The 51,799-nt window shown below is 41.6% G+C and overlaps 2 protein-coding genes across 4 annotated transcripts; both read right to left on the bottom strand.

The window, feature by feature from the left end:
* Positions 1-7,821: 7,821 nt before the first annotated feature.
* Positions 7,822-14,010, bottom strand: FUT4 (fucosyltransferase 4). The gene has a single exon (XM_037163465.2). The coding sequence runs from the start codon at positions 13,787-13,789 to the stop codon at positions 12,230-12,232; it is 1,560 nt and encodes a 519-aa protein (XP_037019360.2). The 5' UTR covers positions 13,790-14,010; the 3' UTR covers positions 7,822-12,229.
* A 13,377-nt stretch (positions 14,011-27,387) lies between these two features.
* CUNH11orf97 (chromosome unknown C11orf97 homolog) lies at positions 27,388-51,444 on the bottom strand. Of its 3 annotated transcripts, none has more exons than XM_053670383.1 (4): positions 51,057-51,444; positions 44,471-44,575; positions 30,910-31,100; positions 27,388-27,637 (listed from the first exon to the last, which is right to left on the bottom strand). In XM_053670383.1, exons 1-3 carry the CDS (start codon positions 51,235-51,237, stop codon positions 30,937-30,939), a joined length of 450 nt encoding a protein of 149 aa, XP_053526358.1. In that variant the 5' UTR covers positions 51,238-51,444; the 3' UTR covers positions 27,388-27,637; positions 30,910-30,936. The 3 variants fall into 3 exon arrangements, with proteins under 3 accessions (XP_053526358.1, XP_037019321.2, XP_037019322.2); XM_037163426.2 differs by having other exon boundaries at positions 30,935-31,100; XM_037163427.2 differs by having other exon boundaries at positions 30,975-31,100.
* Positions 51,445-51,799: the final 355 nt, after the last annotated feature.

Here is a 51,799-nt window from a genome sequence, read left to right as displayed (position 1 = left end):
AATGTCTCTGGGCCCGAACAAATGCTTCCTGGAGGCAAATTGCCCCAGGCTGAGAACCATTAAGATATGGTACCTCCCAAGGCTGTTGTGAGGAGTAAATGAAGTAACAATAATAACGTTTTGTAGAGTTTGGCATGTAATAAAAACTGGATATTCAATTATTATCATAAGAATGTATGATAGACAAATTTTACAAAAATATATTTAATATAACTGTTGCCATGTTTTATATTTTCAATCTTGTGCCAAATCACTTCACGTGCACACACAGACTCGTGGTATTGCTAATCCTAGATCACGCTTGTCTTGTGACACCCTTCACCTTTTCCTTTGCTCACATTTTATTTCCAGCCATTGCTGTGGTGATCAGCTGCACACAGTGTAACCAACCTCAGCTGTACGGTGCAACTCTGACTTCTGTCCTAGGGATTCATTCACTTCATGGGGGCAACCCTCAGCCACTGTGGGGTAGGAAAGGCTGATAAACACTCCCTCTGACATTCATCAAGCAGACAACTTTGTGGTGCATTTTGTGGCTTTACAGAGGGCACTCGTGTGACCAGGCGTCAGATGCCACAGTGGTGATCAGCTTGATAACAACAAAACAAACAAGCAAGCAGAATAAAAACAAAGACACTGAAATAGAGAACAAGGGGACAGTGACCAGAGGGGAGAGGGAAGGGAATTTAAGGGGAAAAAAGGGGAGGGATTTGGAGGAACAAATAGGAAGGACACAGGGACGAGAACTAAGGGGGGTGGAAATGGGAGGGAGGTGGGGAGCATGGGGGGGGGGCTGGGATGGGAGAAATAGACAAAAAACTGTACTTGAAAAATAACTAAATAAAATTAAAAAAATAAAAATAAAATATATTTTTGAAAAGAAATAAAAAAAGAAAAAGAAAAAAAGACATAAAAAAATAATGCATCATTGGGTTTGCTTCATTCTTCCCTGTTATTGTCTTCCCAGTCTCTCTCTACTATTCCTTGCAAACACTTCCCAAAATTATCTACTTGCATCCAAGCCCTTACCTCACGTTCTATTTTGGAGGGAACTGAGGCTAGCATTGTTCAATAAGAATACAGCTCTCACTCACTGAAAACATATTTCATGTCTGCTGTGGTCCCAAGCATTGGTATCTGAATTTTATCAATGAGGAAAAATACAATTAAAAAATTAAACTCATTCTGCAAGTCAACTATAAAATCAGCTTTTTTGTTATTCAGTCCAGCAGCTGTAGCTCAAATGTTTTAATGATTTTTATTAGGGACGCTCCACAAATAATGACAATCTACGATACAGACATGTTCAGATCAGCTAATTTGTTCAGTATCCATGGTTCCTACTTGTACATAATTAATTCCCCAGGCACAGGTGTAGATGGTGGAACATCTGTGAAATGAGTGCATCAATGGTGTTGTCTTCTTTGGACCTTATTTCAACAATACTTGCCGAATTAATTTTGAACAGCCTCACTTTTAAACTTTTTACTTTGAAGTATATTACATTTACAGAACTTTGCAAGACTAGAGCAAAGAACCTTTCATTAAGATTCAGCAGTTATAATTTTGACATATTTGCTTCACTATTTTCTGTCTTTATATGTATATATTTTTCTAACCCAGTTACAAAGAAGTTGTAGACACCGTGGCCTTGGACCCCCTAATATGTTAGTACACATTTGTTAGGAAAAAGGTCTTCCCATTTTCCTATAAAATCCCAATACAATCACAAAATTTAACGTGAATTAAGCACTATTGTCTAATCTACATTCCATAGTTTAATTTTAACAGTTGTCCTCAAATGCCCCTTAAAATAATTTTTTTTTTGTTATCTAGAGTACAGCTAGGTCAGAATAATTCATTGCATTTGGTTGTCATGCGTCTTTACTCTTCTTTAATCTGTAACATGAACAGTCTTGTTCTTCCATTTTTTTAAAACAAAAAATGTGAGAAATACAGTGTTAAAATGTCCAGAGAAAGAAAATCCCCATCATGCACTGGATGTTAACTGCTTAACCACTGCCATGGAACTCTTTTCAAACATCTTGCCCACCTCCTGGTCTGCAGTGAATGCTCTAGAGGTCAAGTAACTCCTTCTGGAGAACTGACCTTGCAAGCATTGAATATTGTGTGCTGTCCAGGTATTTCTGTTTATCTACATGGACCCCCTTTGTTCTCCAGAATGGATTTAAGTTTCCTTACAGAGGTGCAAAATAAAACAAGAGGAAAATGGTTACAATGGAGAGATTCTCTGTTTTCTAGTTCCTCCCTAGTTCTCTAGCCATCAGGGTCGCACTTTCCTCACCCGGGCATTCTCTTTCCCTGGGGAAGTCCAGCTGCCTCAAGTGGGAAGCCCCACCCCAATGAGCACAGGGTGGATTTTTTTTTTAAATTTTATTTAGTTATTTTTCAAGTACAGTTTTTTGCACAGGGTGGATTTTGACTCTGCTTAGCCCTAAGTACTTTTAGCTTGGGGCACCTTCTTCAGTATATTTTTGTAAATATTAAAAATTTTATCTCACAACTCAGGTGGTATAAAAATGAGTATGTTTTAGCTCTTTGTCTGATATAATACCTTCACTTAGCATAATACCTTCTAGGTCCATCCATGTTGTGACAAATGACAAGATTTCATTCTTTTTTATTGATGCTAAATTCCATTGTATATCTATACCACATGTTCTTTATCCATTCATAGAAACAGAGACCAAAGGGATGGTTACCAGAGGGGAGGGTGCAGGGGATGGGTGAAAAAGATGAAGGGAAATACAGTCAGCAATATTGTGATAAGTTTGCACAGTGACAGATAATCACTAGAATTACTGGAGTGATAACATGGTAAGGCATAAAAATGTCCAATCGCTATACTGTGCATCTAAAACTAATATAACTCATATAATGTTGCATACCAATTATGCTTAAATGTAAAAAATTAATTCACTAGCCTCAATAAAAAATTTAAATGAACATATTAATATTATATATTAGTTTGCTTTTATTGAAAATTTTTTTTATCTTCTGATTTTAAAAGAAATTAAAACATTTTCAAGCACCCCCAAAAGTACTGTGAGCCTTGGGCATTGTGCCCACTGGGCCTTATGCACAAGGCAGTCCTGCTCCCGCCCCATACGCATGTCCCTAATTGAGTGATGTGATATGCTAGCATACCAGGGGCTGCAGAGGGAAGGTCAGGGATGGTTCTGCATTCCCAGGCCCCACGGAAGTGTGCAAAACGTGTGTGAGGATGAACCCCAGGCCCAAGGTCAATAGCCGAGGGTACATGTGGGTCTCCAGGTCAGATTTCCTTTAAGGTACTGCCTTCTGTGTTAGTTACCAGTATGTCCACTAATTTAATCACAGAACCTGTTAGAATAGTACATGCACCTCTCCTAGGGACAGGTACAATATGGGTGGAGGGTGGCACTGCCTAAACTCATACTGGGAGCAGAAATATTTCCTTCATTATCAAGGCTCCTCCTCCTTCCCTGCGTGTTAGTATGTCTCCCATTACTGTGTGAAGTTGTCTTTGGATTCCAGCTCTGCCTTGGAGCCTACCAGAATAACAAATGAAGTCTCCATCTCTACTCACTGCATTGTCTACTCAGAGCATTGTCTACTCACTTTGTTACTCCAAGGAAGGTCTCCAACTTTATAACTTAGTAAGTATTCTATTAAAGCTTTTAATTTTCTCTGTCTGGAGGTTGAGATGGAGAGATATGGTTCATTAGCAACTATAATGTAAAAGAGCATTACCTGGAGTCTGTAACATACTGGCCTAAGATTTACGAACTTCAGACCTATTTACATAAATATGAGGAAGTGGAAAATGTAAGCCTCTAAGTGTCCCTTGGACTCAGCTCCCAGTAACTCCCTTACTGAACTCATGCCTAAAATCGTTCTGCCCCAACATGCTCTATTGTCAGATTTGATGGTCAATCAGGTCTTCCCAAATGGAGTTACAGTAGCTGAGATTTTTTTTACCATGATCAAATTCAAATAGGATAAGATTCCAAGTAACCGAGTCTAATCTTGTTTTAGCCTAACACTATGGTAATATTCACTGGACGAAGAGCAAGTCTGTAGGACACAGTGGAGCTTAGTCACTGACGGCGATTTCCCTGGGGCTGAGAGAGGGGAGCAGGGAGCGCAGTTCTGACAGTGCCAGGGCTGCTCTGCTCTAAGTCGTTTCCTATATTTCGATTCGACATACACTTCTGTTTGAAAACTAGATTTTATCCTCAAAAAAGGTTTGAAAGCCACCATGTAGGCTTCTCTCTTACTTTAGGAAAAGAAACTACCTAAAAATCCTATGCAAAGTTGAAAGATTTAGAATGGCAGTATTCCATCCACCCGCACTCAGGTAGCGCACGATGACAGCAATAGCCTTGGACTCTAAGAGAATCAGCGCTAGCCCTGCAGTGACGAGCTATGTGAACTTTAGCAAGTAACACAGCCTCTTAGTTATTCTATAAATTGAGGATCATAAAACTTAATGCACAACGAGTGTGGCAATCGGGAAGTGGGACGATGTACATGGCAAAGCAGCCTGTTCAGAGGGCAGATCCGGTGCAGGTGACCATTTCTCTGCTCCCTACCCTACTGAGGGAAACCTCCAGGTCCTCTCCCTGCTCAAGGAATTGCTTTCCTACCCTGGGGTTCAAAACCCATTTTCTCTTATTTGAGCTCCAGCAAAGAGAAAAGACGTTGGATATCATTCTGAACCGTGAGTCCTTATATATTAGAGAAAATGATTTTATTTATTTGGTTACTTGTTTATTTTCTGTTTCTTCCATATAGTTCCACCATGAGGACTTGAAAGTTATGTGTTTGCTACTTTATCCCCAGAACGAATCAGGGCCCAGCACTTGGCAAAGAACCTACTGGATGATTGAAGATGCTTGAAGACCATGAGAAAATTCCCCTTCGTTTTTCATTCTCTGCTTTCTATTATCCTATCATTTCATACTTTTACATAAAGAAATGTCATTTCAAATCTTTATTCATCTTTTCCAAATGACTCAGCAACTTTGGCAATTAGGAAAGCAGCATACAAAATCGCTATTCTGATACTTTGTAATACACAGACATAAACTTGAATCTTACTTACTAAGTGAAACTTCCTCACTGCTTAGAGCCTAGGCCCTGGACAAATACACTTAATAAACAAAGCAGTATATTATAACCATAGTTCCAAGAAAATGCAAATGAAATTTCAAGCAGAATGGCAGGTGGCTAAAGGTAATGTCTAAATAATTGTGGCTTGTGGTATATGCTACATGCTTACAGAATTTCTAGGCAATAAAGGGCCTTGATAAATCTTTCAAGAAGGAACAGAGTATGAATAATTTGCAAGAGTGCTACATAATACTTTTGGTTTTATTATAAAACAATGAAAAAAGTTAAGAATTGTATTAGTCATTCCAGAGTACTGCTGACAAAGTGTTTTCAAATAGAATGAGGCAGAGATAAGGAGTAAAGACATTCCTTTTTGTGGAGGCGGTAGGGGGTACTTCAAGGGGAGTTTATGTTAAGACTGGTGGAAAGAATAAATATAAGATAGAAAAGTATAAAAAGAAAAGAGAAAATGGATTTTTTAAAATTGGAAACTGAAAATGGCATCTAAGTTACTGAGGATTTTCTGTTCAATTGTGTATGGAGCATGATGAATAGATGCTCATTTAAAAGTGCACTAAGAAAACTCTGGCCAGTGTGGCTCAGTTGGTTGGAGTGTTGTCTCATAGACCGAAAGTTTGTGGTTTTGATCCCCTGTCAGGGCATATATCCAGGTCGTGGGTTCAGTCCTGAGGTCTGTCTGTCTGTCTGTCTGCCTGTCTCCCTCTCTCTCTCTTTCTCCCACTCTCTCCAAAAAAGCAATGAAAATGTTCTCAAGTAAGAATTAGTGAAAATAGTCAGGTAAATAAGTGTTAAGACCAGAGAGTATCACACTTGTACCTTTCAGAAAGAACACGAAGAAGACTTAGTTTTTGCCCTGGCTGGTGTAGCTCAGTGGATTGAGCACGGGCCTGTGAAGCAAAGGGTCGCCGGTTCAAGTCCCAGTCAGGGCATATGCCTGGGTTGCAGGCCAGGTCCCCAATAGTGGACACAGGAGAGGCAACCACACATTGATGTTTCTCTCCCACTCTTTCTCCTTCCTGCCCCCTCTCTCTAAAAATAAATAAAATATTTTTTTTAAAAAAAGAAGACTTAGTTTGTGATAAAGGAGTTTCAGTCCTGACATGTAATCCTCTGACTCCTTGGATGCTCTGCTGAGAGCCTGCTTTGTTTTCCTCTGAAATTCTGTGATTCCGCATATGATCTAGTACATCTATGATACAGAACCTTATTAAGGCAACACTAATATGGTAGGATTACCCGTCAACAAGGCTGTTTCTCCCGCTAGAACATACACTTTTTGAGTGCAGAGTCTTTACTTGAGTGTTACCTATTCCCCCAAGTCCTGGTGCACCCTCGTCCTGGCCACAGAAGGCACTGAAGCAATGTTTGTGTTTGTTGTTGAATAGTCCCCTTCTCTCCCTTTTAAAAATAATTCAGATTGAATTCTTAGCACTCCTGTTCAAATAGGGCATGATGTTTTAGTATATTTAGGTAAGATTCAGTTATTTCTAAAAACATTCATTCAAAGATCTCAAAAAATCCAACCCTTTACAACTTAACTGGCAATAGTTTTATAATAGGGTTCCACATGAGACTATTAAGTGTATTAAGTGTACTGAGTTCTTTGACTATTCTTCACGGAGTCAACTGGTGATTCTGGCCATCTAAAACAAACACATCTCCCGAAGGGTGGATATTTAGTACAGCTGTAGTATGCTGCCTGGGAATTTTTTAAAAACTGCGATGAATGTAATTTTTCCAAGGTGAAAAAAGAAGCATTCATAGGAGTTCAAGAAGCTGTTGTAATGAATCAAGAGAGTTTTTGACTTCTGCTGAAATGTTAGTTTATTCCTTGGTAAGTCCCTGACTTTCCCTGTCAGTGAGTTTGGACGTCTTGATTTCATTCTCCATTTACCAACAGATGCTGCGTTTCAAGCTGGAACAAAGGTTTCTTTTTGGAAGAGTGGCATTGAATGGTGGCTTTTACACGGCTCCCTCGTTCTCTGTGCATATGTTCCTCCTTTCTCCCACCTCCTTGGTTGTCACTGAACCTGTATCTCCCCTCTCCATTCTTTCTAACCTTGTTTTCTCTTCAAACACATCTTATGCACTTCCCCCAATGTCTTTCCTTTTTCCATTTTTCTCTTCACTTCCCATCTATAGTCACCATCTGCTCTACTTCACAGTCTGCTTTTGTGTTTACTCCTTTGCTACTGAACCCTCTGTATTTATTGTTCCTCTTCTACCCTCAGCTGGCCATTATCATTTTTCAAAATCTGTAGTGAAATGAGCATGTCAGCGTGTGTGTATTGAAGGAAAAGCAGAGAAAATATTTCAATTTCTTATTTTCAATTCCCCTTTCAATAATTTGAAACACCAGCTGTTAGGAAAGATGCTTCCACCAACGATAACGTTCCCAGGCTTTATTCCACCTCTTTAAAAAATGGCATTTTTTTTTTCAGTTAGTGGAAAGAAGCTAGAGACGGTTCAGAGCGGACATCAGGGCACTTAGTAAATGGGACATAGAAAGAGTCTATAATTTATGCTCTCGGAGATGAGTCACCAGCAAGAAAGACAAGAGGATGAACTGAGTAGGACCTGGTGAGGCTCAGAGGAGATGAATCATCACATTTCTCTTACCAACCTGGAACCAATGAGTTTACAAAACCCTATGACCAAGAAAACCCCGTGTGCCATGGTGAAACACATTAATGCCTGTGCATACACATTATAAACAAAGAGTTGGTTTCCATCTCATTATTTTATTTTGTCAAAATAACCCGAACATGTATACATAAATTATTGATTTGTTATAAGAACGTGTCACATAAAAGTCCCTGAGACATAATCAAGAATGACTTGAAATGTATTCGATGCAATTATTCACTGCACTAAACACCAAGGACTTGGCTCCCTTCCCTGATATCTAAAGTATGCGACACTAAATCAGAATCTCCCTCTCTGGTGCCTGCTTTTCCGGCAATTTACTGCTGTGCAGTAAGTCATTTACAGGCTGCAAGGAAGGCACATTAGAAGGTGAATTGGTTCTCAGAGCCTTAGGGTACCAGTTAGTAGAACGATAGCAACTGGAACTGTTGGTCCCAAGAAAAGACCTTGTATAACCCCCTCATTTTGCAGTTCAAGTGACTGAGGCTCAAAGCAGTTGTGACTTGCACAAGCATGGCTGCTTCTGCCACTACTGCTGCAACCCTAGGTGAGTCCTACAATGGGTGTGGACCTCAGCTCCTTCTTCTGTAAAACGGGACTGGTGATACCACAGTTAACATCTGCCAGGTGCTTACTACATGCCAGACACTGTACAGAGTACTTTAAGTGTGTCTTCTCTAATTCTCCCAATGCCTGTATAAATCATATATGATTACCTGCAACTAGCGATGAATATCAAAACACAGAAAGCTTAAATAATTTGCCCAATATAAGACAATTAAGAAATCTTGCAGGACTGGTCTCTTGCCGGGATATCTGCCTCTAAAAATTTTAAATTACAATCTCTAAATCCCTCCTAAGAAACCCCCACCATATAGGTTCTCAAATTCCTTATACCTCTAAAAGTCTAGAACTGAGTTGACAAACTATGACTCAGGCCAAATCCAGGCACTGAATTTGTTTATGTGTTGTCACTGGCTGATTCTGTACTACAACAGCTTAGGTGAGTAGTGGCAGCAGAGACTGTATGGCCTGCAAGATCTGACATATTTACTTTCTGGCCTAGAGCCTTGAAAATGTAGAGCATTCTGTAACTGTACAGCACTTTACGATGTATGCAGCTCCCTGGTGCACATCATTGCATTTAATCCTTGTTTTGTAGGGGCATTCATGTATTATAAAGGAGGAAGCTTAAAACTCAGAGTTTAATTAGGCCGTGCCTAATAAGGCCACAGGGGCAGAGAGTGTGACAGAACCCCATATCCAGGTTCTGACTCCAAATTGCAATCTCTTTCCATGAGGCCACGCTGTCTCCTGTAAATTACTGCCAGGGAAGGACTTGGAAACTGGAAGCACCTGTGAGTACTGAAAGCCAGTCAGATTGTCTTCCTGATGCAAATACCATTCCAGGGGCACTCATGCAATTAGAGTCATCAAGTGCTAAAAATATTAAACTTGTAATAAGTGTAAAGAAAAGCTTATATGTTAAAGGAAGGACACGACAACCCTAGAAGACATTTTGAAATCTATATGATGCATTTATATGCATTTTGTATCAATGTTTGTGAAAATTTAACCTGCTCAATTAGGAATATGAAAAATATGTGGTTAGTTTTAAACAGACAATACTAAGGAGAACATTAATAAAGTAATAGTTACTTATTTAACTATGTAACTTAACCAAAACCAAACAATTTTTTTTTGCTTGGAATTCTATTTCACTTCCGAGTCTTAAAATCAAGCTAAAATTCTGGGCAGATTACATCAAATCTCAATTCAAAAGCAGTTTGTGAGATGATTGTGCTTTTCATAGTCAATGACATAAGAAAATCTGAAAACCTGCTGAGGGGGAAATGAAAGCGTGTTAGGCTGTCACGTGTGGCACAAGTGCCGGAGCCAGTTCATACTGCCACACAGAGTTGTTTGCAACATGTCATTGTCATGTACTGTCATCACAGATTTAATACCCTTATTTACTGCTTTTTAATTTCTTTGACACAGGATAGAAATAATCTTACAAGATTCAGTTCTTTCTCTTATAATCTTTTTCTTAAAAATTCCTGATAATTTTAAAATTTATTTGACAAAACCATTTTTTTTGAACAAAGTGTAGGTGTGTCCATAGTCTGCAAATTCAAATTCAACCTAAATTGCAATGATGACTTTTGAAATAATAGGCTTAGCTTTAAGGACTCATTTGAGATACATGATAGGAGGCCCTGTTTATGTGGGATATATTTTATAACATACCTTAAAATTTCATTTTAACATGTAAATAGATATGAACACACCCTGAGATCATTATAGGGAAAGAAGGAAAAATAAATAAATCTCTTCCTTACGGACTGAGTGACCACCTTTACCTATTTTGTTTCCTGAAATGCTCACAATGAGCTCTGAAGTATTTTCCTCCCCCATTTCACAGATAAGGGAACTGAAGCTCAGGGTCATTACTAATTTGCCTGAAGTCACACTGCTGGAATTCAAATCTAAGCCAGATTACCTTCAAAACCCAAACTCTCTTTCACTGCCCCAGGTAGATTCTCAATAAAACTAAGATCATTGGCCAATATCTCATAAATACTCATTTTAAGGATAGAATTTTTCCTGTTTCTTTATTGGCTGGCTGATACTTTATCATTGTAATTCTGTCCCTGCTATAGTATTTTAATAAGGACATTTTATTCACAGACTTTAATTCTTCCTTTTAAGGATAAAGAGAATTGGAGCACTTTCTGGATTTTAATGAGCTTTTAGTGAGTCTACAACAAATGCAGAAATAAAACTATGATTCAGCTAATTGTAGTAGTCAAATGCAAAATTACTATTTGCAGCAGAACCCTGTGTGAACCTAATTAATCTTGGACCCTACCCACAATAATTAGTCATGGAGAATCTTTATTATAATAAATCAAAAAGAAATATAAACTATTATTTCAGGCTGTAAATCAACTGGCTTTCTAATAATTCATTTATGATCTATATCACTAAGAAAGTCACTTTAAACAAATAGGTTCTGTCAGTTAATGTACCAAAGTTCACTGATTACTTATTGGCAGTGGTAGACTTTAAGAGCTTCAAAGAGAGGGACATTGCCTTACATATTTTTGTCTTTCCTGTGGCACCCCAAGTCCAGTTGTTTGGCACAGAGTAGGCACACAGTAACACCTATTGAACATGCTGCTCAAACCGCTGTTAAAGTCAATGCATCTATTTTCAAATGGTCCCAGGTACAGTCTCAAGAGCATTGGAAATGTGCAGCTCTGTGTTCTACTATGCAAACAAGGAGGGAAACCTGCTGGCCCCAGGAAGAATTGCAGGTTTAACCTCTAACCAAAGACAAAGGAACATCACAGACACTAATTTAGTTCTATTCCCTAGCAACTAAACATTTAACAACAAACTGACAGATAGAAACAAACACTGCTATTAACAGACACAGTGATGATTCCATAATACAGTACAATCTCTTTCATTGTTCTGCAGACAAGTAATGCCAGCATCCCTAGAGGATATTCCAGTTTAAATTTCATGTCCAGTAGACACAAAATAAGTAATTTTGTGGAAAGTGGCACTGTGGCTTCCTATTTTATCTATAAACAGAGTCTGTGTTTCTGGCAAGAGGGGAGAAGTTTGCTTCTGATTAATTTTCACATCTGTAATTTTAATATGTGTTTTTAAAAATCCAGGTTATAGAAAAAATAGACAAGAAATTAGTTAGGGTATGATTATTCACATCGTAAAGGGAGTCTCCATGAGGTTTCATTAAATACTGAACTACCCCTAGGGCAGTGGATTCAGGGTGTGATTGAAAAGCAGCTTCTCAGGAATACATTTGTGCAGAGAGATACACATACACTCATCTTAACTCTTCTCCAGGGACAATCCAGCATCTTGTTTCCATTGATGGAGCAGGCGAACCAATATTATGGCCAATGGATTCTTGGAGGACCTCCTCACCTTTGTTAGCAGCTGAGAAGGAGAAAGAACCTCTTGCGGCCACAGTCCCATTCATAGCAAGGCTCTTTCTAAAACTAGGGGTTTGCTGCCCATGGGCCCAATGAAATGTGAAAGGAGGAACAGTGTGTATGACATTGTACTCAGCACAGGCCACAAATATGACTTGTGGCAGATGAGGAAATTCAGACCAACTGACTCAATGGCTTCTTGTAGTCAAGTAATTTCTTCATCTCTACACTGGTTAGTTATAATGACGGGAAGGGCCCCCTTCACTCCTGAAGAGGGAGCCCAACTGCTAGTTGCCCAAACAATATTAAGAACGGAACTGGATCTTACCCGCCCAGTCTCTGTGCTGAATTAAATTGGCAAATCACCTTTAATCCCGTTAGTAAAACTTAGTTTCATGATTTGTCATTCAAGGCGATGCACGGCAGAGGATCTAAACGCTGATGACTTGACCCCCCTGGGTGTAACCCAGCGTATGGCTTCACCGCTCAAACCAGCGAGCCAAGTTGCGTATGCTCTGGGGTCGGTCCAAGGCCCTCTGCACAGCCTGGCAGGCCCGGCACCAAGGCTCGTCCCAGAAAGAGGTGATGTGCACGGCATAGCTCCGGCGCCAAATGAAGTAACGACGGTAGACTGCTGGATTCCGGTCGAGGAAGAGCAGGTAGGCAGCTAGGGAAGAGGCATTAGGGAAGTCGTCCACATGGATGAAGGCACCTCGGGGCACGAAGCGCTCGTAATTGGCACGGTTGGGGCCCAGCACCACTGGTACGGTCCCAGCTAGGAACGCGTTGCGCCAGAGCTTCTCAGTGATATAATCCTGATGCTGCGAGTTCTCGAAGGCCAGATAAAACTTGTAGCGGGCCACGGTGTGCAAAAGGCCAATGTCAGGCACCGGCCTCCGGTTCCCGCCCTTGCCAAACACGTCCACCGACACGTGCTGCCTCAGCTGGTGGTAGTAGCGAACCCGGGCCTGGCGCTCATCCCAGTTACTCACCACCCAGGCCACCAGCCCCCGTTTCCGAGCCAGCGGGGGTACCAGGCCTTGTGGCTGGTCGCTGGGATGGGTCCTGGGGTAGAGATAGCCATAAGGCACAAAGACATCTGAGTCGGCCCGGTAGGAGAGTGTCCAGTTGAACAGGTTACCTGCCAGGCTTCGTAACCCCGGGGAGTGGGAGGGCGACTCAAAGTTCATCCACACCCAGCGCTGTCCCGGAGGCCTGGGGCCCGAGGCGGTCAGGGCTTTGGAGATCTCCGCGTCCAACACCCGCAGCTCCAGCTCCTCTGCTGAGCGCACCCAGACGCCCCAGGGCGGAGGCCAGTCCAGGGGTTCCTTCACAAGGTCTCGGTGGTGAAAAAGCACAGCCTGAGCTTCTCCAAAAGTGGTACGGTCGGTGAGCAGGCGGCAGCCGCTGATGTTGAAGCGCACCCAGCAGTCGGGGGGCGGCCTTGTGTCCCTACTGCGCCCAGTGAAGGGCTCCCACCACAGCAGCACGCCCACTGGCTGCGGAGGGGCGTCAGAGGTCCAGGGCAGCGGCGGGAGCTGCCCCCAGGAGGCGTAAGCAACCAGGACTGTGCACAGCAGGCCTGCAGCTGCCAGCGCTGAAGTGGACCGCTGCAGACCCCACGCTCCGCGCCGCCGGCAGGCCACCGGGCCCCACGGCGCCCCCATGGAGCGCGCAGACAGAGCAGCCGCCGCTGGCCGCAAGTCCGCAAGCGTGGAGCTGTGGCGGCAGCTCTCATACTGCCACTGTGGTTCTAGCCGTCGTTGCCGCTCGCCGCTGATCCTGGATCCGGAGAGGGCGGTCCCGGAATCCCAAGGCCCGCGGATTCTGCTCCCCTCCCCGCAACTCCCCGCGGGGCGTGCCGCCAGCGCAAGGTGAGCAAGCCCAGCACCCCAGCCAGGCACCGCCTCGTCCTTCCCCTCCATAGCGCCCCCAGACTGACCCGGCTGGCCAAGACCCGGGCGTTTCCTGCTGCGTCTCCGCTCACTCCCCTCCCCCTCCATTGCTCCCGGACTGTCAGCTGCGCCCCATAGGCTCATCACCGGTCACTCCGTATCCCTTCTCAGGGGATCCCAGGCCTTTCTGGGCGAGCCCACCGTTCTAGCCTAGCGCCTGGGCCTGTCCGGAACTCCTTCCCAGATAAGTCCGGGGGCTCAATCGCTGTGGCTGGGGCGCGCGCCTTCGAGTGAATAGGCGCAGGGCACGCGACACCCTCCGAAAGCCGTTGCGGGTGCGAGGCCTGCGGTGCCCAGCTTCCTGGCCGAACGGAAGATCAGAATTCACTTCCTCTCTCACGGCCCTGCAATGGCCAGCGACGCCTGCAGGAGAGAGTGGTCCCAAGAGTCGTCAGTGACCTAGACCTTGTGACCCAGAACTTGTGACCTACCTAGACAGGCCAGTTGTGCAATCATCTTCCCTCCGCACACCACAGAGGTTTTGCATTTCGTGAAACCAAATTTTAAGGTGAATAGTTAAACCCTACTGCCATCAGAACATTCCATTTGTCCACTGTCCCAGCAGAGAATAAGAAAACTTTTTCTGAGCAATGGAAACACGGTTTTTCCTGTCTTCCAGCATAGAACACTTCTGACGGCCTCGGCTTACTGCAGTCTTTGGACTGGGGCTGAGAGGGCTCATTAAAAGTTAAGGCCCTTGAGCCTTTGTCCTCAGGGAGCTTCCTGTCTATTCAGTGAGGAGAATGAATGAACATCACCAGTAATTTTACTAAGCATTTAAGAAACAATTTCGGCATTTAAGATTATGCAAAATACTCTGGACTATAAACTGATAACCAAAAGAAATATTGTAGCACGAAAGTTTAGGATATAAAGGATAAATATCATACTGGCCTCTCCAGGTTTAACAATGAGGAAACAATGGAGACATCTACTTCTAGAGTCACCTGAGGAATTCCTTCCCCTATGGCTTGAATTTGGACTTCTGAGTTTGACTTTTGCTTACTTTATTAAACGTTTATTCAGTGAAATTCTAAATAGGCTGCGGATGGACTGCTGACCTGGAGGCAGTTTCGAGAAAACATTTGAGTAGATCACAGCCGTGCATCAGTGGTGGCGCCCCTGCCCCTGTCAGTGCCATGTCAGTTACAGGATGTTAGGGGAGAAATAGACTTTCTGGGAATGGGGCCAACCTGCCAGAGATGTTTGATGTTACGCATACAGAAAATACACTTGGGGTTGCCATTTGGATTTTTTTGGTGAACTTTTTCATTAAAAATCAAGTCCAGATTGTAAACACTTCTCTAAAAATGGTTCAGGTGGCACTGCCTGCTGGCCTGCAGTCACGGTTTGGGAGCTGGGTGGACAGTGTGAGGTGCTCTGGCTGTACCTATCAGCCCAGTGTTACTCTTCTACATGCTAACACCTTTAAAAATGTTTCTATTTCTTTAAATTTCATAGAATCGTTTTCAAGCTTGTTAAGCAATATATCATTGAAATCAGGAATTTCAGTGATTCTGTTATTTTTTTATTAAAAAGTATAAATGCACAAATAACTTTTTTCAGCCAAATGAAGGAAAGGAATATTAGCCTTTCTTTTTATGCAATTCAAAAATTTACATTTGTGCACGTTTCTCCTTCACTTTAGCTAAGTAGTATGTCATAAATAGAGCCTAACATTTCATCCAGTGCATGATAGGTAGTCATTTGATAAATGTTAACCTGCTTGTTTGGTTCCTCCCCATACACCCAGTTTTCCTTTAAGCCCTTTGGATATTCCAATTAAGCCAACTTTTACCTGCAGAGTGGCTCAGATCTCATGAACATCAATTTCCATTGTGTCCATTTACCTTGGATGGGTGCAAGACCACAAACAGTCCCTACTTTAGTATTACCTTAGTGTGAGGTGTGGGGGAGGGGATAACTGGCAGGAAGGTATGGCTGGATCAGTGGAACCCAGTCATGACTTCTCTACAAACTATAGTCACGCACCACAGAAGGACATTTCTTGGGTTTAATTTGTGCAGGAATACGGGTACAACTTATTAATCACTGTCAGGCAGTAAGAATCAAACAGTAGATAGCACACGAAGAACTATTAGGGCTTCTTCTGAGTCAGGGTCTATTAGCTAAAAGGCTACAAAACTTTGAGAAATAAATTCATTTCCTGCTCGGACCATTACCATTTAACTAAGAGCATTCTTAGCAAAACAGGCTTCACAGGATTTTACATATCCTTTTTCAGGCCCAATCACCCGGAGAGCCCGCCCTTTCCAGCACAGGGCTGCACCACCCTCTGTCATTGTTTCAGGCTTAATTCAGGCAGAGGAGGCAAATAGCCAAGGAATTCTCAGATACTTCTCGAAGACTCAGGGGAGTCAGGCTTTGTCAAAGCCGAGGGGGGAGGGTCCATCACCCCCTTTCCCCATAGCCCCCCAAGTCCTTCCCTGGGCCCTCCACATGATCATGCCTGTCTTAGGTGGTTCCCCCCTTGGGGAATCTTACCTGTCATTGGCTAACTGATCAAGCAATGGAGGCCAGTTATGGAGAAGGAACAGAAGCAGCACTCCTGCCATGGAGATAAGCTTTGTCTCCTTAGTGGCTTATGGTCCAAAGGTCAGTCACTCAGCCTTAGCCATGGGGGGGGGGGGTGACAGCTCCTGAAACCAGGCAGGGCGGTTCCCAACCAACCCCAGTTGTGCCATGGTGCTGGATGTGGGCCCGCTTTCCTCCTGGTGGCTGGTGTGGCTGAGGCAATGCCATACAATACTTTTCATCATTATTTTTGAGGGTACTATTTCTTTTTATTAAACAAGTTTGTTGTAAAATAGTATGCCATGTTACACTGGTAACAGTCTCACCCATCTCATCTTTACCCTGTGTGAGTGCATTGTCTCCCTCCGACTTTCTCTTGTGTTGTTTCGTACAGTAACGTGCTGTACAGGCTTGTAGCCTAGATCAATAGAGAGTGGTAGCTAGGTTTGTGTAAGTACACTTTTACAGTGCTCTCACAAGGACAAAATTGCGTAAGTACACGTTACTCGGAACACATCTCCATTGTCAAGCAGCACAGGACTGTACTGATTAAAGGTCATAGGCATTGATTTATTCACAGGGCAACGGATGGTTAGTGTTTACTTAAGAAGAATGGAGAGGTGGGGGAGGAAAGGCATTAAGGGAAAGGAATAATGCCAGGTGTTCTCATTTATTCCTTTAACCAACTGAGGGAAATAGGATGAAAAAGAAACAGACCGGAAAGAGGGAAGGGATCATGGAAGGCTTTGAGAAAGTGGCTCCGGGAATAATCAAAAACTATCGATATGGGGAGGGAAAGCGCTGAGATGTGTAGTCCTAACAAAAGGGGCAGCACACGCAAAGGCCAAGCAGAGAACTGGGATGGCAGGTTAGGGATTACCAGGGTTTAGTTTGGCTCTGGAGATGCAGTTTTATCCTGAAGGCTGGGGAAACTCTTTTAAAGGTTTTAATAAACCAAGGGAGCAAGATAGAAGTCAGAATTTTTAAAAGCTTATTTGTGAGGGGAGGTGAGTACGTGGAAGGGGAGATGAGGCAGGCTTCAGGTGCGCTGGCCGTGTGTGTGGACACAGGCCCTAGATTAATGAGTGTGTTTGCTGGGGAACGTCATCAAGCTACATGCCTACGCATGTACGTCACTTCAGGAAAACGTCTTAAATAAAAATCATTCTGTCACTAATAAAGGGTGCATTGGGTATTAAGGACCAGGATAAGAGTAGAAATAAGTCCAGTGGGAAAGCTATCGCTGTGATTTAGATATGAAACTGAAAGGGCCTCAACTAAGACAGTGGCTGTGAGAATGGGAAAGAAAAGTAAAGGAGAACAGAGTCGCAGGCACCGGGAAGCCAGTCCCTCCCTCTGGGAAGCCTTCCTGGACACTCTTTTTTTTTTTCATTTTTAATTAACATCTTTTATTTTATTTTTTTAAATTTTATTTAGTTATTTTTCAAGTACAGTTTTTTGTCTATTTTTCCCATCCCAGCCTCCCCCACCCCTTGCTCCCCACCTCCCTCCCATTTCCACCCCCCTTAGTTCTCGTCCCTGTGTACTTCCTATTTGTTCCTCCAAATCCCTCCCCCATTTTCCCCTTAACTTCCCTTCCTCCTCCCCTCTGGTCACTATCCCCTTGTTCTCTATTTCAGTGTCTTTGTTTTTTGTTTTTGTTTTTTTTTCTGCTTGCTTGTTTGTTTTGTTGTTTAGCTTCCTGTTAAAGGTGAGATCATATGGTATTTGTCTTTCAACCCCTGGCTTATTTCACTCAGCATAATGCTTTCCAGTTCCATCCATGGTGTTGCAAAGGGTAGTAGCTCCTTCTTTCTCTCTGCAGCATAGAATTCCATTGTGTATATGTACCACAATTTTTGGATCCATTCATTTACTGATGGGCACCTAGGTTGCTTCCAACTCTTGGCTATTGTAAATTGTGCTGCTATGAACATTGTGGTGCATAGGTTCTTTGATATTGATGTTTTAGGATTCTTACTTCCTGGACACTCTTATCCACACATCCAGGGCAGGCTACATGCCCCTCCTGTGCGGTTCCGTATGTACATCTTTCTGTTTCATTCATAACTCCATCACGTAAACAGATCTAGGCATCTAGTAGTATTCATCATCTCAATGAATATTTGTTTAATTAATGAATGCTTTTAAAAAAATCCTCACTGGCGGATATGTTTATTGATTTTAGAGAGAAACATTGATGTGAGAGAAGAACGATTGGTTGCCTCCCATAAGTGCCCTGACCTGGCATTGAACCTGCATCCTAGGCACGTGCCCTGACCAGGGAACGACCCCTCAACCCTTTGGTGTATGGGACGATGCTCCAACTAAGCCACCCAGCCAGCGAATGAATGGTGTTCATTTATCACTGAAATGACCTGTCAGTATCTGTGTTCCCCACCTAGAATGTGGGTAGTCATCAGGAGGAATTGACTATGTGAATGACCTACTGGGACCTTAAGAAGCCCCTTAAGCTTTCAGTGCAAAATGCTACATTTGTATTAATCAGAACTCTGGTGACAGGCATTACAAACTCCATCGAATTAGGCTGGCTCTCACTGGTCCAACCTGAACCAAGTAGTCACTTGTGGTCGAGGGAAATCAAAAGAGTTTAGGCCCTCTTTTGGAGCTGTGGGGTAGAATTAGCCCCACCTAAATCTCAAGGACCAACAATGGGGGGAGGGTAGTCCCCCAAAGGAACAAATGCTGGTACTTATAGAAGAGGCCAGCAGGCAAAGACAACATAGCCAAATGTAAAGCATTATTATTGTTCTAAAGGAACTCTACATTCCTAGAACTTTATAAGCATTCTATGATTCTTTTTAAATCAGTAACAATAAATATATGATTCCTTGTGTATTTAAAAGGCCTCTTCAACTTCCACAAAATATTAAGACAGGATAGTAAGAAGCTAGGAAAATTCCTGGGCAAGTGGAATGGGGAAACTGAGACAAGGAAATGAAACAAGGCCAAACAATTTAAGCAACTTACCGCCAGCTGTTGAATCACCAAAACCTTATCTCCCCTAACCAAGGACACTTAAAAGCAAATGGTTTATACCTTTTCTCCCCAGCGAAAGAGTACTAACCTTCCTGGCCATAAACCACAGGTGCAGGGGAAGAGAGGGACGGTAGTGCAAACAGAGAGAGAACACCAGAACAGAGCGAGCCAGCCTGGGGAGAAGCAGCAGACTCCCCCTTCAGCTCCTGTTCGCAAAAGAGACAGCACATCTGTGTCCCATTAGAAATTCCCCCACCCCCACAGATTCCCATGTTTCCCCAATATAAACTTGCTTCTGAAAGCTCAGATAAGGCGCACGTGAAGGTTTTTACCTGCCACCTTCTTAGAGTGCTGGCCTCTGATAGTAATAGAAGTACAATTCTAATCCAGTCCCTGTCTCTGCTTTTTGGCTAAATGGTGACAGGCAGCAGGAGACCTGATTTGGTTGCCTTCTGGTTTCAATAATACACAGAAAGAGCTGGCTTTCCGTTGCAAACGTGAAAACCACAAGGTCAGGTATAAAGGAGGGCTTTTGGAACCTGAGGCTTGATAAAGCAGCATAGAAAAGAGCTTCATAAATTGAGGTTTATCAATGTATCCAAGAATGACCCATTCAGTCCCAAAGTGTAACATAGGACACAATTCTCTGGGGGCAAGAACCAGGCCAACTGGGGTTCCTAGAAGTCTAATTCTTTGTTCTTCTCTGGGAAAATAGTTCATTTTAAGCTTGTCCTCAAGCTCCTCACCACAGACAGTTGGTATTTCCTAGGGAAACAGCGGAACACAATCCCAGGGCCTTGGGTCTGCTCCCCAGCTCCGGGCTCTGCTAGCCTAGGCTCCATGAGGCTGGCCTAGTCCTCAAGTGGTTGCTGCTTTTTTTTTAATACTTATATTTATTAGAGAGAGGGGAAGGGAAGGAGAGAGGGAGAGAAACATCAATGTGTGGTTGCCTCTCCTGTGTCCCCTACTGGGGACCTGGCCTGCAACCCAGGCATGTGCCCTGACTGGGAATCAAACCAACGACCCTTTGCTTCCTAGGCCCGTGCTCAATCCACTGAGCTACACCAGCCAGGGCAAGTGGTTGCTTCTTTTGATTGGATCTTAGGTGTCTCTGACTTAATGTTGACCTGCTAAGTATACTTTCAATTTTTTTCTTCAAGAAAGAAAAGAGCAATTCAGAGTCCTCCCAGTATTATGTACTTAAGCAGGAGATGGGGTGCAGCCAGTAACCAGGTGTGGTTAGAAAGTTTAATCCGTACAGAAATAGGTGGAGACTGTTTCCTTTGGCGGGTGAGTATGAAAATGATTGTTAAAAATTAGTAAGACTTGTGTAAGTTCAACAACAATCCACAATTTATTGTTATTGCCCTATTAAACCTTTGACAGAAAAATAAACCTAACACTAACTTATAAGGTCTTTTCTTTTTTTCTAAGTGCAAAAACTTACTTCCCATGAAAAACATTGTTATGAATAGTCAATATGAGAACTTGCTGTTTATTTTAGGGTTTTACTCTTTTGCACAGTTTTTCCTGCACACTTACAGGGCTGAACAGGTAATACAAGAATTTTGGATGTTCGGAAAAATCTACATAGTGAGATTTTGACTAGAGTCAGAAATATTGGTATGATATTTTAAATATATAGAGGATTTGCCTCTGTATTCCTCTTGTTGATCTACTCTTTTTTAAAAATACAGATTATTTTCAGTCACATGTAACAATTATGGAATACAAGACACACAAAAGAAAATTATTTTGATGGTGAAATGAATGTGTTAATATCACACAGTGCAATACCTGGTACATATGAGATGTTTAATAAGTATTTATTAAATAAACAAATACACAAAGAGTGAATAGATACTGCTTATTAATTATACATTTCACAAAGCTCTTATGAAACAATTCAATTTCTGCTCACGAAGATTATGCAAAAGACTTGGGACTATAAAATGATGACTCTGATTAAAAAAAATAGCTCCCAAGTGTAGGATAAAAATGGTAAGTGTCATGCTGGCCTTTCCAAATCCTCCTCAGGTTCACCAGCACTAACTTCTTACCCTCCGCCCAAGTCCACTTTACTTGGGTCCTCAGTCAAGTGAGATGGCACAAATCCCGTGCAATTTCAGGAACTCTGGCTTATCTGATCTGGGCTTGCTATGGCACCCGCCCTGTATCAGTACCTACCTGTGGCCACACTCAGGGCAGCCAGACCCTAACTCAAGGAGGCAGCCGGACTGTCTGTGGATGGAGAAAGGGATCTTGAGTTGGCGGCCTCTCCCCCTGTTCTGACCTACTTCTCACACAGACCCGGAGCACAGTTCACAAAAGGGAATGGAAGGAAGATGCATTTTCCCCAGGAGTCAGGTAACTCTACCTTCATTAGTAAATTCCCCCAAGCAGCTAGTCAGACCACAGCAGTGGTTCTATCATGCTCATCCCTGGGATTCCTCCTCTAAGAGGGGTCTGACGTACTTGAAACATGAAGAAATACTGTTGGATTAGAGTAAACAAAATTAGTGACCTGTACATGATTTTAGGAAAGTGTGGAAACAGAAGAGCAAATTGTTTACTCTTGTTGCTCATATGGCGAGGAAAAACCAACATTCCTGAAGAAGTAGGACAGCCAAATGTTACAGGTCCAGATTAAGCTTATTGTAGCCAAATATACCTCAGCCCAGAAGTCTTACGTGATGCACGAAAGTGAAATCACACTGAAAATGGTGGTTATAATAGGATTATTTTCATCCACTCCACAGTGAGCCTCTGGTCTCTATTTACCCTCAGGAATGTTTAGTGCAGTCCACCAAACATTCAGTCTAGGAAGAGAAAGACAGGTGACTAAACACCGTCCGGTCTGGCTGCATTGCAGAAGCTCCTTCTGTCCTGGCAGCACCACTGGGCTCTGCGAGAAAAGGAAACTTCTTTCTTGAGTGAGCTCACTGTTCAAAGACTTAATTTCCTGGATCAGTTAAGACAATAGGGAAATGACAGCAACTCTTTAAATCAGAGAAATTAGATGTGAATGATAGTGGGAGATACTGCCTGACCCCCCTTTACAGAGGCCACCGTGTGTCCCTCCCACCACCGAATAGCTCTTTTGGCTCTTCAGGCTTCCTTGAAGCTCCCCTGGGCACATTTCCCAGTCCCCAGTGTAAGAAAGAAGCAATGAGGATTCTTGTTAGATTTTGATATGATGACCCTAGGATTTGCTGTGTTCCTTTAAAAAATAAAATACTGCAGTTTTGTCTTTACTTTGATATATTATGACATGACTCTTGTCCTTACCAGCTGGTAGAGCTGTTTCTAAAATGTTTACCAAGAAATACAGGACTGTGAATTGTCCTGTAATGACATTAGAGTCAGACCTTGCTTGAACTTGTAAATCTGCACAAGGAGAACTTCATGCAATAATGTTTGTTGATGCCAGTTATGTGCCAGGCACATGAGGTACAGCTGAACAAACAGGCCAACCTTTCTGCCCTTGTGGGACAGCTGGCTACCATACTCAACCCACCCATGTAAATGATAACTTCAGAGCAAGTCCAGATCAAAAGAATCTGAAGACTGACATGAGAAGCTGTGATGTGTTTGGACTGCACGCTTGTCTCTCGAAGCACCATTTCCTTGATTACCTGATCACTTTGCCCTTTGTCACCTCTGTATTGATCCAGTGTCACTATGAGTGTAGAAAGTTCTTTCAGGTCTCTATGTTGGAATCTTTCTCATCTCCATTTACAATTAGTTTGAGCAAAGTTTGTCAGATTTTCAATGGTAAGGGAAGCAAGTTTCGGTTGCGGGGATGGGGTAGACATGAGACTCTTCACCCCATACTTCCCACTCTCTCTCCTTTAGTTGTAGAGACATGGGATTATAAACCAGAACCAGTGAGCCTGCACACGGGCTCCAAGCAAGCACTATAATTAAGTCGGATAAAACTAAAGGCATTTGTGTTAGTGAGAATTCTTTTGGTTACAATTATAGTGACTTATAGGAGGCAGTTTTAGACAAAAAGTTGGGGTGGGGGAACAAAATTTGCTGCCATTTTAAGTGGCATCATCTATTGTATGGGCACCAGAAAAAAAAAAGAGTTTGTTACTTAACAGGTGTCATTACTATTCACCATGCAAAAGACAGCTGAAAGGTAAAAAAATTAAAACCAAAACTAACTGAGGTATGGTAAGAAATAAAGTATATAAAAGTACCTTCCCTGATTATCTCAAATTAGGGAAGATTTTTTCATAGTGTTTATTATGTTTGTCCCATATATATTATATGACATTTTTTAATACAGAAAAATATAAGAAGAAAATAATGCTTCTCTTCCATCTCTACCTCAAGATAACCACTTTTTATATTTTGGTATATGATGAATACACAGTATATATAATATGCGAAGATCATATTGTAATACTATATGTATTCAACTTTCCTCCTTTAATATAAGCTTTGTTTCATGACTTTAAATACACATCAAAAACATGACTTCATCACAACACACACACAAACCTGCAGTTAACCGACGGCTGGCATTCTCTCTACAAATAGCCTTGTCTTGGACCATGCCCTGTGTAAGGGAAACCACCAGTCAACAAGCTTTGCTCACACACACGGGTTTAGTCAGCATTTTACCTATTACTTATTTTTTAAAAATTTATACCCAATGAATAGAATAGCAATCCCCTCATTCTCCTTTACCTCAGCCCATGGCAACCACCATTGTATTCTTTGCTTCTACAAGTTTGACTATCATATAGGTGGAATCATGTGGTATCTGTGTTCCGGTGACTGGCTTATTTCACTTAGTACAGCACAATGTCCAAGTCCAACCATGTACCTCTGATCTCCTGTCGTGTGTGTGTGTGTGTGTGTGTGTGTGTGTGTGTGTGTGTGTGTGTGTGCGCGCGCTCACAGACAGGCATGTGAATCTGGGGAAACACTGAATCATTCTGGGAACTCAGGGGATTGGTGCTCTTGAAATGGACACCGTTGACTCCTGACTTGATTGCCCTAATTTCATTCAAAGTTCTTCTGGTTTATTCCTTCTGGAGTATAAACCTGCAGATTTCTATCAGAATTAAGGGGAAAACCGTCCGGGTTATGAGAAAATCTGACTGAGGTGTTTCCTATTTGTTTTGTGGGTAGAAGGAGGTAGAAATATTTCTCAAAATGCCAAGTTTAGAAAAATGGAATGCAAAATAAATACCCATCAATAGAGACAAGGTTAAGAAAATTTTGGTACTGTCCTATCAGGATATACTATATATCCTATAAAATCATGATATAGACAAACATATCATACAGGAAAATGGTCATAGTGTATAACTAAGTGAAAAAATGCAGACCATATAATATGTGTAATGTGATCATATTTTATTTTTAAAACTCTCCTCATTTCCCTGACTGGTGTGGTTCAGTGGGTTGGGCGTCATCCCACAAACAAAAATGTCCCCGGTTGAATTCCTGGTCAGGGCACATGCCTGGGTTGTGGGCTGGGTCCCTGGTTTGTGGTATGTGAGGAGCAACCAACTGATGTTTCTCTCCGTCTCCCTCCCTTCCCCTCTTCCTAAAAAGAAATAAATGAAATCTTTAAAATATAAAAATAAAATGAAAACCTCCTCATTATATGATTTCTATCTCTATAAACATTTTAGTTGTAAGACAAAGGGCATGTTTATGAGATAAACCAAGGGAAGGATTTCTTTAAGACTAAAAATTTGTTTTTGCAGAAAACTTGTGTCTCATTTTGTGCAGCTCAATAGTCTTCCCAATCATTTTGGCTTGTTACTTCCTACTTCTAATCTTTTCATCTGTATGGCTCACAGATACTTTGCCAGGAGCGTTTGGCCAAATTAAGAATAGGGGTGCCAGCCCCGTGACACCGAGTTCTCCAGTGTGCTGTTCTGGCACAGACCGAGGAAATTCAAAGGCTACTCGAGCCAGGAGCAACTAAAATAAAGAACGAAAGTGAACAAGTTGCAAACATCATTAGGAGAAAAAAAAGCATTTTTGTTTTATTCCTGAATTTAGAAGAAATATTCTTATTCTCTATCATGAAGTATGAAGATGGCTATTGGTTTAAGATTGCTGTAGATTTTTATCATTTTCATGAAGTGTCCTTGTAATCTGGTTTTCAAAGAGTTTTTATTTTAAAAGTGGTTATTAAATTAAAAATGAAAAAAATGCATGGTATTATATAGTAATTTTTAAAATTGTTCTCTACATTTCGTGTTTAGATCGTTTTAGTTATTCATTATTGTAAGCAATCCTGGCATGAAAAACTGTGTACATGACTCCAGTTAGGAAGATGTGCAATGGGGTGATGAAGAACAGAATTTAACCACAAAAGGAACCAGGGCCCCAGAGCCCCAGAGTGGAATAAGGACAGATACCCAACAAGGAAACAGTGAATGAATCAGTCCTCAGTGGCGCACCCAGCCCAGGCAGCAAGCCTGAGAATGAAAGGGACTGGGTGTGGGTGGAGTGGGGACATCTTGTTTATTGGGCAGGAGTAAAGTCAAGTGAGGAAGGAAGTCCCTGAGCATGTTTGTAAAGTCACACTGGGGGCTCAAGTGCAAACAGGATATCATTTCCAATGGATGAATAATACTTCCCACCCCCTGTGCTTTTTCTGTCATCCTAACATACGTGCAAAAGAAATTGATGGTAAGCATTTTTAGAAGGCTAATATTTTGGATCATTAAGAAAGGATTTACCTCAACTCCAGGTAGTTTTTGGTGTTACAGCCCTTGACTAACTTAAGATGTAGTCTCTCCAGTTTTAACCACTGGCCCAAAGCACTGTTATTGAAATAGCCAATGATGAGAGAGTTCCATAAACACGGTAGTGGCCGGAATTGGCTTCCAGGTAGTATCTCTTCTCGTATGTATTAACTAAATGGAAATTTTTTTTAAATCTGGAGAAGTTTGGACTCTGACTCAAAAGATTATTGGCTGTTTTACAGTGTAAATATTTTTAAGTAGGGAAAGGACATAACCAACCAACAAATCTTTGTTTACCTGACTTGATTTATTACATTGAAACTGAGAAGTAGCCCTAACTGGTATGGCTCAGTGGATTAAGCGTGGGCTGAGCTCCGGAGGGTTGCTGGTTCGATTCCCAGTCAGGGCACATGCCTGGGTTGTGGGACAGGTCTCCAGTGGGGGGCGTGTGAGAGGCAACCACACACTGATGTTTCTCTCCTTCTCTTCCTCTGTCCCTTCCCCTCGCTCTAGAAATAAATTAATTAATCTTAAAAAAAGAATCTTTATATAAAAAAAGAAACGGAGAAGTAAACTTGAGAACTGTAAACCGGAGGAAATTTTAAGATGATCTTAGCCCACAGAGGAAGTAGAATGAACAGTGTGTTATAACCAGAATACTAGGAAAAAACTTTTTAAGGGGTGGTTGTGGTAAGTAAACCACAATGGTTATATATAAAATGAAAAATCAAAATGTCCAAAAATAGATTAGCAAATGTAAAAAATCAGTACAAACATATGAAGATTTTTAATGTAATTATTTAAAGTAAAATTTTAATGAATGGGAAATTATATGATGTATGTTAAAAGGGATAATAAGTAAAGATACTGTAAATGTGGTCTCAAATATGTAAACTAAAAAATGAATAAGAAAAAAGAATGAAAATACCTAAACATGAGATCAGTGCTTGTTTTGGGGAGGTGAATTACAGATGGTTTTTTCCTTTATTTTCCATTTTTTCTATATTACATAGATACTACTTTTGACAACTGAGCGAGGAGAGCAGAATAAGGTTGGATCTTTCCCCTTCTTTTAGTCTTTTTTTAAAACCCGGTAGTATTAGTAAAAATTTTTTCCCTTTCTTTTACATCTCTCCATAAAATTCTGGGCTGCTTACTATGTAGTGGACAAATTCTAGAGAAAGGAGGTGCTCTAGCGAGAGAAGGGTTGTCTCCGAGTTAGGAGTTTTTCACCCCATCTTTCCTTTCACCTGTACCTACACCCGACTGTCATCCATTTTGTTTTGTTTTTAAGGAATGAACATAATGGTATCCTAGTGAAAGGTTAAAGTTTATAGTGTTTACCTGGCGTAAAGACAATAAATGCACCTTTGTTTTATTATATTTTATATATTTAATAAAATGATCTGAATTACAAGCCCAATATATTTCAACTGTGACGACTAAAAATAAATATATTTTTCTTCACTGTTTTCAGGTGCTTAGCAAACTTTATCAATAGTCCGTCATTACTTTGGATTAATCAATAGGCAGGAATTAATACCAATAATAGAAATAATAGATTAATGTACATTTTTTTACACCTCTTAAACTGTGAAACGAGCTTGGATTTCTTCTGTTTTTCGAACATTAGGAGAAAGGTTTCTTCTCAGAGAAAAAATTTATTCTTCTTACCCTAGAGTAAAGAAATATGTGATTTAAGTAACTTTTAGTCTGGGAAAATGCTCTTTAATCCCAACTCCATTTTAATTCAAGTTTGATTTAATGTTCCCAACAGGACTACATTTGGTAGAGCAGAATGGAAAAGCCACAACCACTCCTCGATTCAGGTCACTGGGAAACCGCCCCTCCGCCTTCTAGGCCCTCACCACTCAGAGAGCAGTGTCCCTTCCAGCACGCTGGCTTCACCCAGGACCCGCTCAGAAATGGAGAATCTCAGACCCCACGCCAGACCTGCATGCTTGGCTCTCTTGGCTCCCTTGGCTCTGAAAAGCCTACTGTATCAGAATCTGCATTTTAACGAGAGACCCATGTGATCTCTTAGCTTTAATGTGCCTACACATTGGGAAGCACCAGACGAGACAGCTGTTTGTTGTTTTTACAAGCCACAGAATAAGAAAGAAACTGATAAGAAAGTAAATGAACAAAACTTGTTAGGATGATGCAAGTGAAACTTCTGTCTGCAGTCTCTAATAGAAATGTGTTTCAGAACTACAACTGGATGACCATTACTCTAAATTTTAAATGAGGTGCATTAAATGTGGGAAAATTAACAGCTGCAAGGATCGTGTTGTTCACGAGAGAGTGGAAAGAAGTACAAGTAAATAAAAAAAAAAGATGATGAGTAAGGATTGACTGAGTTGTCCAAATGAAGTACACTTCACAGGAGAAGTTTCTGGAAATATTGTAACCCATAAAAAACCTCTCTTCGAAAGTGTCAGTTCCAAGGTATATCAAAGATATGTGAAACTTTTCATGATTCACACACTAAAATCAATATATTTCCTTGCTTTTCCTTCCATTATCTGCATTCCGTTTAACTTGGCAGTATCAAGTGGCAGAAAACCATAGACTTTTGTGGAGGGGGAGACACACATGGGTTAGCAGTGAGAATATTCTGAACACGCAGTACGTGTTCATCATGCACATGCTGGTTCATCATCCACTGGTCATTCTGTAAATGACAAAACTGACGGAGCATTTACTCTGCCAGGCCCAGGGCTCAGTTCTAGATACAGGGCAGTGAGTGAAGAGACACAGTCCCTGCCTTCATGGTGCTTCTGACAGTGTACGAATTACCACTGACCAATTTTCGAAAACTATGTATGGATTTTGTACATCCCTGGTATCTCCATGCCTTACATCTATCTACCTTATTTCACTGATAATGAGAAAGGTCTAATTTTGTTACCAGTCTGGCTCATATCGACTGATCATTTGTGATTGGTATGGCAGATAGTAGCAGTCCATAAAGCAAAATGCAGCTGGCAACTTAATGATAAGGAGCTAAGATGTAACAATAACAGTTACACTGGGTAACATGATCACTAGAAGGGCCTGACATGGGCTGGAGACAGAGGACTAAGGGCTTCTAGGAAGGCCATGTGGGTGAGTAACAATGAGCGGGAATCATGAACAAGTGTCTCCTGAATTCTATGGATGGAAGTAATGCGATTATGGCCAAAATAAAACACACATTTTAAATCATATGTCCCCACTGAGGAACTGGGTAATCTATTGGACTTCTTGTCTTCAAATGAAGGTAATTTGTTCTCCAAACCAGTCTTACAATATAGCATTTAGAAAACTATTCACTTTCCAAATGAATTGCTTTATGGAGTTTTCATGGAATGATGGATTTACCCATTTGTAAATGGGACCTGACAAACTGGGTGGAAAGTTGAAATAAACAACTCTGAATGGGCAAGTGTCCCAGATGTGGGTTGAATCAACCATTACTTCAGGACATTGATATCTTTGTGGATTTTGAGTGGAGTTGCCTTCTAAGTTCCTAACCCTGCGATTCCATAGCCCTGGCATTTGTGCCTGTTTAACCACCACGTCTGGTTCCACCCTTGTTTCCCAGTGACCAGGTTCTCTGCCATGATGGCCGCGTGTGGAAGAGTAGAGTCTCGGGGGTCAGATGGACACAGCTTTGTAGTTCTGACCTCACTATCTCCTAGACATGAGATCTGGGATTATGACTTTTTATGCTTCAGCTTTCTTGCCTGGAAAATGGAGATTGAACATATCTCATGTGATTGTGCGGGTCACAGAATTATACAAGAATTATACTTTCGGCCATGCCTGGCACATGGTAAATGCTGGGGCTATTTCTACTCCTTAGTAAACCCAGGTCTCCTTACTGCTACATGAATCCCCCTTAGTAACAAGGGTTTCTGCTTATTTGTGTTACCTTGTATCTCTCAGTGGCTATGTTTTCTCCCTACAAGTGGCACAGAGGCTGTCTCCCCAGGAATCTTCCTCCTTTGTGGCACTTTTGCTGAGGTCTCACCGTCCTCCAGGTTGAACAGACACCCACAACTTGAGCACTGTTTGTCTCAGAGGCAATAGTTCCCCGTGGTTAAAAGCCATTGGAGACTGGCTGCCTGGGTTCAAATCTTAGTACTTCCACTTACTAGTTGAGTGACTCTGGATAAATTGCTGAACCTTTCTGTGCCTCAGTTTTCTCATCTGTGAAATGAATTATAACTGTTTCATGTGGTTGTTGTAAAGATGAAATGGATGAACATATGTGAAGAATCTAGAACCTCAAATGCTACATAACATTTGTTATTATGAGTCATACCTTGTGTGACCCCAAGCGTGGCACTTGCCCACCTTTCTCGTCTTACCCTGGAGTAACATCCCGACTGTAGAGCTATTTTTTGGATACCCAATTTCATATCCCTCGACTATCTGAACACCACTGTGCTTCCATGGCAAGCCCCCTGCCTTCTGCACATCCTGCCACAAATGTTCCTGGCAGACACGGGCTGTGACAGTGAGGGGTGAGTAACATCTGTCCCAGACTCTGTGTCTGTGAGGAACAGTACACTGTGCCCAGCCCGATGGCCTCTTACATAAAATGGGGTGCAACCGAGAGAGCCGAGCAAAGCAGTGCCTTATTCTTCCTTACTTCCTTCATCTCTCATCCCCCATCTCCACTGGTAAACAAAGATCATTCATCCAGAGGAAAGGGCCATGTGAGATTCCTCCCCACTGAGGCTAGCTGTGGGCTAGGAAGTCTTCCACGCATATACCTAAGTGAAGGAAAGAGTCAGATAGGAACTTCTGTTGCTTACATGGGGTAAAAAACTGGTTAGCTGAACTGTTAACCGCTTAAATTCTACAATGAGGCAATGTGGCTAAACTGAAAGTAACCTGAAGGCAGCGAGGCAAAAGGAAGATTGGATTTTGATTGAGAACTTTGAATAACGCACACACCACCGGTGTGTAGACTGTTCAGCACCTTCAGGGCTTTGGTGGAGGCTGGGATGTCGGGGTCTTACTTCTCAGCCCCCCGTGCCTCGAGTAGAACTTGGCCTGTGGCAGTAAAGTGTTTCTGCTGGGCAGTGCTGGCTTCGAACCTCCCATGGGGAGATTCCTTTTAATGCTCCAAATCCCTTCCAGGGCCACTGGTAATATTTCAAAAGCAAGACGATGATCATTAGCTTATTCTCTTTTTAGCATAAAGTATTTTTAAAGTACTTACTTGGTGATTATTTTTCAGTCATTTGGGTGGTGCTTTATTTGATTTAATGAATCAAACCACCCAAGATCTTTATTAGTTGTTTAATCTTTTATTCCAGTTCATTCATTAACCCTTATGCAGTTAAACATCTACAATGCTTAATTAGATTATTTAATTTGTCCTGTAAGAAGTAAATGAAAAGCCAATATAGAAATATAAATAACAAAACACAGAAAGATCAAGAATAAATAACAGTTAATATAGAGACTTCAGTCAAATTTGTCTGATTCTGATTTAATTCCAGAATTCTGATTTAAATTCCTAAAAATTTCCAAAAATAATATAACCCAAAGTTACCACATTGATTCATCCAATAAATTCAGCAATCTTATAAAAGGCATAAACTAGGACTTCTGGCCAAGATGGAGGCATAGGTAGATACACTTTGCGTACTCACACAACCAAAAGGACGACAAGTTTAAAAACAAAAAATAACCAGAACTGCCAGAAAACTGAACTGTATGGAAGTCCAACAACCAACTAGTTAAAAGAGAAACATTCATCCAGACCCACAGGAGGGGTGGAGACAGGCAGCCGGGGTGAAGAGGACTCGTGGCAAGGTGGAAGCTGGAGGACCAGGGCGGGTGAGGCGGAGGCTGCTGGACCAGGCGGCCCCACATTTCCATGAAGATTAACCAGGAGGAACAGTTAGGGAATGAGGCAGACCACGCAACCCAGGGCTCCAGTGTGGGAAATAAAGCCTCAAAACCTCTGGCTGTAAAAACCTATGGGGGTTGCAGCATCAAGAAAATCTTCCAGCCTCACAGGGGAATTCACTGGAGAGACCCACAGGGTCCTAGAATATACAGAAACCCACCTACCCAGGAATCAGCACCAGAAGGACCCAATTTGCTTGTGGATAGCGGGGGAAGTGACTAAAAGCCTGCTGAGAGCCAAGCAAGCGGCATTGTTCCCTCTTGAACCTCTCCCCTGTGTATAGCCACAACACAGCATCGTGGGTTGCCCCACCCTGACAAATACCTAAGGCTCTGCCCCTTACTACATAACAGTCACACTGAGATGAAGAAATATGGCCCAAATGAATCAACAAATCAAAGCTCCAGAAAAAATACAACTAAGTGATGAAGAGGTAGCCACCTTATTAGATACAGAATTCAAAACGCTGTTAATCAGTATGCTCACAGAAATGGTTGCGTATGGTCACAAAATAGAGGAAAAAGTGAAGACTATACAAAGAGAAATAAAGGAAAATGTATAGGAAACCAAGAGTTAAGGGAAGGAAACTGAGACTCAAGTCAACTATTTGTACCAGAAGGAAGAAATAAACATTCAACCACAACAGAATGAAGAAACAAGAATTTAAAAAAAAAATGAGGAAAGGCTTACAAACCTCCAGGGCAACTTTAAATGTTCCAACATCTGAATCGTAAGGGTGCCAGAAGGAGAAGAGGAAGAGCAAGAAATTAAAAACTTATTTGAACAAATAATGAAAGAAAACTTCCCCAATCTGGCAAAGGAAATCGACTTCCAGGAAGTCCAGGAAGCTCAGAGAGTCCCAAAGAAGTTGGACCCAAGGAAGCACATACCAAGGCACATCATAATTACATTTCCCAAGATGAAACATAAGGAGAGAATCTTAAAAGCAGCAAGAGAAAAGGAGACAGTTGCCTACAAAGGAGTTCCCATTAGACTGTCAGCTGATTTCTCAAAAGAAACCTTGCAGGCAAGAACAGGCTGGAGTGAAGTATTCCAAGTCATGAAAGGCAAGGACCTACATCCAAGATTACTCTATCCAGCAAAGCTTTCATTTAGAATGGAAGGACAGATAAAGTGCTTCCCAGGTAAGGTCAAGTTAAAGGAGTTCATCATGACTAAGCCCTTATTCTATGAAATGTTAAAGGGACTTATCAAAGAAAAAGAAGAAGATAAAAAATATGAGCAGTAAAATGACAACAAACTCACAACTCCCAACAACTGAAACTATAAAAACAAAAACAAACTAAGCAAACAACTAGAACAGGAAGAAAATCACAGAAATGGAGATCACATGGAGGGTTATCCTTGGGGAGGAGGAGGAAGAGAATAGGGGGAAAAGTACAGGGAATAAGAAGCATAAATTGTAGGTACAAAATAGACAGGCGGAGGTTAAGAACAGTATAGGAAATGGAGAAGCCAAAGAACTTTTATGTACGACCCATGGACATGAACTAAGGAAGAGGAATGCTGGTGGGAGCAGGGTACAGGGTGGAGAAGAATAAAGGGGGAAAAATGGGACAAGTGTAATGGCATAATCCATAAAATATATTTAAAAAATAAATAAAAGCCATAAACTAGATGCTGTTTTAATCTCCCCTTCAAAGAACCGTAAAATACTAGAAAATACTACAGCAAAATATTTGGAATATGATGTTTATCTATTGGCACAAGGAAAATTATAGGCTTAAGTACCATCCAGTAAGTATTGGTTTAGTAATAAATCGCACTGGGCTTTCCTCCATACCCTAAGGTCAATTATTTAGGTTTTTCAGAGTCCCAGATTTTTCAGAGGTAATCACAAGTTTGGTGAAAATCTACTGTGTAGAAATCTGTGAGCCAAGTGAAGTAAGGTAGTGAATTCAGGTTAGTGCCATAACTTGGTTTTCCCATGTTGGAAGCTGCAACTTTCAATGACAAATATTTTCCACAGATCCAAGTTGCCCGCTGGCATCCACACTCACATCTGATCCCTCCCTAAAGAATTTCATACCATGTAATGATTAGGGGCATGGTCTTTAAGTTCAGAGGAGATCTGGGCTCAGTCTCTGCTCCACCACTTACCAACTGTGGCTTTGGGCAAGTTATTTAACCCATTATGTCTTGGTTTCCTCATCTATGAAATAGGAATAATAATATTTACCTTGAAGGAGGAAATGGATACAAGTGCTCTGCACTGAATAAACAGCAGCTATTACTTTTAAAGGGACAATTATTTTCCTGCCCAATCTCGGGCGTAGATTCCATTTCGAGAGGCGTAGTTGCTGAGCCGAGTCACTGAGCTGAATTTCGATACGTGCTTTTCCTTCCCTCTCCAGAATGGGGCAGTCAAAGTTATCTGTCAAGATTAGTGCCTTCCTTCTTCTTTAAAGACCTTCAAGGAACACTGCACGGTTTTCTTCTGTCAAGACTTACAAGGTTTAAGCCTTTCCTTATACCTAATGTAAATCCTCCCACATCATTCAAACCAGGTTCCTTTCCTTCTGTCCTATTTAGAGCTAGAAGATGGCTGCTCCCCTGTCTCTGGGTAATAAAGTCTCAGGTTAAGGACTCCACGAATGTTTATTGAATACCCCCTTTGCAAGACACCCTGTAAGATTTATATTTATTCTCCATTGTGTGAAGGTCTGGTAAATGGGGAACAGTTTAAAATCAGGAGGCAGAACTATGTAGCAAAACCATATGAAATTAGATAGAAGAACTATACTAGTCTAATTTAGTTGTGGTCTTTCCGATGCTATCACAGGCATTGCTGGAAGTTTACAACTTAATAGGGAGAATACCTGAAATGTAAATGCAGATGCTTGGAAATACATGGAAAAAGACAAAAGACAAAAAACAACCACCTCAAAGCAGCACTGTGCATAAGTATTAACTATGCTCAAGAGCAGAGGCTGCTGGGGAAAATACCACTGCTTGGATATGATATGATGTTTGGGTGAAGAGGTTACGAAAGATAATACACTCAACTGCAGAAAATGAGGTATAGAAAGAAGCAAGAATCCCCTTTGAAAGAGCTGCTTCTTTAAAGAGAAATCCAACTCCCTCAGCTCGGGCCATGTGCACTCTGGGAGGAAGAAGGAAGACAAGCGGAGCAGCTCCAGAAAGACCTGTGCTGGCAGCTGAAGCTAAAACGGACAGGGGCAGCAGGCACAGAAGAGGAATTAAAAGAAAGGAATTAAATTCTTTCTTTCTTGAAACTCAAGATCTTCTAGGGATTCTACTTCTTTGTTCCCCTCTCATGCTCCCAGCCCTTTCTACTCAGAGACCTTTTCAGGTGTGTTTTTATTCTGAATTTTAAAGTTACTGAACCATGCTCTTGTGCTGGCAAGTTTAGCCAGAGGGATCTGGCCTGGCCATTCAGAGAAGGGAAGCTCGCCCTTTACAAATATTTTGTTTCCTTACGCTGTCTCTGGACTGTGCATAATGAACACTAGAGCTTGAAAAACTAGTTTGGAGCCATATCGTCTATGCCTTCTTTGGGTAAACACGGTAGGATATGACCAGGGGAAGAAAAATGTAAGTGATTTAAATTTATGTTTGCTGGCTTCTAGGCTTTGTAATTATCTCGACATGCCTTTGGTGTCTAGTAAATTCCTTGCATACTGCATGTACACAGAGCATTTTTGTTGAACGAATTAATGAGTAACAAATGTATCTACTCTCTCCGAGCAACAATTTACATTTTCTGAGTTGGTACTAAACATACTAAATAAACCAGACTCAAAATTAAATTTCCATGCATTAAGATACATACAGAGACAAATTCACGTATTTGGCAGGACATTATTGAAATTCATTGGAAAAGGAAATATGGAAGAAAAAACTAGTAAGCTTCATTAAATCAAATTTATCATGACTACTAAAGTTCTGTAGATTTTAGCCAGAAAAATACAAAAGCCCTTGCAATTTGAAAACATTCAGTTAGAACATTAATTTGTTTCTGCAAAGTTCTCTATAGAAATTCTTAGAAAAATAGAAATCATGTCTCACAAGCTTACTTCTTTCAAAGAGGTTGTAAGGAGTGGGAAGTCTTCAAGGAATCACTAAGAATATGTGAATGATGATGTTCAATAAATTCTTATTTATCCAGAAAGTTCCATAAGTTGCCCCAAATTCCATTTTCATCTGACAAAAGGTCTGATTTTAAAAATTGCATTTCTTTTTATTTGGGATGATGAAAACCTTTTGTGTAGATCCCGGGCCATTCTTACGTGACCAGAATGTGTGATACCTCTGAAACCTTGGTTTTACCTCAAGCTGAAACCTAAACTGCGGCTGATACTGAAGAAAATTGTGTCAACTTTTTTTTTAAACTGAGGAGGGTACCATTTGCTACCAATGCAATTTCAAATCTTTTTCCTTTCAGAAAAATATTGCCCTATGTCTTAAAGAAAGACAGTATAACCCAGGGGCTAAGAGTAAGGACATCAGCTTCTGACAAGCATGCATTCAAATATCAGCTGTTTCAGTCTGTGACACTGGGCAAGTCACTGCCCCTCCCTAAGCCTCAGCTTTCCGGCCTGCAAAATGGGAATGGTAAGAGCCAGGGTTGTTGTGGGAATTAAGAGAAATGATCATTTGTATGTCCAGAAAACATCCCGTGAATGATAGCCATTACAATAATTATTATTCCCATCCTAATCATCATCATTCTACATACAGAGATACCCTTCACCCACTCTCCACCCCGGCATCCAGTGATGCTTCTTACTGAGCCCAATGTCTTTGCATGATGAGCCTGGAAAAGATCAAAAGCCCTGCGGTCGCTGATGCCAGTCCCGAAGCCCAAGTATGGGGTGCACAGTAGCAGCCACCTAGGACATCTGGACCATTTCATTGTTTTCACAGCTCTTATTAACTGTTGTCACAACACAAACACAGAACAGATGGGCTCACTCATTCAGCTGAGGGCCCCAGAAGGCTGAACAGTTCTTTATCCTGAGTCCCCTGTTGCTGCCCAAACAACAATATTCTAAAAGAAATGTGATGTTCACTTTAGATGTCCATAAGACCTAACTTCTGGATCTCCGGATTTTTTTTTAGAGCTAAATAGTTTCCATTTATTTTTTAATATATTTTATTGATTATGCCATTACAGTTGTTCTATTTCCCCCTTCATTCCCCTCCACCCTGCACCCCCTCATGCCCACCATTTCCCTCCTTTAGTTTATGACCACCTGTCTCAAGTTCTTTAGATTCTGTATTTCCCATACTATTCTTGCCCTCCCCCCTATCTATTTTCTACCTACCATCTATGCTACTTATTTTCTGCACCTTCTCCCCACTTCTCCTTCTCCCACTCCCCTGTTGCTAACCCTCCATGTGATCTCCATTTCTATGGTTCTGCTCCTGATCTAGCTGTCCTCTTAGTTTGCTTTTGTTTTAGGTGTGGCTGTTAATAACTGTGATTTTGCTGTCCTTTCACTGTTCATAGTTTTTATCTTCTTTTTCTTAGGTAAGTCCCTTTAACATTTCATAGAATAAGGGCTTGGTAATGATGCACTCCTTAAATTTGATCTTATCTGAGAAGCACTTTATCTGCCCTTCCATTCTAAATGAAAGCTTTGCTGGATAGAGCAATCTTGGTTGTAGGTCTTTGGATTTCATGACTTGGAATAGTTCTTTCCAGCCCCTTCTTGCCTGTAAGGTCTCTTTTGAGAAATCAGCTGACAGACTGATGGGAACTCCTTTGTAGGTGACTGTCCCCTTATCTCTTGCTGCTTCTAGGATTCTATCCTTCATTTTAATCTTGGCTAATGTAATGATGATGTGCCTTGGTGTGTTCCTTCTTGGGTCCAACTTCTTTGGGACTCTCTGAGCTTCCTGGATTTCCTGGAAGTCTATTGCCTTTGCCAGATTGGGGAAGTTCTCCTTAATTATTTGTTCAAATAAATTTTCCACTTGTGGCTGTTCCTCTTCCTCTTCTGGTACCCCTATATTTCGGATGTTGGAGTGTTTAAAGATGTCCTGGAGGTTCCTTAGACTCTCCTCATTTTATTGAATTCTTGTTTCTTCATATTTTTTTGTTTGGTCATTTTTTTCTTCCTTCTGGTCCACTCCCTTGATTTGAGTCCCAGTTTCCTTTCCATCACTATTGTTTTCCTGTGCATTTTCCTTCATTTTAATTAGTTTAGCCTTCATTTGTTCCTCTTATTTGTGACTAAAATCAACCAGTTTTGTGAGCATCCTGATCACCAGTGTTTTGAACCGTTCATCTGAGAGTCTGGCTATTTCTTGGTTGCTTAGAGTTATGAGCCCTGGGGCTTTGAATTCTTCTTGAGTCATGTTTTGGTCTGTTTGCACCTGTTATATATGGGGAGGGGATCCTTAAGTGTTCACCAGGGGCCACCCAGGTCACTGGGTTGTGACACTGTATGTGGCAGCAGGGTCAGAGAGGGAGCAATAGTGGTCCCCTCTGCTGCTTCCTGTTGCTGGGGCCTGTGTGGTCTGTTTCACTGCTTGTTCCTTCCCTGGTTTATTTGCCCACAAATGTGTGACCGTGGTCAGCCTGCCACCTGGTGCCCTCACTGGGTCCACTCGTTGCTACCCCACACCTGGGATCCACCCAGGGCTGCCTGTGTGCCTGGATCCGGGGATCTTTCCTGCCTGACCCGCTCTGCTGCTGGCTCCACCCCTCTTACCGGTCTAGTTGAATGGTTTGTTGTTGTCGGACTTCCGTATAGTTCAATTTTCTGTGTTTTGGCTGTGTTTTTGTTACTAAAACTTTGTTGTTTTTAAACTTAGTTGTGTGAGAAGGCACAATGTTTCCACCTATGCCTCCATCTTGGCGGAAGTCCCTGGATCTTTTTTTTTTTTTTACCAATTTCATTCAACCCAAGGAGAATAAACCTTTGATCTTTTGTCAGTTTCATTCAACCAAAAGAAAAGAGAAAAAGCACAGAAATAATTTAAGTCTATTACTTCTAGACACTTTCATAATTATCATTATTAGCTCAGTCACAAGTAAAACCTGCTATAATTTAAGTTTCTTAACTTCAGAATAAATCACCCTCCTAACAAATGATACAAGCTCTTTAGTAAGTTTACCTGCATGTACTTTGTTATGTGGTCATGTTTTGGTGCTTTATCAATAGTTGAAGGGAAGTCCCGTCTGGAAACTTTTTGAAATCTCACCTTTACCAATCATATTATTGCATAAGTATGTGAAATGTATGGTTTAAAAATTCAAACAAACCCAGCCAGTGCATATATAACTACACAAACATGCTTGGAAACATATACACACACACACACACACACACACACACACACACACACACACACATATATATATATATATATATAATATACACACCTTGGAGTCCCTAGAGGTAAGGTAGACTTGGGTTTATCTAGGAAATAGTATATAGTAAAACAGAAGCCAGGCAGGTAACATAAGTAAGTAAAGCCAGGGGTAAGAAATATGTGACTCTCCCAGTCTTATATTTTTCTCCCACTTTTGTTGGAGGCGTGGATGCCAGAGAAATACTTTTTTCCCACTCCTACCACAAGAAGAGAAAGTCTGCAGTGAATGCGTGAGCACTGAGCACGTGTGATAAGCCCCACCTGACTGGGGAACTTGGTGAGCAATGGTTCAGAGCAGAGCGGGGAGGCCAGCAGGGGCGGTGACACCGAGCTCCAGCCACGGCTGCCGCCTGTGAGTGTAGACTCTGATGTCACCTCTTCCTTTCTCTTCACCCAAGATAATCTAGAAATCTAGATTTGCACATAAAAAATCCTGTTTTTAAAAATGTTGACAACTGCTTGATATGTTTAAAAATACACCACAGAACAAATAAGTATGTCTGTATGTTTGCAAGAGGAAGCTGACGTATGAGTCAACAGTTTGGATCTGGAGCCAAACTAAAGTACCCCCGACGGCCCACTGAGTGAGAGGTGGGACCCGGTGATTGGGAGCGGGAATGGAAGATGGCTGCCTGGCTTTAGACGTGGACATCAGTCCATGTCATCCATTGGGATGGGGGACACACAGGAAGGAGCAAGTGGGGGAGAGGTATGAGTTTCGTCTTGGACACTGATCCTAAGTACTTGTGGGACATTTAGGAGGAGAGATTTAGCCTGGAGATACAGATTTCAGAAGCATCGCAGTGACAGAGCACAGGAATCTTTGGGAATAGCTGGGACAATCCAGGCAGAGCCAATGAAACAAGATTAGAAGGCTGTGGGTAATACCCTGGTAAACATCAATATATGGATATGGGGGTTAATTAAAAATGTTCATAAAGGAGGATGAGAAGGACTATTTAAAGAAGTAAGAGAAGAATGAGGACATTTTAGTATCAAGGAATTTGGGGAAGGAAGAAGGTTTAAGGAGAGAGCCATTAACTATGTCAAATGTTGCAGAAATCTCAGGCCAGCCAAGGGGTGGAACAATATCCACTAGATGTAGCTACAACATCTCATCAGAGGCACTATAGGAATAGAAAGTCATTGGTGCCCTGGCTGGATGTTCCGCTGGATGTTAGAGGCTCATCCTGATACACATTGAGGTTGCAGGTTCGATCTCTGGTCAGGGCACATACAAGAATCAACCAATTAATGCATAAATAAGTGAAACAACAAATCAGTATTTCTCCCTCTCTCTCTTTCTCTCTCTCCCCCCCCTTCTCTCTCTGTCTCTCTCAAATGAATTTTTTTAAAAAGGATGTCAATAGTATTTGGGGTCAAATCTGAACTTGGAATTCAGCTTTGCCACTTAGTGCATAACCTTGGACAGTAAAATACTTCTCAAAATTTCAATTTACTCATGCATAAAGTGGAGACCATAATATCTACATCACGTGGCTTTTGTGAGAATTTATGGTAAGCAAAATAAAGACTGTGTCCTCAGGTAGCTTATGTTCTTGTGGGAAAGATAGTCAATAAAGTTAATATATAATTTCAAGAAGTGACAGAAAAAGGCAGGAAGTAGTGTGAAGGATTATAGAGTAACTTGGGAGGGTGGGTAGTTTCTATTTTAACCTGGTAGAGAGGTCACATCAGAGAAAATGACATTTGACCCAAAATTTGAATGGAGGGAAAGGAAGACATCTGATAATCTAGGTAAAGCATAAAGGTCCTGTGGTAGGAATGGGTTTGCTCTGTTTCAGAATATTAAGAAAGTCTGTGTGGCTAAAGTAGATTCCCAATGTATAGGAGATGAATTTAGAGAAGTGAGCTGGCCATAAAAGGAGATTGAAATGTAAACTAAGAATTACAAGCCATTGGAGAGTGTTGAGTGAGCATGGAGGTGATGTGCAATGATTCATATCCTGAAGAGATCTGTTTTCTCTGTGGAGAATAGGATGCTGTTGCTGAGCCTGCAAGACGTGATAAAGGCTTGGGCTAGGTTGCAGTTGGGGAAATTCAGGATATATTTCGAATGCAGATTCAACAGGATTAGATGATGGACTGGATGTGGAGTGTGAGGACTTGACTTCTGGGTCTTTGGACCTAATCAACAGAGTGAATGGTGATATCATTTTTTTCTTTCTTTTTTTAAAAAAAGATTTTATTTATTTTTACAGAGAGGGGGAGGGAGAGAGAAAGACAAAGAGAAACGTTGATATGTGAGAGATACATTGATTGGTTGCCTCTTGCACACCCCCAGCTGGGGGCCTGGCCTGCAACTCAGGCATGTGCCCTGCCCGGGAGTGGAACTTGTGATCTTTCGGTTGGCAGGCCAGCACTCAGGCCACTGAGGCACACTAGCCAGGGCAACAGTAACATTTCTTAAGAAGGGTCAGACCTGTTGAAGTATGGGATTTTAAAATCTGAAATAAGAATCAGAGTTCTGCTCTGAACATGTTACATTTAAGAGAACTGTTAGACATCCAAGTGGAAAGTTAAGTAGGCTTGTGGGATGTGAGAGGGAAAGCAGAAGCTGGAGATATCAATCTTGGACAATCTAGATATTGTCACCCAGGAAGGGAGTGTGGATAGAGAAAAGGGCCTGTGACTGAATTCTCCAAAGTTTAGAGCAAAAATTCTCCACAGTGGTATGAGCAAAACCAGGAGATTGGAGCACGGTGACCTGGAGGCTAAGCTGAGAACGTGTTTTAACAGGGAAGATATAAACAGCTGCATCAGATGCTACACAGAGGTTGCGTTTGATGAGTCTGTGGATTGCACCTGAGCTTTAAGATCATTAGATTTGACCTTTTTGAGGAAATCCATTTGCATACTAGAAAAGAATAGCTTCCCTGGATTCATGGAAACAAAAGTCTAATTGGAATGAGTAAAGGAACAAAGAGGATAGGTAAAGACGTGGAGACCATGGGTCAAGTTTACTAATTCTTAACATCTACAGGAGTCATAAATTCCTACAAGTTTTATGCAGAATTTTGGGCATATGGTAACAAGTCGTGTTTCCCAGGAAAAGAAGCCAGGTCTTTTCTCATAGATTTAAAAGACTGTGTCACCGACACTTGGCACTAGAGGCCCCGTGGCTGGCCCAGGACTGCCACCACTCTCAGACTAAACTGAGAGGTGGCGCCTTCACCAGGTGCTAGTTCCCTGCTGTGGTCAAGGACACGGGGCTCCCAGCCATTTAAAAAGAAGGGGGAAAAATAGCGATTTCTGTTTTCCGTAAGTTGAATCCCTTTAAAATTTAACTTTAAGCCCAGCCGAGTGCCTTAGTTGGTTGGAGTGTTGTCTCACACAGCAAAAGGTTGTGGGTTCGATTCCCGGCCAGGGCCCCCACCTAGGCTGTGGTTCCAGCCCTGATCAGGCTGCTGACAGGAGGGAGGCAACCGAGTGATGTTTCCCTCTCCCATCAGTGTTTCCCTCTGTCTCTCTCCCTTCCTCTCACTCTAACACTCAGTAAACACAGCCTCGGATGAGGATTAGAAAAGAAATTTTTAAAAAAGTTAAACACAAAAATCATTGAAAAGATCTAGTCTCAGCTCTGAAAGATTTCTCTAGGCTGAAATAGCACCTGCGTGCGACCTCTAGTGTACGTTAATAAAAATGCAGCTCAAACATTCTACTTCACAGGAACCCATTTGAAAAGAGAGCTTAGAAAAGTGAATTTTTAGAAACCAAATGATGTTCCCTATTGTATACATTGGATCATTCCTATTGTATAAGGATGTATATTACTGCGAATGTATATAATAACAGTAATGTAAGATCTAAATGGTATATAAATAAATTTATAAGTGTATACATGAAAGTAAAACCAAAATATAACAGTATAGACTTAAAAAAATGTTTTTTAGCCACCAGGCAAATGGTAGCTATAGGCTGGGTTTCAGAGAGACTGGTAAGTGGTCATTCTCCATCCATTCATAGAGCTCAAACTGGACTTTAAACTTTCCTTCAAGAGGGGAGGGGTCGTGTAGAAGTAGAAGAGGGTATGGGGGGGATAAATGGTAATGAAAAATACAATAAAATATTAAAAATGTCATTGGTTTCAAAGTACAAAAAATGTAAAAATTTTTATATGCATAATTAAATGTTTATAAAACTTAAAAAACTTTCCTTCAAGATACCATATGAACAAAACTGGCCATTTTGCTGGCCTCTCCTTTTGTAAGAATTGGTGATACGGACGACCTAAAACGGTGTTTCTGTGGCTGGCTTTGAATAAAGAGGGCAGATGTGTTGTGGAGTCTGTAACAATGTACCTGGGGCCTGCAGCATCTGCTCCTAGGAATTTTTAGAGAATGTGGGCATGACCCACCATGTGTTCAACAGTCCTCTTCAGAACATGTCAAGCTCTCTTAGTAGAGGAGTCATGTTTTACAATTTTTTATTTCTTCTAGCAAAGTTGGTACCCAATCGAGTTGCAATAAAAACCTGTTGATTTGAAGAGCATGAAGTGTGCTCCTAGTAATCACTGAGAAAGAACTGTGAGAATGAGGGGCTCCAGCAGTTTCCAAATAACATCTGTGAGGAATTCTGAGGGTTCTAGAGCATATCTTTTCCCAAGTGAATCATCAGTGAAGGCTGTCAACACCAATGCAACTCATAGACTATGTATACGTGCAACAAAATCCTTGGATGAGTTGACCTATTTAAATGACTTATATTCTTCTGGGCCAGGCATTTGCAAAGTGGGGTCCCTGGACTTGCAGCCTCATCATCTTGGAACTTGATGGAAATGTAAATTCTTGAACCCCACCTGAGACCTACTGAGCCAGTTCCAAGCAATCTGCTTTTAATAGGCTCCTTGATAATTCAGATGAAGTCTAAACTTTGGAAACCACTGTTATTGGTCAAACCTATACTGATAAAGATTGAAGATGCTATTGTGCTCTTCAGGCAGTTGGAGAAAAATTCTGTTTGTCATTAAATAGAAATAACTCTTCAAAAAATGTGGGACAGCATTGCAGATTCCAATACTTAACTCATTTTTTCCCTAAATATAACAGCTTATTTGGACACAGGCAAATAATTATAAAATTAGCTCAATAATTTCCCAAAAGACCCATTTTCTCTTGAAAGTCATGGTTTTATAATAAATAATCATTCTGATATAAAATAGGCAATTTTATATCTATTTTACAAGTATACTTTCTTTGTCACTAAGATTACCTGCAGGTGGATTTTTAATGTGGCATTCATCTTTCTTAATATAAAGTTCTTCTTCCAGTACTTCCTTAATTCTCTTATGTGGCTCACAATATAAAAATTTCTTCCCTATAAAGACATCAACAAAATTGGTTATGTATAATAAATTCTTCCCAACCTTCTAGCCATTATACCTACATGAATATCTTTAAAAAAAAAGACATATCTTTCCATACAAATGCAAATGATTTACCTTGCCGACTATTTTTGAAAGATCTCTTTCATTCTGGCTTCTGGTTCTTTTTTTGGTACTTCACACTATTCCAATTCTGGGGGTAGTTTAAGATACCTCTTTTAGGTATTATGAAGAAGCTAATGTCTTCATTCGCTTCAAGAAAACTTTCATTTATTCAATAAATTCTTATTTAAAGACCTACTCTGCGCTAGGCATTTGGCTAGGTAGGGGCAATGAATATAGCCATGAATAATTCAGATGTATGCATGGAATCTGCAATCCAGATATATAACAGAACAGCATCACCATTATTTAATCATTGTTTCTTAGAGGCTGAATCTGAATTGCAGTGAACCACTTATGGGCAAGTGACTGTGCTGACCTCTAAACCTGACTCTGTATGAACTCTGGGCAATAGTGGAGAACTGTACCATTTGTTCTAAGTAGTTTAGTTGTATTTCTTTGGCTCTGTGTGATCAGACCCCGTCTGTCTCTTCATTCTCTCCTGCTGGCCTTTCTCTCATTCTCTAAACTTCAACATGGCCCTTCCACCCATTCCCACATTCTACATTCTCTGCCTAAACTGTCTCTTCATTGTTTCCCTGGGTAACTTCTACTCAATTTCAGGTGTAGCCTTAAATTTCAGTTCTTGAGGAAAACGTTCCGATCCCACAATCTTCAAATGCCCCTGGTTTCTTCTCATACTACTATCCTCTTTTCTTTCATTTCACTTATTGCAATTGATCTATGGCTTCATTTAGTTTATATACAATTACTTGTGTAATGATTAGTTTAATATATGTTTTCCTCACTGGACCATAAATACCCTAAGGGCAGGAATGTCTGTTTAGTCAGCAGAGTCCTACAACAGAGGTTGGCATCATAGACACTCAGCAAATGTGTGTTCAAATAGAACTAATTATTGTTAAATTAGGTAGAGCTGAAGGCCATTCTGTGCGCATGTCTGCCAGTGTAGCCTTGTCAGTGTCTGGAAACTAGTACTTCCAGTCTCACTTCTCAAATGCTCAATGCAAAGAACCATGGAAAACCTAAACAACCAAGTACTTTAGCTATTCAAGATTTGACTTTAAACTCACAAAGACGTAACAGGTGTCTCACCTTTTCCAGACTAGTCAACAAAGAACACATGTGAATAAATGTGGCTTATGTGCAGCCTGGCCCGAGTGGGGCAAGAGACCTACTACTTCAGGTTGTGGTCCCAGGTTATTCCTGGTCTTGAAGACCCACACACACCCTTAGACACAGACAAGGAAAACATATTTTGTTAGTCTCGTTCTTGTTTCTGTCCGAATGGGCGGGGTGGTACAAAATGGTGGCTGAACTACAACCCGAAAAAGATGGCTGATATCAAACCAGGGAGCCCAAATGGGGGCTTTGCCAAAATGGATATCTGCATAGCAACCTGAGCCCAAGGAGAACCACCAGATATGTTGCCGCTTTGTTCAAAGGGGACCAAGCCCCAGCTCCCACAGAGAGCCAAGCAAAATAAACACCCCCCCCCCACATTCCCTGATTGGGCATGACTTCCCCGGCCCCACTCTGTGGACTAGAGAATCTCACCCGGGTGCATAAACCCCAATAAAGCTCTATACTATCTATCTTTGTGGCTGATTGGCATTTCTTCCTCAGCAGAGCCTAAGAAAACTTTTCAGTTTCTCCACCCAAGACCTAGGAGTCATATGAACGAGAGATGGGATCAGCATTACTCCAGTTTAATTTCAGGATAAACTTTTTTGGTTAAAGTTTAGGCAGAAAAGGTTTTATGAAATGTGGCTGAGGATGGAAAAAAGCCTAAAATAAGTTAGTAGAAAGAAAGAGATCATTTGCCCTAAGTTCAAGTTTTCTGTCACATTTCAGCCCTGCTGCTTCAAGAATTTGCAGAGGAAATTCTAGTACTAAAGGTTTTGAAGAATTGTAAAAAATGAAAGTAGAAAAGAGCCAGTATAGGCATATATTCCATGCTCCAAAAAGGAAGGAAGGAAAGAAAAGAGAGAGAGAAAAAAATACCAAGAGCTTAATGTTGATCTTTACCAACATTTTGAATGAATTGGTCAACAGCTTGATTGTGAGTACAGAGAGGAGCTGTGTTTACTGTGTGATAAGGACTGATGAAAATATTATTATTCCAGACTCAAGTATTTTTTTTCAGTTAGGAGCTAATAACAATTGCTGTAATTTATTGAATGCTACCATGCCCTAAATATCTTACATATATTATCTCTCTTCATCACAATTACCCTATGGGTAGATATAATTATTCCTATTTTATAGGTGAAAAAGTAACCCCCATGTCACGAAACTCATCAAAAAAGTAAAAGCCTTGCCTACCTGACTCTTGCAAACTCAAATTACTAGACAAGCTAGATTAGCGAGATGTACCCACAATGTACCTGCATTTCAGCAGGCATTTGATAAAGTGTAGGAGACAGAATGCCCACACCAAAGATGCTGACTGACAGGTTAGGGGCTACTAGAGACTCTTCTTGGACTTGTTGAGATAATCCAATTTGCAAATTTGGATGCAGGAACTTCCAGCAAACTTGACAAATGTGAGAATGGCACAAACTTGGAGCATGGCAAACTCAGGTCTCAAAGAGCAACTTCTTTTTTTTTAAAAATATATTTTATTGATTATGCCATTACAGTTGTTCTATTTCCCCCCTTCATTCCCCTCCACCCTGCACACCCCTCCCCCACCATTCCCCCCCTTAGTTCATGACCACGTCTCAAGTTCTTTAGATTCTATATTTCCCATACTATTCTTGCCCTCCCCAGATCTATTTTCTACCTACTGTCTATGCTACTTATTTTCTGTACCTTCTCCCCCCTTCTTCTTCTCCCACTCCCCTGTTGCTAACCCTCCATGTGATTTTCATTTCCATGGTTCTGCTCCTGATCTAGCTGTCCTCTTAGTTTGCTTTTGTTTTAGGTGTGGTTCTTAATAACTGAGTTTACTGTCCTTTCACTGTTCATAGTTTTTATCTTCTTTTTCTTAGGTAAGTCCCTTTAACATTTCATATAATAATGGCTTGGTGATGGTGAACTCCTTGAATTTGATCTTATCTGAGAAGCACTTTATCTGTCCTTCCATTCTAAATGAAAGCTTTGCTGAATAGAGCAATCTTGGTTGTAGGTCTTTGGATTTCATGACTTGGAATACCTCTTTCCAGCCCCTTCTTGCCTGTAAGGTCTCTTTTGAGAAATCTGCTGACAGTCTGATGGGAACTCCTTTGTAGGTGACTGTCCCCTTATCTCTTGCTGCTTGTAGGATTCTATCCTTCATTTTAATCTTGGCTAATATAATGATGATGTGTCTTGGTGTGTTCCTTCTTGGGTCTACCTTCTTTGGGACTCTCTGTGCTTCCTGGACTTCCTGGAAGTCTGTTGCCTTTGCCAGATTGGGGAAGTTCTCCTTTATTATTTGTTCAAATAAGTTTTCCACTCATGGCTGTTTCTCTTCCCTTTCTGGTACCCCTATAATTCAGATGTTGGAGTGTTTAAAGATGTCCTGGAGGTTCCTTAGCCTCTCCTCATTTTTTTAAATTCTTGTTTCTTCATATTTTTCTGTTTGGTCATTTTTTTCTTCCTTCTGGTCCACTCCCTTGATTTGAGTCCCAGTTTCCTTTCCATCACTATTGTTTTCCTGTGCATTTCCCTTCATTTCAAATAGTTTAGCCTTCATATGTTCCTCTAATTTGTGGCTAAAATCAACCAGTTCTGTGAGCATCCTGATCACCAGTGTTTTGAACTGTGCCTCTGATAGGTTGGCAATTTCTTGTTTGCTTAGATTTATTGGCTCTGGGGCTCTGAGTTCTTCTTGAGCCATGTTTTGATCTGTCCGTGCCTGTTACATATGAGGAACAGAGCCTTAGTTGTTCACCAGGGCGGGGTCACCCAGGTTGCTGGGTTTTGATGCTGTATGTGGGGGCGGGGTCAGAGAGGGAGCAATAGCAGTCCCTTCTGCTCCTTCCGGCCACAGGGTGCTGCGTGGTCTGTCTTACTGCTCGCTCCTTTGCTGGTTTATCTGCACACAAATGTGTGACCTTGGTCAGCCTGCTGCCTTGCGCCTTCACTGGGTCCACCCGTTGCTTCCCCACATCTGGGATCCGCCCTTGGCTGCCCGTGCACCTGTGTTGGGGGATCTTTTTTGCCCAACCCGCTCTGCTGCTGGCTCTGCCCCTCTTACCGATCTGGCTGAGTGTTCGTTGTTGTCGGACTCCCGTATTGTTCCGTTCTCTGTGATTTGGCTCTGTGATTTTAGTTTTTTTGTCACTAAAACTTTGTGGTTTTTAGACTTGGTTGTGTGAGAAGGCACAATGTTTCCACCTACGCCTCCATCTTGGTGGAAGTCCTCAAAGGGCAACTTCTATATCTGGAACGAAGTGCTGAAATCTATAGGATGCTATTGATGGGGTTAACTATAACAGCATGTACTGGGGACCAAACAAATGAACTGCATAAGTATAGGATAGAAAAGGCCTGGCTCAAGTATTTTCAAATGTACAGAGCAGAGGAAGAGAAACCATGGATGTCACAGACTGCATTTGTTAGATGTGTTAATAATATAAAGTGTCTGCCAAAATAGCTAATAATGTTCAGATCAAAGCAGGGTATAGTCCCACCACACTATTCTAATCTGATCATATCTAGAATCCTGGATTCAGTGATTTAATAAAGTGGAGAATATTGGAAGAGATTAGTCATCACGAGGAATGTGCTATAAATTATTTCAAAGGTAATACTGAAGTCTGTGAAAGATTGATGGGTGCTCAGATTAAAATGAAACTATTTTTATTTTACAAGGATGGAGTTGAAATTTCAATCAGAAAGGACTACACTTTATCTGAGTATATTTAATAGCAGATTTGTGACTAGGGAGTTGAAGCTGTAGAGTAACTGAAGACCTTTCCAAAAAATAGACTAAAGACTTTTCCAAAAAACATTTGAATTGAATGAGTACTTTGTGTGGGTGTGAACAGCCTGTTTCTGCTTAGGCTGCGGCCCTAAAAGGAGGCTTTCGGGGAAGCTGAGGAAGAAACTGTATATTCCCATGCACTGACTTTGTGAGCTCCAGGTAGTTTACACTCTTGCCTCACAATTCATCACTCACTTCCCTGCAACTTTCCCAATGCCTAGCATGCAGTAAAGAGTCCGTATTTGTTGAATCCACGAATGAATGATTAGTTCTACCTTTTACACTTACAACCACAGGAATAAAAAACCTTTAAATTCTAGCATCTTTAATGAAAAAAATTCCCGGATAGAATTTTGTTCAAATAAGGAATTACTTAAATATACTAAACATGTTAATATACTGAATTCAGTTGCTCTAAGGCCTCTGCATGCTGTTGATGATAATAATAAAAGAAATGAAGTATCATAATCAGTCGCGTTAGGGCTGATGCCAGTGGAAGAGGCCCTTTCACGAGGAGGCAGAGGTTCTGTGACTTCCTGATGAGAGAGAGGTCTTTTGGGAGGATAGTGTGTGACCCCCTGGGGCAGGAGAGCTGAGCCTCTTCAGCTCAACCCTTCCTCCTGGGGATGGCTGAGCACAGAGGGACTTGGTGGAACGGAGACCACTTTCTGGAGCGGCAACGAGGATGTGCCTCAGAAGGGCTGGCAACCGCTTGAGTTCCTCTTTGGCTTATTATTTTGACCATCATCATTTCCTTAGCACCTACTGAAAACCTGTGGGGATCCAGGGACTGTGAAATACCTGTAAATTCGTGGAACACTATGGATGAGTGCTGCAACCTGGCATGGACTCAAGTTACAACAATGTTGGTTGTACCTGTGGACCAGAACTGCCTTTACATATTTGAATACTGTCTGTGCGTTTGGCAGGGCAGAGAGGGGACAGCAGTTACAAGGTGGCCTATAATTGTGAGGTTCTAGATGGATTAGGTAATAATGTATGGACTGAAAGTTCAAGAGATGAGAGTGTAAGTGTTTTAAGTATTTCTTCAGCACTGACTGAGTGACTGTGGTCACATCACTTCCTTTTTTTCTAGTCTAGACTTCAGTTTCCTGGTCTGTAAAATGAAGGAATTGGCAAAAATGATCTACATGTCTCCCTGTATAAAATTTATGCATTTTATTATATATTTTAAGTAAATATTATATATAACATTTTAATCATTTTATATTTTTATAAATCATATGTATACATTTTTTCCAATACTTTCCAGGCCAACGTTCCTACCAAGTAAGTCTCAGGCTGCCTGGGGAAATGGACTGGATGCTTTCTGCCACAGTGCCATCACCTCTCTCTTTGCCAAACCAGCAGCTCCAACCCCTCCCTCCAAAATCTTGGCTTCAGTCAGTCTCACTCCGGTTTTCCCGTTCCCTTCTCACCAGTTCTCCACGCTGCACGTCCCTCTGCGCACGGTCCGCGGCTGCTGGGGAATACACCTTGTTTGCGGGACGCCTGGGGGCCACTGGAGCTGGGCTCCCAGCTAGTTCCGCACGCTAGCCCGGCCTCCTGCCGAGGCTGCTCCCCGCCGGGGCTCGCCTCGGGCGCCACCACGGTAGTCATTACCGCCACCTTCTCCACCCTCCTGCCGCCTGTGTCTTTGCCACTGGCCTCCTCAGTTCAGCCGCAGGCTGCGGGAGAATGCGAGGCGTCTCCGGTTGCCATAGTGACTAGGGATCCTCCCCGCCCCCAGCCGCTTTCTGCAGGCTTCTCCCCAGCCCCAGAGGTCCCGCGTGCCCTAGAAGCTACTAGCTGCAATTAGTTACTGACCAAAGCAAAGCTCTGGCTGTTAATCTCTCCTTTGTTCCTCACATCAGTTTCGCAAGACAGACTTTACTCTGGAAAGGAAACAGATTCAGAAATAGCTAAAGAAATTGTCTGAGGCCATACGGGAAGGAAGTAGCACAGCGGGACTCCGAATTCAGAAAAGTCTAGCAGTCTAGCACCGGGGCCCAAAGAATAATCACCTTAAAAAAACAGGTAGGGGTGGGAGCTGGTATTGGACAGGTGAGTTGAAGGTAAAGTCGCTGGTTTCACACAACACTTATGCTTAGCTTGCCCACCCCCTACTACACACAACGTGATTGAGTAAATGAATGTTGAGGATCTCCCAGTTTTGGATTCT

The sequence above is a fragment of the Artibeus jamaicensis genome, unplaced genomic scaffold (assembly GCF_021234435.1).
Source record: "Artibeus jamaicensis isolate MK-2021 breed Jamaican fruit bat unplaced genomic scaffold, CSHL_Jam_final contig_585, whole genome shotgun sequence".
In the NCBI taxonomy this organism is placed as follows: Eukaryota; Metazoa; Chordata; class Mammalia; order Chiroptera; family Phyllostomidae; genus Artibeus; species Artibeus jamaicensis.
This window is presented reverse-complemented; position numbering and strand designations above follow the sequence as displayed.

What these genes read in the sequence shown, in the direction of transcription:
- FUT4 (XM_037163465.2), bottom strand. Translation starts at nt 13,789, where the DNA reads ATGAGCCTATGGGGCGCAGCTGACAGTCCGGGAGCAATGGAGGGGGAG.
- CUNH11orf97 (XM_053670383.1), bottom strand. Translation starts at nt 51,237, where the DNA reads ATGACTACCGTGGTGGCGCCCGAGGCGAGCCCCGGCGGGGAGCAGCCT. An exon ending in ACGTGCAGCGTGGAGAACTG is followed by an intron (nt 44,576 to 51,056) that starts GTGAGAAGGGAA and finishes ATGTCTTTATAG; the next exon opens with GGAAGAAATTTTTATATTGT. An exon ending in CATTAAAAATCCACCTGCAG is followed by an intron (nt 31,101 to 44,470) that starts GTAATCTTAGTG and finishes AAATATTACCAG; the next exon opens with TGGCCCTGGAAGGGATTTGG.